Source organism: Aquarana catesbeiana, linkage group LG07 (genome assembly GCF_042186555.1).
Source record: "Aquarana catesbeiana isolate 2022-GZ linkage group LG07, ASM4218655v1, whole genome shotgun sequence".
Classification (NCBI taxonomy): Eukaryota; Metazoa; Chordata; class Amphibia; order Anura; family Ranidae; genus Aquarana; species Aquarana catesbeiana.
In genome coordinates, this window is record NC_133330.1 from 22,823,929 (window position 1) to 22,891,783 (window position 67,855).

Genomic DNA, 67,855 nt, shown 5'->3' on the forward strand with positions numbered 1-67,855 from the left:
ATATATATCTGCCTAAACTGATGAAAAAATGCATTTTTTTAAATATCTTTTATTGGATATGTATTATAGCATAGCAAAAAGTAAAAAACAATATTTTTTTTAATTCAAAATTGTCAGTCTTTTTGTTTGTAGCGCAAAAAATAACACCCGCAGAGGCGATTAAAAACCACCAACAGAAAGCTCTATTTGTGGGTAAAAAAAGGACGTCAATTTTGTTTGGGTACAGCGTCCCGCGACCGCGCAATTGTCAGTTAAAGCGACGCAGTGCTGAATCGCAAAAAAGTGGCCCGATCATTAAGGGGGCAAATCCTTCCGGGGCTGAAGTGGTTAAACTTAATTTCAGCACTGAAGTTAAACAAAAAAAATAAACAAACCCATATATTTATACATACTTTATGAACAAAACTTGTTCAATTATGAAATAAAATTATTATATCTGTAACAAAGTATTAATTTAATTTTAATTGAAAAACTATTAAATTGTCTTTCCTCCTGCCTTTCCGAATCCTGACTTGGAAACACTAAGTTAGAAAGTTTATTACACACTGCTGCCCCCTGCTGTACAGTGTGTTCAATTCACGTAAATCAGTAAGACCTCTTTGTGAGGAGTTTTTCAAGCGTTTTTGTGCTAAAAAAAAATATAGCGCCTGAAAAAAAAATAGCGCACTCATTTCAGTGGGTGCTTTCACACTGGGGCGGTGCGCTGAAAAAAATCCAGCAACGCCTCAGTCCATTGAAATGAATGGGCAACGCTTCAAAAGTGCCGCAAAATGGTTCTTTTTTTTTTTTTTAATTTTTCACGTGACAATGTGACCTTAAAGATTATAAAAAAAATAAATACGGTAAATAAAAAAAAATAGCATGCCGCTGAAGCCGCAAAAGCACCGCAAAAACACCTGACTTTTTATGGATGGTTTTCGCACGCCTCAGTGTGAAAGGGGTCTAAAGGAAACATATTACAGTAAAACCTTGGTTTGAGAGCGTTTTGCAAGACAAGCAACATTTTTAAATACATTTTGACTTGATATACAAGTAGCGTCATGGCACAACTGAATATAAAAAGAGAAGAGAGGCGCCTCTAAGTGTAGCAATATGGTTACATTTAATGAAGGTACAACATTTAGCAACATATTGCTACACTCAGAGGCTCCTCTCTTCTCTTTTATACTCTGGAGCTCCTGCTGGATTTTGCTTCTAATCCCCTTGTGGAGGCTTCCATTTGTAGGTGGACATTTTAAAGTTACACAACCTGATCACATTACTATAATCTTTTTATATTGACTATAAACTGAAGGACTTATGAATAAATGGTTGTGGAACAAATCATCTGAGTTTCCATTATTTCTTATGGGGAAATTCGCTTTGATATACAAGTGCTTTGGATTACAAGCAAGTTTCCGGAACGAATTTTGCGCGCAAGCCAAGGTTTTACTGTTTAGGGATGGTCACTTGTCCAAAGTCCGGACCCCCTGATATTCCCCTTACCTGTGCCCGACACTTTCCTGATATGCAGGATCACGTGACCTGCTCCCCTGTGATTATTTCAGTGCCTAAATGCCAATCGATGCCACTCCCCTGGGCCACCGACACAGCTAATCTCCATGCTGCAGTGTAGCACAGGTAAGGTGAGTATACTGGGTTTCACACCTTTAAAAAAAAAAAAAAATTATATATATATATATATATATATATATTATACATACATACATACATACAGAAAACATGCACTGTTTTAGGGGTTTTATATATTCTTAGGCCTAAAATTAAATATATATATATATATATATATATATATATATATATATATATATATATATATATATATGCATAAATTTTCAACCAAAAATACACTAAAAGTTCATTTTAGAGCATATAAACACAATGGATTACCTAATTTTGGTAAGATATAAAAAATGAGGTTGTGCTGAGTAAATAGATACCCAACATGTGATGCTTTAAAATTGCACATTCCCGTAAACATACTGTTAATAATTCTGTATATAGCCATACAGAACAGACAGTGCACAGTCCACGTGTGTTATTCTGCTGCTTGAAGGGTAACTCCACTTTCGTGGGGAAAAAAATTAGCAAATAAGAAAAAAGAAATAGTCCAGCATATACTATTGCAACACAAATCATATTGTAATTGAATGTTATTAAAAAATACCTTTCCTTTTTAATCGGCAGCTCTGTAATTTTCTGTAAAATGCAATGTGGCCACCTGGAGGCGCTCTGTACACAGATGGTATACAGAACACCCCCCCCCCCCTCCCCCAGAAATGTAATTTCCTGCTTGTGTGATTGGCTCACTGATTTTCCCCAGAATTCTGCACTAAGATACAAGTCAGATTTTGGGCATCCCCTGCAACACCAATGTCATTTTTGGTGAGATACTCTCAAGAGCAAATCACGTCTAAAGGGATGCAGACCCTGCAACTTTCCTCATTAGAACACTGCAGGTGCAGCAGCTGATTGATAATTATAAAATCACTCCCGTTAGATTCACTGTGCACATTGGACACAGACAAACAGCTATTTCTACAGAGTAACAAAAGGTGGGAATCTGCAACAGTTTGTGAAAATCCCTGCAATGTACAGAGATCACCCAAGAGGGGAATTATTTTTTCTTAACAAAAGTGGAGCTACTCTTTAAAATGGTGTTCCGCCCGGGGAAATAATAAATTAAATCAGCAGCTACAAATACTGCAGCTGCTGACTTAATATATGGACACTTACCTGTCCAGGGAACCCACGATGACGGCACCCCAGTCGATTTTCGGATTGGCTGTCGGGTTGCTGCCACCGCTAATTCATCGTATGGGAAACCAGCTGTGAAGCCTTTTGATTTCACAGCCGGTATCCTACTGCACATGCACCAAGCGCGCTGGCCTGGCGGAGGAGGAAGGAGGAGGGGGGGGGGCCGAACTTAGGGTTGCCACCTGTACGGGATTCACCCGGACAGTCCGTTTTTTTATATCCTCCGCCCGGGTTTCTCACTGCCTGACACCCGGACACAAGGGCACCCCCAAAACTCTTCCAACACCCCCATAAAAGCTCAATTAGAATCTTGCTTCCATAACATGTATCAGTTGTTCACCTATCTTCACATATTTGTAATTGTCTGGATGCAAACAGCCCTGGTTACAAGGGACTTGTTTCTGTGGAGGGATACAGAACCTCCTGGCCGCATTTTCCGATGCGTTGCTTCTAGTTCTGGCGACCTGTCAGGACTGCTCACTCTGACAGACCGATGTATTGGAGAGGAACTGTGAGTGTGTGTGGGGGGAAGAGGAAGGAGCTGCATGGAGTGTGAGTGCGGGAACAGCAGGACAGAGAGGGGAGGAGAGAAGCTGGCTTCCCATTACCAGGTTACATATGTATGTATTCATCTCATAGTATGTTGTGGTTGTGTCCAGTGTATTTATACCCGTTTGTGTGTATCCGAGTGCATGCATGTATCTCGGTGTACCAATATATGTGTGAGTGCGTGCATGTATACAACTGAGCATATGCACAGTATATATCTGAGTGTGTGTGTATGTATGCATCTGATTGTATATATCTGAGTGTGTCTGCATGCATCTGATTGTATACAGTGGAACCTTGGTTTACGAGCATAATCTGTTCCAGGAGAATGCTTGTAATCCAAAGCACTCGCAAATCAAAGCGAGTTTCCCCGTAGAAGCCAATGGAAACGAAGATAATTTGTTACATATTGACTTCTATTGTATGCAATACCTCATGTGGCCAGAGGTGGGGGGCGCCGGAGAGACTCGGAAATACTCGGAGACCGCTCGGAAAGCTTCGGAGAGGCTCGGGAACAGAGTTTTTTCGAGTACTTCCGAGTGCATCCGAGCGGCTCCATATGTCACCAGTGCCCCCGCACCTCTGGCCAAATGCGGTACTGCACACTGCAGAGGCTTGAATCCTGCTCGTCTTGTAAGGCAACACTCGCTAACCGAGTCAGGATTTAAAAAAAAAAATCTCGTATTGCGAAACGCTCGTTAACCACGTTACTCGCAATCCGAGGTATTACTGTATATCTGAGTGTTTATGCATGTATCTGATTGTATATATCTGAGTGTTTATGCATGTATCTGATTGTATATATCTGAGTGTGCGCATGTACTGTATGTAATTGAGCATATGTATATATATCTCAGTATCTGTATGCATTTAAGTGTGTGTGTTTATGTATGTGATTAACTAAACATATTTATATATCTGAGTATGTAATTTATTATCCTCCATTGATGTGAACAACTAATAATTCAAACAATTAATAACTAATAATTTCCCTATATACATACACCTAAAAAAAAGTGAACATAATACTACCAGTATATGCGGTATATATATATAACCCTAGAATACGTTTTAAAACCCAATATTTCATAAGTGTACATTCAATTCATTTATATAAACACCAACTGTGCAAAAACTTAGGCCCCTTTCACACTGGAGCGGTTTTCAGGCGGTATTGCGCTAAAAATACCGCCTGAAAACCGCCCCTAAACAGCCTCCGCTGTTTGTTCAGTGTGAAAGCCCGAGGGCTTTCACACTGAAGCGGTGCGCAGGCAGGGCGGTGAAAAAAGTCCTGCAAACCGTTTTTTTGGAGCGGGGAAGGAGCGGTGTATTCACCGCTCCTTCACCGCTCCTGCCCATTGAAATCAATGGGACAGCACGGCTATACCGTGGCAATACCGCGGCTATAGCCGCGCTGTACGAGGGATTTTAACCCTTTTTCGGCCGCCAGCGGGGGTTAAAACCGCACCGCTAGCGGCCGAATACCACAGCAAGAACGACGGTACAGCAGCGCTAAAAATAGCGCTGTTGTACCGCCGACGCCCCCACCGCCCCAGTGTGAAAGGGGCCTTAGGTCCATTCATGTGAATAAATATTTAAGTTGATAAATTCTTCTTCCATGCCTCACACCTAAAGACAGCGGCCCCCCCATAATTTTGACCCCCCCCAGATCAGAAGGTAATACAGCGCTTCAGCATCAATCCATGGGCCAACTGCCACACTAAGCATCACAGACAGTGCAAGCAGATCTCACAGATAAAAATCCATATAAGCACATCAAGGAAAAAACGGAACTCACAATAGTGAAATCCCATCAAAGAATTTTAAAGTGGTGTTCCGGCCGAAATGATACTTTTTAAATAAAAATACCCCTATAATATACAGTATTAATGTATTCTAGTAAAGTTAGTCTGTAAACTAAGGTCTGTTTTGTTAGTTTATAGCAGTAGTTTGTTATTTTATAAACTTACAGCAGGCCGTGGCCATCTTAAGTGTGGGCATCTGAAGCCAGACTGTATTTCTTCCTGCATCTCATCCTTGCAGATCTCGCACATGCTCAGTGCAGAACAAGCAGTGTAATAGGTTTCAGGTCAGGTTTCCATAGCAACGGCAGTGTCAGAGGAAGTTGCCGCCCCTTCCCAGAAGGCATTGCAAACAGGAAATGATGCGATGGGCCGCGGCCAGGGAGGAGGAAGTGAAAAATAAATACAGCAGATATACAGTAAGTTCTGAGAAAAAAAATAAAAAAGTATCCAATTTGTTTACAGTGCACAGTTTAGTGAGGGATGCTGAAGAGTTGTAAAAGTGGGTGGAACTCCACTTTAATTTTTTTTTTTTTTTTAAAAAGGAGGAGGATGTAGCCAACTGATATAAAAGCAAACAGGCCGTCCCATCCTTCAAAGTCTGTTGGTGTACATCTCACTACCCCCCACCCCCGTCCACTCCCGCGCCAAGGTCTTTTACAATCCTATTGTCTATTGTGCATACTAAAAAAAAAAAAAAAAAGAAATGCCGTGCGCCAGTAAAGTGTTCGGGTTTGGCTTGAAGAAAAAGTGGCAACCCTAACCGAACTTCCGAGGGATGGAGTTGCGGCGCTGTCTCCTCGGAGTGGAGAAGGGTACCTGTCAAGAAAATGTACCTGTACCCCCCCCCCTCCCCTGAAACGTGCCAAATGTGGCACCGAAAAGGGGGATGAAGCAGATAAATGGAGGTTCCACTTTTGGGTGGAACTCCGCTTTAACTGCAGACATGAAACAGAAACTTTTATTCAGGGAAAAGACAGAGCATACCATAGATGCAGCTACAAACACTGCCATCTACTGGTTGAAGAATATATCTCTACTAAATACTGATATACAGTAGTACAATTCTGTATTCCAACACACACACACTAATTTTTATATATATACATACACACACACAATAATATATATATACATACACACACACAATAATATATATATACATACACACACACAATAATTATATATATATATATATATATATATATATATATATATATATATACACACACACACATACACACACACACAATAATATATATATATATATATATATACATACATACATACATACACACACACACAATAATATATATATATATTTATTTTTTATTTTTTTAAAGGAGATGCTTTAAACGCCCCTACAGGCCATCAGTTTAGAGTTAACCATGAATGAGCCTAAAATTTGTCCGGTATCTTTTGTAGTTCACACGCCCCACAGCATGTGTGTTTACATTCATATGCGTGGGTATGTAGGGGCAGGGCGGGCTTAAAATGTTTACAGGGGGGGGGGGGGGGGAAGAAGTGCTTGGCTGCAATTTTATTTTTGACACTTTTTTTCATTAAAACTTTATTTATATTACATAGGTCATCACAAAAGTCCTCAATGCATCATGATTTCCTTTTCACAGGTTCTCTTTAATGAGGCATCAGAGGGCTTTTAGACCCCCTGATCTCTCCCCCACCCTCCATGGAAGCTAAAAGGAGCACAGATCGAGTTCTGTTTGTTTCTACCCTGGTCTTAGGATATGTAAATCCCAACAATCCCTCCCTCTTATTTGCTCCCTTTTTGCTTTGCGGCCATGGCAGGAATTATACACCCCCCCCCCCCTTACTTTCAAGTGAATAAGCAGGGCCGGTTTAGGAGAATCATGGGCCTGGTGCTGAGGATTGTGGTGGATCTTTTTATGGATATCAGAGATGCACAATTCCTATCGCCCGACACATGCAGTTCCGAGCGCCAGCAGCAGCGTTTATTTGTCAGATGTAAGCATTCGGGCGGCTGCCACCCAAATACTTCCACACACACCTGTATGCTAGCCCCCGGCTATGTATTGCAGGCTCCATTTGCCCATCTGTGGGCCCAGGACCATCATAGCGGGTGCCGCCAGGTAGAGGGGAGGGAGGAGAGTGAACCAGAAGTAATGTGTTTGACGTCACTTCCGGGTCCCTCGTTGACAGTTTTCCCCGCCATTAAGGCCAGAAAAGAATGTAATGCAGTGCGATCTGCATTGCGTCACATTCAGTGGAGCACAGGGGAGGCATTAGGAGGTCTTTTAGACCCCGGATGTCTTATTAAAGAAAAGATGTCACCAAAACAAAACATGTCACCAAAAAATCATCACATAGGGGACAAGAAGTCTCCTATGTGATGGGGAAAGAAAAAAAAATTTAATTGTAAAAAAAGCTTCAGCTGCCCACAGTTAAAATGGCTGCAGCCAGACTCAGTGGAGGGAGATTTCTGCAGCATATTTGGACACTTTTGGGCACTTCAGAATGGCAAAGATGATTTTATTACAAATGATGTGAGCAGACTGCAGTTCCTCTTTAAATGCAAACCGTACATTAATAATTTTTTTTTTTTTAAAGATCAACTTATTCTTAAACAAGTGGACACCGGAGCTTGATTTTGCTGCTCAGCATGCGCTTGTACTGAGCACCCAAGTGCTTCTGTGTGCGAGGGTAATAAAGTTTTGAGGTTGGCGCCTCATTTACTCACCCAGCAGATGTGCTTCTGCTGAGCGTTAGGAGAGCCTGACACTTCCCTTTCCAGACGAGCACCCAATCGGTGCTCGTCACACTGCAAGGTCCCTCCCCTCCCTGCTAGCCCCCCCGGTGTGCGGTACTGGAGACAAACAGGGAGGCGAGTAGAAGATAAAAAATGTTAAAAAAAATATACGTTTAAGTTGCCATAAGTTGTTGTTGTTAACCACCTTAATACCGGGCACTTTCACCCCCTTCCTGCCCAGGCCAATTTTTCAGGATTCAGAGCCGTCACACTTTGAGTGACAATTGCGCAGTCATGCAACGCTGTACCCAAATTATATTTTTATGATTTTTTTGAGACAGATAGAGCTTTCTTTCGGTGGCATTTAATCACCACTGGGGGGTTTTATTTTTTGCTAAATAAATGAAAAAAAAAGTTTTTCTTCGTTTGTTACAAAATTTTGTAAATAAGTAACTTTTGTCCTTCACTAATGGGCACTGATAAGGCGACACTGATATGCAACACTGACGGGCACTGATGGGCAGCCTTTATGGCGACACTGATATGCAACACTGACGGGCACTGAAGGGCAGCCTTTATGGGCGGCACCGATTGGCACCAATAATGGGCACTGATCGGCCACTTATCGGCTCTCCTCTACTCACGCCCTGTCAGTACGAGTAGAGGAATGTTGATAACCTGCACTTCCCATTTACACTGTGATCAGCTGTGATTGGACACAGCTGATCATGTGGTGAAGAGCATACGTCATAGGCTATTTACCATGATCGGAGATGCCGGACGACGCACCATCAATTACTGCGCTGCCTTGTTCTGAAGGACGTCAGGACAATGGAGCCCCCGCCCGGACGTCATTCTGCTATAGGCCGGACAGGAAGGTGTTAAAGGCCCACAAATATTCCTAAAAAGCACCTCAGGATTTAAATACGGTTTTGGTTAAAAATGATTAGTTTTTTTTTTATCAGGACAAGTAGATTGTCATGAGGGACAAGTAGAGTTGGGACCCCAAATTCGTCCCTTGGACAAGTAGTTTTTTTTTTTTTTTTTTAAACATATCCACACCCCCCTGCTTCATTACCATGGTGACCACTTGTGTCTTCACTATGTATTACCTCTTGTACCGTTCTCTTCATACCGCATTGTGCCTAGAGACCCGCGCTGTAAACAATAGCTTTAGTCTGTTACTTGCATTACACCTCTTTAGTAATGTCGGAAAAGGCAAAGTTTCAAAAGCTTTACTGAAGGATAAGTTAACACAACAGTACAACATAAAGTGCAGTAGACAAGTGCGATTCATTTTCGTTACAAATCGAAAATTCTAACAAAATTTTCGTTATTCGGATCTATTAGAGTTCCTGAATCACACTAGTAACGAATTTCAACTAGTCCGAGATCAATTATAATGAAAACGAATGATCCAAATTTAAAAGCGATTTCGAACTTAAATTCGAAAAAGGAATTCAAACCATATTGCGATAAGACAGTAAGGTATTTAACATTTCCCGATCGGTCATGTCAGCATCATATCTTGCAGCGGCTTGTCATCTTGTGAAAAAAAAAAAAAAACAACACAACTTCCCAACACGTAAATACACAAGAAGTTTTATTTTTATATTACAGTAACTGAAACATGGGTCAAAATGTCCAACACTGTGAACATGCTTACAAAAGAGCAAAGCACAGGGATGACCTGATCAATGCTATGTAACACCATACCTGTGAAAGGTTTTATCTGCCAATGATTTTAACCAATTAGCACTTTAAAGAGGATTATGACATCAGGAGGCCGGGCACAGCCTAAGATCACGTGACCGCCATGATTGGTGGTCCAAAAACCCCCGATCGCTTGTTTCTTTCGGTTAGGGAACGGTAACAGTGCTGGAAGCGCACACCCTCTCAGCACGGGTGTATACACAGCAATTCACGCAATTCTGTTCAGCGGGTCTTAGGATACAGGCACACCTGCCAGATAGTCCTGCCAGGTCAGTAAGAGATCGTAGCATTAGCTCCTGCTCGGGTGATCACTGTGATTAGCTGTCACAGTGATCACATGATCCAGAACCCGTCCTAACAGCTTCCAATCATTGCTAAGTGACCAGATTGCTGTCAGTGACTGTGCAGTCGCAGTGCTATGGGTGCCAATTGAAAACATTCCCAGCACAACAGGTTCACGCCACATTGCGCATCATTATAGGCACAGTCTAAATTTTTTTAAAAAATGTAGTAAATGCACCAAAAACAGCACAATAAAAAAATAAGCATTTACTAAATGTTTGCTTTGGGGCCTGCAGAGCACTGCAACCATAATCAGGTTGTTGCAGCTAAAAGCACAGGCTCTTGCAGTGTTTTCATTCCGGCACGCTCGGCTGCTGTGGCAGAGGGGACTTCAGTATTTTCAATGAGAGATCCCATTGAACGGGTGACGTGGCTGTAGGGCGGAGTCATGCTGAAATAAAAAAAAAAGTACCGTATTTATCGGCGTATAACACACACTTTTTTCCCCTTAAAATCAGGGGAAAATGGTGGGTGCGTGTTATACGCCGATCCCCGCTAATTGTGATCGATCGGAGCCGACATACACATAGCCGGGTGTAGATTTAAATATGGCGCCGAGATTGCAGGGACTCGGCGGAGTGGAACGAGTGCCGCCGAGATACACATAGCCGAGTTTACTCAGCTCTTCTCGGCGCCGCTCACAGTCATGCCCAGTCCCGCCATTGGACCTGTGTTATGTCCATCATAGGGCGGGACTGGGCGTGACTGTGAGTGGCGCAGAGAAGAGCCGAGTATACTCGGCTATGTGTATCTCGGTGACGCTCGTTCCTCTCCACCGAGTCCCTGCAATCTCGGCGCCATATTTAAATCTGTCCAAGGCTGCAATGGACACTGGGGGCAAGGCTGCAATGGACACTGGGGGCAAGGCTGCAATGGACACTGGGGGCAAGGCTGCAATGGACACTGGGGGCAAGGCTGCAATGGACACTGGGGGCAAGGCTGCAATGGACACTGGGGGCAAGGCTGCAATGGACACTGGGGGCAAGGCTGCAATGGACACTGGGGGCAAGGCTGCAATGGACACTGGGGGCAAGGCTGCAATGGACACTGGGGGCAAGGCTGCAATGGACACTGGGGGCAAGGCTGCAATGGACACTGGGGGCAAGGCTGCAATGGACACTGGGGGCAAGGCTGCAATGGACACTGGGGGCAAGGCTGCAATGGACACTGGGGGCAAGGCTGCAATGGACACTGGGGGCAAGGCTGCAATGGACACTGGGGGCAAGGCTGCAATGGACACTGGGGGCAAGGCTGCAATGGACACTGGGGGCAAGGCTGCAATGGACACTGGGGGCAAGGCTGCAATGGACACTGGGGGCAAGGCTGCAATGGACACTGGGGGCAAGGCTGCAATGGACACTGGGGGCAAGGCTGCAATGGACACTGGGGGCAAGGCTGCAATGGACACTGGGGGCAAGGCTGCAATGGACACTGGGGGCAAAGGCTGCAATGGACACTGGGGGCAAAGGCTGCAATGGACACTGGGGGCAAGGCTGCAATGGACACTGGGGGCAAGGCTGCAATGGACACTGGGGGCAAGGCTGCAATGGACACTGGGGGCAAGGCTGCAATGGACACTGAAAAGGCTGCAATGACACTGGGGGCAAGGCTGCACTGACACTGAAAAGGCTGCAATGACACTGACAAGGCTACAGATGGACACTGATAACACTGCATTGATGGGCATTTTAATGTAAGTTTTTTTTTTTCCTTAAACTTCCCTCCTAAAAGTTTTTTTCCTTAAAATTCCCTCCTAAACTTGGGGTGTGTGTTATACGCCGGCGCGTGTTATACGCCGATAAATACTATAGAAACGCCCCATGATTGAGGTAAGGGGGGGGGGGGGGGGGGGAGTGGTTTTGATTTAGTGGGATGATCTATACCAGTGGTTCTCAACCTCAGTCCTCAAGTACCCCCAAAGGCCCATGTTTTGGGAACTTCCCTTAGATAAAATAGCTCTTATCAATACCATGTCATTGATATTGATTTAAAGCAGCTGTGGAAAGTAAAGAAAAACCTGAAAACACGGACCATTCAGGGTACTTGAGGACTGAGGTTGAGAACGACTGATCTATGCAACTATGCTTCATGTTACCTTTTAAATATGGGAGTAAAAAAAAAAAAAAAGTAGACTATGCCTTTTTTTAAAGCCTAGTACACACCACTAGTTTTTTTTTCTGTTCAACCCGAAAAAAACAAAAACTGACAGTTCAGGTCAGAGCCGCTGTACTAACAAATCCAATGTTAGTACAGCAATTGTCCCTGTTGTTCCATTATGTTCTGGCGGGGGGGGGGGCACTCTGGTCAGCGCCAGGGTTGCCAACCGCCAGTAAATTTACTGACAGTTTGTAAAAATCAGTGTTTTTTTTTTTTTTTACAACTGCCAGTAAATATCAGGGGCTGATAATTTCATGCTTGGTTGACTTTTTAAGTCTAAATCAAGCAAATGACTTTGTTCTAGGTATTGTCGGTGTTTCCATATCATGTTTATACTGTTCAAATATTCACTGTTAGTTTTCAATAGGAGTTCTGTAATTTCTCAGGTTTCCAGTAAAAAAATGCCAGAAAATTTCCCATGTTTTGTCAGTAAAAAATGCTGCGGGAGGTTGGAAACCCTGGTCAGCGCTCTCAGCCCCTCCACCCTCATCCCTGCACAGTGTTGTAGGATCAGGTCACCTTCCTGTAATAAGACAGCATTTCATCCAGACTCCGCTCATCCAGCTTGGCGGGCTTGTAGGGTCCCGGTGCTTCCTGTGCATACTGGTTGTTCTCTACACCCGATCCTGAAGTGTCATTAGAAGGTCCCGCATTAGAAGGTCCCGCCTGGTTCTGTCTGTTCTTCTGATTCCTTTTAGTTCTTTTTTTATTTGAAGCGTAGAAGGACGGCGGTGCAAACTCGGGTTCGCGTTCGTTTCTCAGGTCGTCACAGACTTTGGACCATCGGCCGAATGTGAATTCTGAAACAAAAAAGAGCAGGTGGTGGTGAAGTCATTCTAACAGACCAGACTGCTGAAGCTTATATATTACTTGTCCCCCCCCCACCCCCACCCCAACAACGCTTAAATGGTTGTTCATATTACATTAAAGCGTTTGTAAACCCTTACATACACCCAGTGAAGTGACTAGCCTCAGGTGATACACAGAGATAAAACAAATCCTCCTACATATGTTGTAGTACTTGTTTATCTGCCGTCTTTTCCTCTCTACAGAATTTATAAAGCTTGTCTGAGAAGTCAGAAAAAAAAGGGAGCGGAGAGGTGAAATTACACTCTGCAGAGCTCAGTGAGGAGATCTGAGAGCTGATTGAAGGGAAGGGACACACAACCCTTCACACAGCAACAGAGCTCAGAGCTTCCTCCCCTGTCACCTTTCCTCTCTTGGTGTCAGGAAAACTTGCCAGAAGTGATTCATGCGGATAGCAGAGGAAGGCAACAGCAGACAGAAATGACACTTAGTGCTCTGGATTGAGACAAGTACACACTATAGAGGGATATGCTTTGTTCATATTTCATGTTATTTCTTATTCATGGTACTAGAATTACTGCTCTTGCTCTGATGTTGGCAACTATACCTCACGTTTGGTGCGATCACCATTTACATCTGCGCATGGGACTTGCGCATACTTTTGCATTTACACATAAGCATGGAGGAGCAGGCGCTTTTTTTAAACATTTTTATTCATTTATCCGTTAGTGGGCAGGTAAACAGAGGCAGAAACGTTAGTGATGAAATCCTTGTCACTTCCGGTTCCCGGGGTCACAGAGAGGGAGTCAGTTCCTCTCTCTCTCTGTGCAGCCATCGCCGCCGGTCACAGCACTCCCAGGCTCCATATTACCAGGGGACCCCACCCCACTTCTACTCCAACCGATAGGTGTTCGGATCGGAAATTCTACTCAGCCCTAGGCAATGTGGGGGGCACCCCCTCACAAATGCACACTCCATGCAAACTATGGGCAGCAGGCAGAGAATGGGTGCAGGATAGTACAGCTATTCAATGGCACTCACTAGCAGCAGGAGAGGGGGGCACAATTCTCAATCCTTGCCCAGGGCAATGGACGAACCTGTCCTGGTACAGGGTCCACTAATTAACCACTTAAGCCCCGGACCATTTGGCTGGCAAAAGACCAGAGCGTTTTTTGCGATTCGGCACTGCGTCGCTTTAACTGACAACTGCACGGTGCGACATTGCTCCCAAACAAAATTGACATCCTTTTTTCCCCACAAATAGAGCTTTCTTTTGGTGGTATTTGATCACCTCTGCGGTTTTTATTTTTTGCGCTATAAACAAAAAAAATAGCGACAGTTTTGAAAAAAATGAATTTTTTTTTTACTTTTTGCTATAATAAATATCCCCAAAAAATATATAAAAAACATTTTTTTTTCCTCAGTTTAGGCCGATACGTATTCTTCTACATATTTTTGGTAAAAAAAAAAAAAAAAATAAAAGATCGCAATAAGCGTTTATGGATTGGTTTGCGCAAAAGTTATAGCGTCTACAAAATAGGGGATAGTTTTATGGCATTTTTATTAATATTTTTTTTTTACTAGTAATGGCGGCGATCTGCGGTTTTTATCTTGACTGACATTATGGCGGACAGATCGGACACTTTTGGCGCTATTTTGGGACCACATTTATACAGCGATCAGTGCAATTAAAAATGCACTGATTACTGTGTAAATGTGACTGGCAGTGAAGGGGTTAACCACTAGGTGGCGCTGTGGGGGTTAAGTGTGTCCTAGGGAGTGATTCTAACAGTGGGGGGCGTGGCTATGTGTGACAGGACCCTAATCACCGCTCCCGATTACAGGGAGCTGTGATCAGTGTCCTGTCATTAGGCAGAACGGGAAATGCTTGTTTACATCAGCATTTCCCCGTTCTTCCTCTCCGTGAGACGATCGCAGGTATACCCGCTGATATAGAGTCCGCAGGACCCGCGATCACACTCTTGGAGGTCGCAGCGAGCGCAAGCCGCTTCTTAAAGGGCAACGTACAGGTACGTTAACCTGCCTGTATGTGCCCTTCTGCTGACTTATATCGGCATGAGCCGGTCGGCAAGCGGTTAATGAGAAGCTATGGGAGGCCCCATAATTTAACATCCCACATAGACAAGCCTTACCTTTGCCTCTGTCCCACTCCCTGACATGGGGGACTCCGGGTTTGGTATCTCTTCGCTCTTGAATGACAACTTCCACCTTCTTCTCCAGCTCAGGAGGCTCTTCTGGCTCCGGCCCGATCACTTCATCCTGAGCTTCTGTGTCACATACAAAAGGATATAAATATGTACACTGACAAACATAAGACAAATATACACACATCTTAAAGTGTCACTAAACCCACATAAAAAACTCTCAATAAATGGCTTATTACATGCTGTTCATACTCACTCAGTCACTATGAGATTCGTTTTCTACAAAAAACCCGGTTGATCTTGCTGCTCTCTACCTCCCCCTTCTGTTTATGTCCCCAATTCAGCTAGCAATTTTGCATTTCAAATATATATTTGTATGACAATTTAAAACCGTTTATCGATTTTTTTTTTTGTTTTAACAAGTGACCAGCAGAGGACTAGAAGCTCCTCCTGCTTATGTTTCCCTGCAGATAGGCTGGGAAAGATCTGGATCATGTGACAGCTGTATATCGATTAGGAAAAGGGTCCTTAGAAGTTTTTTCTTTTTTTGAAAATAATTACAGTGCCATCATCCACATACAGAAAGGGAAGGGACAATGTAAATTGAACAGTGTGTGTTTATGACTAATCTCTTGGCGCCGAGCGCAAGGAAATATGTGGGCTCTCAGCGCCGAGCTCCAGGCACAGTTACCGGCGGTTAACAGAAAGCTCACTAAGGCCACTTGTGATCAGCAGCTTTCCGATCATGTGACAGCCAATCAAGGCGGTTACATGACCATAAGTGCCGGTTCACACAGGGGCGACTTGTCAGGCGACCTAGCCGCCTGACAAGTGGCCTCCCGTTCTATACAATGGAACTGTTCTAATAGGAGCGACGCAAGTTGCTCCGACTTAGAAAAAGGTTCCTGTACTACTTTGGGGGCGACTTGGGGCGACTTGCATAGACTTCTATACAGAAGTATAGAGGCGACCTGCAAGTCGTGCCGCCCCTGTGTGAACCGGGGTTAAGCCCTGCCCCACCTCCCGCCATTCTAAACCCGGCCCCAAAGGGGTTAAAGACATGTACAAAGCAAACAGGTCCCAATGCCATTGTCATCAGACTGATTAAAAAGAAAAAAAAAAAAAGTCTCCTGCTTTTAGCAACAATCAAATAATCATTTCAACAAACCCAATGCATTATGGGGGAAAAAACACAATAGAATCTGATTGGCAAAGATTAGTTCTGTATATCCACAATATAATTTCCTTTCCCTCACCCTGAGCTGCCTCCGGCTCCTCTCCTTCTGTCACATTTTTCATTTTACGCTGCCGCAGTTTGGCAAGCCGTGCGTCCAGCATTGCTTTACGCTTTGCTTTTAGGCGTTCACGCTTTACCCTTTGATCTTCAGTCTGCAAGAGAAAGAGGAAAATGTGTTTTTTCACACTACTTGAGAACGTTGTAAATGTTCATTTTGAATTTGTGACATGGCATTTAGGGAGGGGGGGGTGTTGGTATTGTAATAATGTTCATCTCCATCAAAACCTTCCTGCCCCTTTAAAGCTGAACTCTGGCCTTCCCTTCAGTCTTGCACAGTTGTACCAGCTCCTCTGTTGGACTGCAATTGATTACTCTGATTTTACTGCACACTGTGAGCTTCTCACAATGTGCATTAGAAGCTGCAGGAAATCAGATATAGCCAGCCCCATTTAGGGGCTGGAGGATAGCCAGCATCATTTCGCCTTTTTCCTCCCCAGCCTGACTGTTCCTGGGCTGCCCCTTTTATTCATAAGGTATGTAATAAAAATAAAATTGTTTTATTTAAAAATTTAATTCACATGTTGACGAGGAGGGTTGCTTTACCACAATCAGTGTGTGCCCTTCTTGTGCAACTGCCGGGAGGCTCCGGCAAGGGTATTCTGGTGGTGTCAGCAGGAGTGAGGTTCCACTTAGGGCCAAGGGAAAGAGCAGAGTACTTAATAGTACAAGCAGCTCTGCAGAGGTAGCGATATATGTGGGGGCTCGTCCGGGACATCTCTGCTCGCCAGGTCTGCGAGTTAGAAGGTGGCAAAATCGAAACAGATTCAATTTCAGATTTAACCACCTGCTTACTGGGCACTTTTAGCGCTGTCACTCTTTGAATGACGGTTCCACGGTCATGCTACATTGTACCCATATGAAATTATTTTTTTCACACAAATAGAGTCTTCTTTTGGTGGTATTTAATCACTACTGGGGTTATTTTTTGCTAAAAAAAAAAAAAATGAAATAAAAAAAAAAAAGTTTTCACAGTTTGATATAAAATTTTGCAAACCAGTAATTTTTTTCCTTCATTGATGTACGCTGCTGAGGCTGCACTGATGATGAAGCACCGATAGGTGGCATTAGTGGGCACTGATAGGTGGCACTGGTGGGTACTGCTTAGCAGTACTTACGGGCGCTGGAAGGTGGCACACATGAGGTGGCAGTGGCTCACGGTGTGCAGGACCGATGTCCCGTTTACACAAGCAAGTAATCAGTTTTTTTTTCTCCTCATGGTGTCAGTGTGAGGAAAAAAAAAAAAGCCGATCACTGGCTTCTGGTTACATCACGTGATCAGCAGTCATTGGCTGACAGGTGATCACATGGTAAGGGGCCCGGAATCTCATGGTCTCGCTGATAAAAGGCGCCGCCCGCGCCCTGCGAGCATGGGAGGACGTACATGGCCCGCATTTTGGCCATCTTTCGGCTATAGTGCGGGCGCGAACAGTTTTAATAAAGTTTTAAAAAACGCTAAGAAAAGTTGCTGCTATAATCACCTTCCCTGCAAAAGTTGTGATCTGACCTCTCTATAGCTGATCACATTATTTATGCCCATGGGGATTAGTTTCAGGGCAAGGACATCAGAAATCAGCTCAAGGAGCTTTGGAGAGAATTAAGAATTCATTCATAGGGTGGCTTTGACCTGCAGTTAAAGCCCAACAACGGGCACAGTGGGGCTGTGCCCGCACTGCACGGGTCAACTGCTCGTTTTTGTTTAGGGGGTTGGAGAAAGCTTTTACTCACCCAATCCTTCGCTCCACCTGCAAACGGCACTCCCCCACAATCCAGCAGTGGACTATTCCTGATGTCCTCATGTTCAGAACAGGTCTATGGGCATAATGACATCAGGGACAGTCCACAGCACAAGACCGCGGGGGGGGGGCAGGAGCCACAGGGACTAGTCTTGTGTTGAGAAGGATCGGAGAATTAGACAAGTATATCTCCATTTTACAAACCCCTAGACAAAAACGAGAAGCTGACTCATATAGTCTGGGAACAGCCCCACTGCATGGGAAATTTTTGTTTTGCCCGGAATTCAGCTTTAACCTACAAAGCTGCATCCACCTGCATCAAGCTTAAATCAGGAAGGCTGGCAACTCGGATGTTCTTGAATAAAAGTACTTTATTAGTTACATGGGTACAGGCTATACGCTAACCTGCGTCAAGTTGCTTTTGCTTTCCCAACAACTGGTGCAAACAAAAATCTATCAACTTAGGTCCTAATATAGATAATTGCAGTTATTTTTATCTGTGCCTCTTACCTGATCTCGCAGCATATTCAGCGTTTCTCTTTGCTTCTGGCGGCTCTGTTCATCCTTGGAAAAGGCAAAGTAGCCAACACCCAGCTGCCTGGCCTCTGCAATAGCAAAACATACAACAAAAAGTTTATATTATCAATAAAAAATCATTTTTGCACTCACTGTAAAATCCTTCTCTTGTAATCTATCAAGGCACACAGGAAGTCATGCACATTCGGATTATACTGCTGTCGTTTACAGGGGAACAGGACATTGGCAAACAAAAAAAACTGCAGGCCAGCCCAGAATAACAGCACCTAGTACCAGCATGCCTCAGATAAGTAAAAAAGTAGTACTGAGACTATGTAGTACCCGTCTCCCTCAATGGACTCGAAGAATAGGATTTTACAAATAATCCTCGTACATTGAGGAACACAGGCAAGTCATTCACTTTTGGGATGTCCAAAATCAGTCCAACTGAACAGTGGACAACACATGCTGGTAGTGGGATGGGTTATCCCGGGCTGACCTACAGTTTTTTGTTGGCCAATATTCAAGCCCCATGGAGAAGAAAGAAATGTAAATAAACAAATTGCAAAATAGACATTTATAGCAGTGTTGTCCGAGCCATAGTTTAGAGCAGGGGTGCTCAACCTTTTGAAGAGCGAGGGCCAATTAAAGCGGAGCTCCACCCAAAAAAGGTACCCGCTCCCGGAGCCAGGTAAGATCGCCGATCGGTGATCTATGACATTTCTGGCAACTCCTCCTCCCTTACCTTCTGGGACACACACAGGTCCCAGAAGACGGCGGGTCCATTCAGAAAGCGCAGCGCAATTAGCGCATGCGCAGTAGAAAACCGGCTGTGAAGCTTGAAGGCTTCATTGCCGGTCTCCTTTACTCACAATGCCACAGCCTGCACCCGAAACTGATTGAGGAATTGGCTCGGGGGGGCCGACATTGCGGGATTCCTGGACAGGCAAGTGTCCTTCTATTAAAAGTCAGCAGCTACAGTATTTGTAGTTACTGACTTAATTTTTTTTTTTTTTTGTTACAGACTGGAGCTTCTCTAGGTGATTTGGTAATCAGTCACTGGCCACAATGAACTATGGGGTTCTACCCCCAAACCGCAAATGTAAACGAGTCCTTACTGTCCTGAGCCCCCTATAAGGCTGCTTTCACACTGATGCATTCCAGTTTACCCGTTAAGACTTTGATTACATCTTACGGGTGTGGTGCACCACACCCGCAGGATATAATAAAGGTCTATGGCTCAGTGCAACTAACCAGCAGGAAAGCCTCAGGTGCACTGCGCTGCACCTGTGGCTCAGTGTGAAAGCAGCCTAATAATCCTTTTCTCTAAGTGCCAATATGCCTATTGCAAATGTGCAGTGTCTGTGATGTTTAATACACTGACCTTTTCCTCTTCCAGATTCTGCTGGCATCGCTCTCCAGGCTGCTAGGCAAAGTGCACTTGGTATCACTCCACCGGGACAGGAGCTAGTGCTACAGAGGAAGCGTCGGCTAATGCGGCTCTTGCTTGCTCTGCCCGCTTCCTCCTCTGCCAGCACCATTCACTCTGATGCTCTAGGATAGCGTGCCGGTTGATCTTGATCTGGGCTTGCCCACCTGCCATCCCAGAGCATGAGCTTCCCTGGTTTGAGGTTGAGAGCCACATCAGAGGGCTCCGCGGGGCACAGGTTGAGCACCCCCGGTCTAGAGCATTGCCCATCATTACCCAAATTAAACTTTCAGCAGGGGCTCACACTCCTTTATTGTACACTGGCTATGACTGTCACAATACTACATTAAACAGGGGATTAACTCCAGAGATAAAACGATAATTCTCCCGCTCTACAAGACTCTGGTCCGGCCGCACCTGGAGTATGCTGTCCAGTTCTGGGCACCAGTCCTCAGGAAGGATGTACTGGAAATGGAGCAAGTACAAAAAAGGGCAACAAAACTAATAAAAGGGTCTGGAGGTTGTTTGTTACGAGCACTGAACTTATGCTCTCTGGAGAAGAGACGCTTGAGAGCGGATATGAGTTCAATGTACAAATACCGTACTGGTGACCCCACAATAAAAGATAAAACTTTTTGCGAAAAGGAATTTATAAAGATACGCGGCCATTCACTAAAATTAGAAGAGAAGCGGTTTAGCCTTAAACTACGTAGAGGGTTCTTTACTGTAAGAGCGGTAAGGTGGTAGTGGTTTCACCAGGGAGCATCAATAATTTCAAAAAACTATTAGATAAGCACCTGAAAGACCACAACATACAGGGATATACAATGTAATACTGACATATAATCACACACATAGGTTGGACTTGAAGGACTTTTTTCAACCTCACCTACTATGTAACTATCCCATGTCTAAATTTATAACTGCACAAACCATTTAGAAGTTTAAGGTTATTAAAAAAAACAACCTTTTCATTTCAATATGCAGCCAGTTATGATTTCTAAGGGCTTGTTCACATCATGTCCATTGTGCTGCATTTTTCTGCACCCCACCACATATATATGGTGTGAACAGGGCACACAGAAAACAATCGTACCCTCAACAGCTCCTTTCCTTTTTTTAAAAAAAAATTAATCAGGAAATGTAGTCTGCTATTGTAGTGAGGGCATTTCCTGTTGAGGAGATGGGTCACCAAAGGCGTCTAGATGTGCATTTAGTGATCGGTCTTAGATAGGGCTTGAGATTACCTAATACACATATGCAAAGAGAAGAAGGGAAGTGTACCGGTGCAAGCATTTGGAATAGATAAAGACGCCACTACGTACGACACATACCACCCCCCCAACCGCTGCCACATAGGGACGCCATCTATGAGGAAAGATGCGCCGAGGAGTCGATCACTGCTGAGTGGACCAAGCGTACCCGGAAGCTGCCGCACAGCCGATCACCTTGCACTCCAGCTCCATATCCAGCTGCTTACTGGCGTCACTCTGCCCGTGCCCTGCTGCTTTCCTGACAATCTTTGTACATTCCAAGAGAGCCTCTGTGCTGACATACACACCACCCACTTACTAATACTGAGCTCTGCTAATACACTTGCTCACCTGCCGACCTCTGGCACCACCAGCCTCTGTATATCTCAGATGGCTACAGTTACATGCCGATCCCAACCCATGTCAGTGTAGTTATCCTTATCTGTTCCAAATGCTTACACAGGTACACTTAGATGGTGCGTCCCCTTTCCTTCTTCACACTGAGGCAGTTTTCAGGCGTTTTAGCGCTAGAAATAGCACCTGAAAACTGCCTCCTGTGCTGCCCGAATGTAAAAGCCCGAGTGCTTTCTCACTGGGGCGGTGCACTTGCAGGACGTTAGAAAAAGTACTGCAAACACCATCTTTGGGGCAGGTTGGGAGCGCTGTATTTAGCACTCCCAAAACACCCCTGCCCATTGCAATGAATGGGCAGCAATTTTCGAAGCACCTGGAAAACACTTCTGAAGAGCCGCAACACAGGAGTCTTTAGCCCCTTCTTTGGGGTTAAAAGCGCCCTGCTAGCGTTGCTTAAACAGCAGTAAAGCGCTGCTAAAAATGAGCGGCGCTTTACCGCTAACGCACGAGCGGCGCTTTACTGCTAACGCACGGGCAGCGCCAGTGTGAATGGGCTCTAACGATGGCAGCACAGAAAGTATGCAATTCGCACTGCTGCCCTGCAGCACTTAGGTCCTGGGGTCAATCCCACTAGGGGGGCCATCTGCAATTTGCATGTCTGTTTGGTACTTTACTGAAAAACATGATTGATCATGGGAAAACAGAGTTCAGCCAGGTACGGCAGATACTGGATATGAGCAATCATACAGTTTTACAAAAAGAGAAAGTTTCTATACCATTGTCCCTTATGTCTTCATAATGTAAGGGACCCATCGGTCTCTTCAAGGCTTCTTCCTCTTCCTGTTCCCACTGCTGTCTTTGCATCTCCTTTCTCATATCCTCAGACAGTAAAGTCTTTTCCTGAGCAGCCGGTCTGTAAAGACACACAGAGGGTTGAGCTGTTTCACACTTGACATTTTACAAAGTTTATGGACGTCATCTATTTCCCCTACACAGCTACTAAAACTGGAGTGTGCACAATCTGGTGCAGTTCTGCATAGAAAGCAATCAGATTTTATGCTTTTTTGTCAAAGCTTAACTGCTTGCCAAGCAGCCGCCGCCGCCGCCGTTATATGGCGGCAGGTTGGCTCCCCTGCGCGAAATCGGCATAGCTGTATGGCGGCCACTTTTTTTTTTAGAGGGCGCGACGCCGGAGCCGATGCGCATGGCCAGCGGTCGCAATGTCCGCCGGCAACCTGTGGTTACTCCCCAGAGAGCCAGAACCCGTTCTGTCAGGGAAGTAGAGAGATTAGGAACAGCGATCTCTCTCTACTACCAGGCTGACCCAACCCCCCCCCCCAGTTAGAAACACCTCCCTAGCACACACCTAAGGATTGCCCCCTAGTGTTAACCCTTTCCCTGCCAGCGACATTTATACAGTAATCAGTGGATATTTTTAGCTCTGTTTGCTGTATAAATGTCACTGGTCCCAAAAAAAGTGTCAAAAGTGTCAGTTAGGTGTCCGATCTGTCTGCCGCAATGTCGCAGTCCCGCTAAACATTTGCTGATCACCGTCATTACTAGTAAAAAGAAATTTTTTTAAATTGATAAAATAATAAAATAATAAAAATGCCATGAATATATTTTGTAGATGCTATAACTTTTGCGCAAACCAATCAATATACGCTTATTGCGATAGAACAACACATATTAGCCTAAACTGATGAAGACTTTTTTTCTTTGGATATTTATTATGGCAAAAAGTAAAAAATATTGTTTTTTTTTTTCAAAACTGTCGCTTTTTTTGTTTGTAGGGCAAAAAATAAACATTGCAGAGGTGATCAAATACCACCAAAAGAAAGCTATAGTTGTGGGGAAAACAAAAAAAAAGGACATCAATTTATTTATTTTTTTTGGTACAACGTCGCAGGACAGCGCAATTGTCAGTTAAAGCGGCGCAGTGCCGTATCGCAAAAAATGGCCTGATCATTAAGGGGGCAAATCATTCGGTCCTTAAGTGGTTAACTGAACAAGTTGAGGTTAGAAGCTGATTAGCTACCGTGCACAGCTGCAGCAGATTTTGCACTCTCCAGTTTCAATCAACCCCACTGTATTCTATACTAGTCATATGCTGTGATCTCTTACTTTTTTCCTTGTAGATTTTTGTCCATTTTCAAAAGGTCTGGTAGATCCTTCTTCATACAGCGCCTCGATCGGCCTAGTGAATCAACATAATCCACCCTGTGGATAGGAGAGCAGACAAATGATCAGACATCAATACACTTGTGGATCACACATGCAGAGGAGCTCTAAATAACATTGTCAGGGGATAACATCACAGGTCTTAAAGCTCACTGTAAACCATAGAAAAGTTAAGTGACTGTCATTTTTTTTTTCTTCTAAAAATAACAAAACATGTCTGTACTGACCTGCTCTGTGCAATGGAATTGCAAGGTGAAGTTAGAAGCGGATCGGCTACCATACACAGCTAGACCAGATTTTGAACTCTCCACGTTTTGGTAAATCAAACCCTTGTAGTCTCTATTTGAGGGGTGACAACACAGGGAAAGAGCGTTGTCACCCTATAGAATGCCCGAGCAAAAACTGACATGACAGGACCACCAGATATAATTTTTAACAAAAGCTGAAAATGTTAAAAATATTGAAAATCATTTTTTTCAATTACCGTATTTATCGGCGTATATCACGCACTTTTTTCCCCTTAGAATCAGGGGAAAATCGCGGGTGCGTGTTATACGCCGATCCCCTGCGATCCCCCGCTGACTGAGCGGAGCGATCGCCGACTGCGATTTGAAAATGGCGCCGCCGGCGCCGAAATACACAGAGCCGGTCCTCGGCTCTTCTTGGCCATTTTCGGCTTCACTCGAGCGCCGCCTGAACCTAGCCGAGTACACTTCGGCTGGCTCCGCTCACAGTCACGCCCATCCCGGGCGGGACTACGAGTGGAGCCGAAAGTGGCCGAAAGTGAACGAGAGCCGCCGAGAAGAGCCGAGGACCGGCTCTGTGTATTTCGGCGCCGGCAGCGCCATTTTCAAACTGCAGTGACACTGACATGTCACTGCAGTTTAACTGCAGCCTGGGCAAGGCTGCAAAAGGACACAGACAAAGCTGCAGATCGACACTGGAAAAGCTGCAAATGGACACTGATAAGGCTGCAAATGACACCAAGGCTGCAAATGACACTGGACAAGCATGCAGATGGACGCTGTGCAAGGCTGCATTGATGGGCATTTAAATGTAAGTTTTTTTCCTTAAAATTTTCTCCCAAACTTGGGGTGCGTGTTATACACCGATAAATACGGTACTTTAACATCTCCCACTGCGACAGCAGGTGAGGATTTTTTTCCATGCACCCTCTCAAAATTTGAATGAATGAATTAACTACAACTAACATCGGCCATTGCTGCAGATGGCCTTTAGCTTTCAATGAACTGTGAGGGGCGCTGGTGAGCACTCATTAACCGCTTCCCACCCGCCCAAACGTCATATGACGTGGTGGACTTTGAGCGGTGATATCTGAATGATGCCTGCAGCTACAGGCATCATTGCAGGGTATAAGCAACCTCTGTTTTTATGCTGTGATCTTTTTCATTCAATAAACATTCATTCTTGAGGAGATAGCCTTTGGGTGTTTAATCCAGGGGGCGCTAGTTGTGAAATAATGTGTGCCAGCTGATCAATCTAGATCACAGGTGTCAAACACAAGGCCCGCGGGCAGAATCCGGCCCACCGGGCCATTTCATGTGGCCCTCGCACCTCTCCTGCAACTGCAGGAGAGCTCCTGCCCTCCTCCAGACCCCTACTTTCTGCTTTCAAGCAATGCATCCAGCTTCTTCCCAGCAGCAGCATAAGGAAAGGGGGGTGCACTGTGATGTTAGGGAGAGTAGGGGACTCAGCTTCTGAAGGTGGGGGGGCTCTTGACATCTAATGTGAGGGGATGCGCTGGACATCTAATCTTACAGATACAACCGGCCCTTTTGAGGACAATCATAATGCTGATGCGGCCCACGATGAAATTGAGTTTGACACCCCTGATCTGGATATACCAGCCCGCTAGAGTACATGTGTCTATATAAATAATCCCAAAAAATATGAAAAACACCATTAATGGAATGAGACTTACAAAGAAAAATCCACAGCAAAACATACGTGTAAAATAACTATAGTCTTATGCATAAAACAATGTGTTAGACCAGTTGTGAAGTAAATATCTATAAATCAGATATAATAAATGTGAATGGTATTTTCTATTATTTTTTATTTTTCTTTATTGGAAAACACTGTTCTAATTGGAGGGCTGATTTTTGTTTTGTTTTTTACATCTATATGGTGTTGTGGTCCCAATTCACACTACCAACTGCGTTCACATAATTTGGAAAATACCAATCACATTTATTATATCCGATTTATAGATATTTACTTCACAATTGGTCTAACACATTTCACCACTAGCGCCCCCTGGATTTAACACTTTATTTACCAACAGGAGCACATCACTCTTCTGAGGGGAGCAACAATAAATTTTACATTTTTTACAAAAAAATCACTACTAGTGGCGTGGGGTTTACTATCTAAACTGTAGCCTTTGGGTGTTTGCATTCATTTTTTTTGTTTTTTGCAATTTTTATGGTCTATTTTTTTTTTTTTATATACACCCAGCCTTTATAGTGGGCGGCACCTCAACTTATTCTTTTATTGATCAGGCTCCCAGTATTCTAGGGTTCTTTTTTACAATATGAAGGTTAATCTGCCTTTCCTGGTTTTTCCCTTTTCCACTTCATCAACTGGCTCTGTTTTTCCAGTACCGCTATTCACGAACTGTGATCCAATCAGCGTTCAGGTGCTGTTGTTATAGGGGATCCATCTTTTAGGGGGGGGACTTTGGTCGCACTGTCTTAGCTCTCCAGGAGGGCTGCTCCGGGCTTTTGTAGGGGAGTCAGTGTTGGGGATCCAAATTCATAGTGGTGGGGGGGTATAGGCATGTGGGTGGAGGTGTATGGGTTTCAGGGAGAAGGGGGGGTGTTTTTGCAAGGTATAAGCAACCTCTGTTTTATGCTGTGATCTTATTCATTCAATAAACATACATTCTTAAGGAGTAAGCCTTTGGGCGTTTGCATTCATTTTTTCGTTTTTTGTAATTTTTAAGATTAACCTTTAGCAATTTGATTAACATGTACTTGCCATGAAGTAGTCCCTCTGAAATACACTCACCATTCCTCCTCGGGGTCTTTAGGACCCGGGACTGGCAGATCTGGAGCTCTCGTGTCCTCCTCCCCATCGTCCGCCTTCTGCTCCTTGTGACTCAATGTCTGCACCTCTCTCTGCTTGTCTATAATCTTCTGTGCAAAATCCACCAGGTACAGCTCCTCCGTCTCCTCATCTGCCAGGCAAAGACGGCGTGTCATTAGCACAGGAGAAAGGAATGGTTAAAGCAGCGTGTTCCAGCATCAGCTGGCATGGAAAATAAAAAACTAATGGGAGCCGAAAATTGGGGGCTTTGATGCCGGCGCTTCAATACAGCATAAGAGAGACTTGAAAGGAGCGCATGAAGTGCGCCGGATGAGAGGCTCTCGTCTCGCACATAAAAGCACCAGCTGTGTCGGCATTGAGCACCTCAATTTACCAATAATGAGATGAAGCAACAGCGAGGCCAGGAGATAGCGAATCGCCCGACTCTGAACCTGGGATGAGTCAGAATGGTACGTGCCGAAACATACACAATGCGGAGCTGATTCTGTACCGGCTATGAAGAGGAAAATCACAGACCATTATATATGTCAAATCATTTAACCTTTCAGAGGTGGGAAGAGAAAGTAGATAAACAACTGAACATTTTTACAGAATTGCAATCATTTCGGTAATTTAGGGCTGGCTGAATCCCAGGAAAGTTAAAGTGTACGTAATACCTTTCTACAGCATTAGAGGCACAGAGTTTAGGAAGACTAATCTGGAACAATCCAGAGATAAAACACTGCAATAAAAGTAGCAGAAATACAATTTTTTAGGTTATCAGAGCAATAAAAGTAGCAAAAGTTAAGTTAAGTTTTCTCCAGACTTTCTAAGCAATGGGCCGGTTTATGGTTCTTGAGACTTTAGGGGGGCCAGACTGCGGCCAGTAGGTGTAAACCAGGGCTTTGGGGACGCCACTTCCAGCGCTGAATCTAAGCGTTAGCAAGGGGTGCTGGAGGATCTATTGATGCTGGCTAATTGGGATCTATTGTTGGTGGGTTTAGCTTTGCTGGAGGGCAATCTACTGTTGTGGGGAGGGGTCTTACGCTGCTTGGGGGGGGGGGGGGGGATTACTGTTGGGCAGGGGTCTATTGATGCTGACTACTGGGGGGTCTATTGTTGCTGGGGCGTGTAGCATTGCTGGTAGGGGAACTACCGTTGAGGAGGGGGTCTATTGTTGCTGGTTACTGGGGGATCTATTGTTGCTGGGGGGAGGGGATGTAGCATTGCTGGTAGGGGATTTACTGTTGTGGAGAGGAGTCTTATGCTGCTGGTAGGGAATCTACTGTTGAGGATCTATTGTTGCTGGGGGGAAAGGATGTAGCATTACTGGTAGGGGATCTACTGTTGTGGAGAGGAGTCTTATGCTGCTGGTAGGGGATCTACTGTTGAGGAGGGGTCTATTGATGCTGGTTACTGGGGGATATATTGTTGCTGGGGGGGGGGGGGATCTACTGTTGTGAGAAGGAGTCTAACGTTTCTGGTAGGGGATCTACAGTGCTGGATTTCTTTGTATACAAAATACATGTCAAACAAAATTACTTAGCACCACAAAACACTTGGTTCTGTATTCTCTAAAGGGGGTGGTACTATGAGATGAGAAGGGGGAGGAGACAAGAGACGGTGCTCAGAGGTAGATAGGCAGTGAAGACAAGGGGTGGGTCAGGGGAAGATTACCTGCACCTGTTATCTGACAAAAAAAGCCCTGGAGTAACCCATGTTAGAGCTGCACAAGTAATCGTCAAGAATCGTTATCGTGATTAATCGTCAAGAATCGTTATCACGATCTTGACTAAAGTGTTTCACAATTCTTTCTATGCAAAGAATTCTCTCTGCTCTTCTGAAGCCACAGCCCTCAAAATAAGGAAGAGAAAAACCGGGCAGTCTGCCAAGAAACAAAACATTCTTTATCAGTTGAACTTAAAGCGGGGTTCCACCCAAATTTTGAACAATATCTGTATGTATTCTCTTCCTGGCCTAGATGCTGACATGCCGTTTAAAAAAATTTAAATCGCCGTAATTACCTTTTATTTTTCTATTCTTCTTTGCACTTCCTGGTTCTCCTCCCGTGGGAGTAGGCGTGTTTCTAGCCTCTCCCAGACTTCTGGGAGCTAGTCTCAGGCTTCCCAGGATGCCACTGAGCATGTGCGGGAACGAGCGGTGAATGCTGGGAGCACAGCATTCACCACATCCAGGAAATAAATGCTTGTGGGCTTCAAATGCCCACAATGAAGATGGAAACCGCCTGCAGTGAATAAAATAAGTTATTCTTTCCGACGAAATCTGACACAGGCGGACATATTACACACAATATGTGAGTATGTAATGCTGAGAAGAAAAGTTTGTGAATGAACTCAAAAAAAAAAAAAAAAAACGATAGATAGGTGGACCCCCGCTTTAAGTATAAACATTGTAACAATTTGTCAACAGAATAGACTTTGTGTGTAAGTGAAAAAAGTTTAACCACTTAAACCTTTTTCTGACATTTGTTGGTTTCAAGTTAAAATCATTTTTTTTTTGCTAGAAAATTACTTGGAACCCCCAAACATATATATTTTTTTTTTATTAGACACCAAAGAGAATAAAATGGTGGTTGTCACAATATTTTATGTCACACTGTATTTGCGCAGCGGTCTTCCAAATGCAATTTTTTTGGAAAAAATTACTTTAATCAATTAAAATTTTTTTTTTTTTGTATAATGTGAAAAATTTTATGTTACGAGAATCGTGATCTTTTTATTCTAAGCAAAAAAATCGTGATTCTCATTTTGGCCAGAATCGTGCAGCTCTAACCCATGTCCAATTACTGATTTTAATTGGAGGAACGATGCCCCCATCGATGGCACCAGCGGGAGGAACGGTGCATGCAAAGACAGAGATGTTTTAGGACTTCCATATTATCCGTCTCCCTGCATGTGCCTAGATTTATGGGAGGGAAGCTTTGCAGAATCCAAATAGGGAAGGCAGATGTCATTCCCACTTAGGCAATAAATTCAGAAATGCTGCTTTCCAGCATAGATGTTTGAAAAACAAAAATATCCAATTTCAAAGAGAAGGAGGGAGAGGAGGCAGGGCATTAAGACATTAAGCTTAAAAACTTTACTCCCATCTCTTTTTTTTTTTTTTTGATCACCCTCTTAGTTATAAAGGGTTTCCTTCATAAGACATACATGTCCAGCAAATTCAGCATTGTTCTGCTGCTCCACTGCCACAGCTCAGGTCCCAAGCCGCCATTTCTTCTCTTATGTCATTGGCAGCTGGCTGTCTTTTCTGTGTTCTTACAGCCAGCCCTCAATGACATGCCCCAGGTCCACCCTCCAGCCGCCGTGTGTCCCTGCTCCTGCAGCTTCCTGAGGTTTTGTGACACCGACGGCAACACTGCAGAGTCTAGAGGGACCTGTGAGCATTACCCAGCACAGTAACGAACATTTACCGGAAAGCTACCGATGCATACTTGCGATTGGGAGTTTTCCAATCATGTGACATTCAATCACAGAGGTGACATGATCGGAAGGTATCTTGCTGCCTCGCGGCATTTAGATCCTCTTAAAAGGCCAGGAGGTGGCAGCGGTAAGGAAGTAAAACCAACTGGCAGGAACACCAGCCATTTTCCATGTACTTAAAACGAAGAGGTCGGCAACTCAGTGTAATGTGCTCTCAAAATCGAATTATTGATCCATCAGGGAGTAAAAAAAAATCCTAATATATAGGGTGGACTTTAGTCATTTACTACAAAGATTTTACAGCTACCAAACAGCACACACAAACAGACAATTTTGTTTGGCAGTCTCTAATAAAGACGAGTTTTGGGTTTACAAAGACTTTAAAGCTCAACTCCAGGCAATTTTTTTTTTTTGGTTTAAAAAGTTTCCTCCGGCACTTTGGCTGACATACTTATTACCTCCTCTCTGAAGCTGTCTACCTCATCTAATAGCTTTCTGCCACTAGATGTCCTAGAACAAACCATGGAGGACACCATGGGCCCACAACACCTTGCATTCAAATCACCACATTACCACCTTTTTCTGCATCAAAGGACTACCCCCGGGAGAAGATTCCAAGAGGAAGACGTCACCATCACCAGACCAAAGACTTTTGGCAAAACAAAAATAAAAATTAACTGGAAGCCCGGGATGAAGAACTCGGGCTTTCAAGAAACTGGCAACCTTTCTTGAATGTTCTTCGATCACCTCCTGCTCCAACTGATAGAGAGGTTTACTGTGGTCCCGGGCTCCCCACAGGCAGCGGAAGGGGGAATCCTGCCCTTCTTACTACTGTAAAAGTGATCAGGTGGCTGTAGAACCGCCCAGATCAACTTTAACAAACAGACGATTATTGGACAGAGGGGAGGATCAATGAGGATAACAAACATACCAGGTAACGACACAAAATAACTACCGAAAAATGGATTCCAGTAGTGGATCCTATGGGAAGACACAAGTCAAAGGAGGAAGCCCCCAATATGCTCAGGTATTGCAATGTGAACCCCAAAGGATCTCAACAAGCAGGTGTGTGTCCAGAGTCCACCAAGGAGGCCATTCATTTTGTCAGCCTCCTTGGTGGACTCTGGACATGTACATCCACTTGCTGATGAGATCTTTGGGGCTTCATATTGCAATGCCTAAATGTATCTAAGCATATTAGGGGCTTCCTCCTTTGCCCAGTGCCTTCCCATAGAATCCATTACTGGAATCCATTTTCTGGCAGGATTTTCGGGCATCGCTTGTGCCAATACCTGTCAGTTTGTGATCCTCATTTATGCTCCCCTCAGTCTGGTGGAGGTATTGGTTCACAAAGATGATATTAAAGAGATGATGGCCTATACAGACTATTTTTAAAGGAATCCCAATTACTATATTCTGTTCCCAGGTGCTCCCAAAGAAGACAGTGAGTGTTTGAAACGCATTGAGATTTCATGTGGATTGTTACATTTAAACAGGAACCAAATATTCTAGATATATGAATCCTTTATGCAATACATAAATATGTTTTTTTTTATCTTTTGTATAATAAAATGTAAATTTGTAACCATATGTAACTGACGTTAGCACAAATGTTTGTACCATATGCCCTTAAAAGTCCTTTAAAGCCAAAAAAAAAAAAATTGTAGCAAATCTATGAATTATAGGATGTGGGCGTAGTGGCATGGAATGGTCCTCCTTCCTCCGTTTATCTAATTATTGGCTGGAAAAAAAAAAAAAGGAAGAGAAGGTACTAAGCTCATGGCTGCAGCTAGAAGCTCGTTTTAACCCATTAAAGTTCATGACATTTTAAAAGTGGTTAAAAAGGGATAAAACAGAGAATTGTGCACTGAAGTCCCTACGGATCACAAAGCAATGAGCTGAATCCGTTCCTTGTAATCTTACCAGGAAAGTCTCCTTTGGTCATCTTCTCATACAGGAGTGCTTTCTCCTCCAACTTCTTCCTAAAAAGATAAAAGATTGCAGCTCACGTTATACATTTTTTTTTTTTTATTCATTTTTTTTTTTTTACAGGAATTTATATAGCGCCGACAATTTATTCAGCACTTTACATACTGTAAAAACAAAAGTCTACACACCCCTGTTAAAGGTTTGTCAGGTTTCTGTGATGTAAAAAAAATGAGACAAAGATAAATAATTTCAGAAATTTTTTGTGACCTATAAATTGTACAACTTAGTTGAACAAATGGAAATCTTTTAGGTGGAGGGAAGCAAAAATAAAATAATATGGTTGCATAAGTGTGCACACCCTTACACTAATACTTTGTTGAAGCACCTTTTGATTTTATTACAGCACTCAGCCTTTTTGGGAATGAGTCTATCAGCATGGCACATCTTGACTTGGCAATATCTGCCCACTCTTCTTTGCAAAAACACTCCAAATCTGTCAGATTGCGGGGGGCATCTCCTGTGCACAGCCTTTTTTTGATCACCCCACAGATTTTCAATGGGATTCAGGTCTGGGCCAATTCAAAACTTTAGTCTTCTTCTGGTGAAGCCATTCCTTTGTTGATTTGGATGTATGTTTTGGGTCATGGTCATGCTGAAAGATGAAGTTCCTCTTCATGTTCAGCTTTCTAGCAGAAGCCTGAAGGTTTTGTGCCAATATTGACTGGTACTGGAACAGTTCATAATTCCCTCTACGTTGACTAGGGCCCCTGTTCCAGCTGAAGAAAAAACATCCCCAAAGCATGATGCGACCACCACCATGCTTCACGGTGGGTATGGTGTTCTTTTGGTGATAAGCAGTGTTGTTTTTTGCACCAAACATATCTTTTGGAATCATGGCCAAAAAAGTTCAACCTTTGTTTCATCAGACACATTTTCCAATATGCTTTTGGGAGACTTCAGTGTTTTTACAAAATTTAGCCGGGCTTGGATGTTTTCTTTGTACGAAAAAGACTTCTGTCTTGCCACTCTACCCCATAGCCCAGACATATGAAGAATACGGGAGATTGTTGTCACATGTACCACACAGCCAGTACTTGCCAGATATTCCTGCAGCTCCTTTAATATTGCTGTAGGCCTCTTGGCAGCCTCCATGACCAGTTTTCTGCTCGTCTTTTCATCAATTTTGGAGGTTTGTCCAGTTCTTGTCACAGTTGTGCCATATTTTCTCCACTTGATGATGATGTTCCATGGTATATCTAATGCCTTGGAAAATAGTTTGTACCCTTCTCCTGACTGATACCTTTTAACAATGAGATCCCTCTGATGCTTCGGAAGCTCTCTGCAGACCATGGCTTTTGCTGTAGGATGCGACTAAGAAAATGTCAGGAAAGACCTACTAGAACAGCTGAACTTTATTTGGGGTTAATCAGAGGCACTTTAAAATGATGGCCGCTGTGTACTGACTCCTATTCAGGCCTGGTTCACACCTATGCATTTTTTTTTGTGCGTTTTCAGTTTTGTAGAAACACACTACAGTCCATGTAACATGGCTTCCTACGGATGTAGTTCATATCTGTGAATTTTATGGAAATGGCCAGGGACTTTTTTTTTTCTGGTATTTGGTTCTATAGAATTCAATGGATCAAAAACGTGTATTGAAAAACGCAAAATGCACCTGCAATATGCAAACTGCAACCTGCATAGGTGTGAATCAGGTCTTAACATGAGTTTGAATTGGTTGCTTAATTCTGAACACATCTACATCCCCAGTTTTAAAAGAGGGTGTGCAAACTTATGCAACCACGTTATTTTTTTATTTTTACTTCGCCCCTCTAAAAGAATTAAGTTTGTTTCTCAATTGAGTTGTACAGTTTATAGGTCACATTAAAAAAAGGTGGAAAAAGTTCTGAAATGATTTATCTTTGTCTCATTTTCTTACATCACAGAAACCGGACATTTTAACAGGGGTGTGTAGACTTTTATATCCACTGTGAGTACTTATCTTCCAGGAACTTATAATCTAAGGTCCCCATCACACATACAGTGGGGAAAATAATTATTTGATCCCCTGCGGGTTTTGTAAGTTTGCCCACTTACAAAGAAATGAAGCGTCTATAAATTTTTGTCATAGGTACATTTTACCTGTCTCTGATAGAGACAGAATATCAACCAAAATCCAGAAAGAACACGTGACACAAATGTTAAAATAGTTGAGTTGCAGTTCAGTGAGTAAAATAAGTATTTGATCCCCAAGCAAAACATGACTTAGTATTTGGTGGAGAAACCCTTGTTGGCGAGCACAGAGGTCAGACGTTTCTTGTAGTTGGTGACCAGGTTTGCACACATCTCCTCGGGAGGGATTTTGGTCCACTCTTCTTTACAGATCTTCGCTAAATCCTTAAAGAGGAACTGAAGTCTGCTCACATAATTTGTAATAAAAACAATTTTGCCATTCTGAGGATTCCCTCCAACCACTTTGCATATTATTTTATATATACTGTGATTCTGTACTTGCCAAATATGCTGCAGAAATCTCCCTCCACTGAGTCTGGCTGCAGCCATTTTAACTGTGGGCAGCTGAAGCTGCTGCCTGTTCACTTCCTGGATTTACACAGAGGCACACCTCCAGCTCTGCAGCTCTCATTGGCCCTCTTATGACCCATCGAGAGAGAGAGAGAGAGAGAGAGAGAGAGAGAGAGAGAGAGAGAGAGAGAGAGAGAGAGAGAGAGAGAGAGAGAGAGAGAGAGAGAGAGAGAGAGAGAGAGAGACAGACACGATGTCATAAGCCTAGACTAATGACCAGACAAGAAACAGGAAGTGTGCTGTATAAGGTATTTACTGCCAGAAAAAAAAAATGTTTTACTATCCAAAGTTAAAACAACAAGGGCAGAAGATTTAATAGATGGAAAGATAAAAAAAAATAATGACTGAAGGTCCACTTTAAAGTTTTTTTGGCTGTTGCTTAGCAACTTAGAGTTTCCGCTCCCTCCATACATTTTCTATAGGATTAAGGTCTGGAGACTGACTAGGCCACTAGATGACCTTAATGTGCTTCTTCTTGAGCCACTCCTTTGTTGCCTTGGCTGTATGTTTTCGGTTATTGTCATACTGGAAGACCCATCTTCAGTGTTCTGTCTGAAGGAAGAAGGTTCTCATCTAAAATTTTACAATACATGGCCCCCTCCATGCAGCAAAGTCGGCCTGTATCTTTAGCAGAAAAACAGCCCGAAAGCATCATGTTTCCACCTCCATGTGTGACTGTGGGGATGGTGATCTTAGGGTCATAGTCAGCATTTTTCTTCCTCCAAACAGGGCAAGTTAATGCCAAAGAACTCAATTTTGGTTTCATCTGACCACAGCACTTTCTCCCAATCCTTCTCTGAATCATTTAGATGATCATTGGTAAACTTCAGACTGGCCTTTACATGTACCTTCTTGAGGAGGGGGACCTTGCAGGATTTCAATCCATGGTGGTGTATTGTGTTACCAATGGTTTGTTTGGTGACTGTCGTCCCAACTGCCTTGAGATCATTCACAAGCTCCTCCTGTGTAGTTCTGGGCTGATCCTTCACTTTTCTCATGATCATCCCTCACCGCATGAGGCCAAATCTTACATTGAGCTCCAGACCGAGGGCGATTGATGATTATTTTGTATTTCTTCCATTCGCGAATAATTGCTCCAACAGTTGTCTCCTTCTCACCAAGCTTCTTGCTGATGGTCTTGTAGCCCATTCCAGCTTTGTGCAGGTCTACAATCTTGTCCCTGACGTCCTTTTGACACCTCTTTGGTGTTGCCCATGATGGTGGTGAGGTTTGAATGGAAGAAAGTTTCTGTGGACAGGTGTCTTTTATACACATAAGGAGTTGTCGTTAGGAGCATCTTCTTACATTGACAGGACTAATCTGTGTACCACATGAGCACCTACTGTAGCCAGTCTGTGGGAGCCAGAATTATTGTTGGTTGCTTGGGGAATCAATACTTATTTTACCCCATTTATAACATTTGTATCATGTGTTTTTTTCTGGATTTTAGGTTGATATTCTGTCTCTATCATATCAAAGTCTATGGTGCCAGCCTTGTAAGTCTCCCTTACAGACCCTAATGGGACTTCCATGTAGGCAGACACCCAATTAAGTGTAAGGCTGACCGCAGGTCAGCCTGTTATTGTAGGAGGAGTCAGGCTGCATAAAGCCTGCCCTCCTTCTTCTCCTTGCTTGCGGTCGTAGGATCTCGTGTGCGTCTGACGTCACTTCCGGGTTTGTCTCAGCGGGAGGATGTGCGGCTGCGAGGAGCGAGTCTCCCTGTGGCAGCGGCAGGGTTGCAGGTTTGAACGAGGAGGGGGAGCACCGCTCGTGGTGACCGCTCTCCCTCACACAGCACTGCGGGCGGCCCTCTGGGTTCCCGTCCTCTGTCATGGAGCCGTGCCGGTGTCCGCACGCACACACTCGCTCTGTCCTCCTCGCCCGGCCTCGGCGCCCTGTTGTGCTGGAGGGGATGGTCAAGGTCCAGCTCGGGCTCGTCCCCGGGGGGTGCTCATGTCTCCCGGCTGGTGGGGGGGCAGTGTGTGCGCGCTGCGGGGGGGCTCTCGGTCGCTCTCTGGGCGCTCTCTCTCTCCCCTCCTCTTTCGCCGGGGACCTGTTGCTTGGGCTGTCTCTGGCCTCGCCCCCTCCTCTGCTCTGTGTCGTTGATGGCTGGGGCTTCCTCACTTCGCAGCTCCTCGTGTGTGCTGTGTCCTGCTCATCGCTGTCATCCGGACACGTGGGTTAGTGGTCTTGGTACTTGGGTCCGTTGTCAACACTGGCTGTTCAGGTCAGAGAATGTGAGGGGGGGGGGGGGGAATCCCCTGCAGCTGCGGCAGTGCCTGTCAGCTCCGCTGTCATTCAGCCATATGTTAGAGGTTCGAGGATGCATTGGTTTTTGCAGCATAGGTATGGATGGGCAGGATATGGGATCTCGTGCAGCATCATTCCTGGGCGGCTCTGACGTCATTTCCGGGTTCGGAGCAGCTCGTGCGGTGCCTCGCCTCTCAGCTCTGCATCCACTTCGCTGTAAGTGCCTCTGGGTCGGCAGAGGGACAGGTACATAGGCAACATAGGTTGGGTACAGTTAGGGTGTTACTGTGTGAGCCTTGGTAAGTGTTTATGTCCCTTCAATCACCAATTATATCACTGTTTTAGGATGTATGCTTGTACATTCTGCTGGGAATTTTCCATGGTAAGTGTCAAATTTTGGGAAGTCTTGCAGTGATGAAAAAAAAAAAAAAAATCAGAGGGGAACTAGTGGAATTTGTGGAATTCTGGATGACAGAGGTCTTAATGTGAAATTAATGTGAAATTTATAACCATCCTCTGGTATGTTGCGGACCCCTGAGGCTGCGGCAGTAGTGCGATTTCCACTACCATCATACAATTTTGGTTTCTTATGCATTTCATAATTTTCTTGCGATTTCATTCAATTTACGGTCTCTTATGCATGTTACAGTTTCGTAGGTATTTTTCGGTTTCTCATACATTTTACGGGTTTGCTCATGCATTTTGCGGTTTTCTCATGCATTTTACGTTTTTTCTCATGCTTTTTCGGTTTTTTCATGCTTTTTTCGGTTTTCTCACGCATTTTACGGTTTTCTCATGCATTTTACGGTTCTCATACAATTTACGGTGTCTCATGCTTTTTACAGTTTCATGCAGGTTACGGTTCCATTAAAAGTTACGGTTTTCATGCATTTTACGATTTCTCATGCAATTACGTTTCTCATGCTGTTTACGTTTCTCATGTAATTTACGTTTCTCATGCGATTTACGGTGTTCTCATGGAAATGTGCGATTTCTTATGCGAATTGTCATTTCTATGCCTATGTTTCTTTCATTTTCTCGCGTTTTTCATGGTTCTCACGTTTCTCTTGGTTCCCATGCGAGTTATGGTTTCTCATATAATTTATGGGTTCTCATGCATATTACAGTTTATGTTTTTTTTTACGGTTTCTTGTGTTTTTTACAGTTTCTCAGGTTTTTTTACGGTTCTCATGCATTTTACGGTTTCTCATGCATTTTACACGTTTTAGGCATTTCACGTTTTTCATAAATTGTGGTTCTTATGCATATTTTTCCATTTTTTTATGCTTTGTTATGGTCAATTTACATTTTCTTATGCAATTTATGTTTCTCATGTTATTTACGATTCTCATCATGCAATTTATGTTTCTCATGTAATTTACGGTGTTCTCATGCAATGTTCGTGTTCTTATGAAATTTGTCATTTCTCTTGCCTATTCATTACATTTCTCGTGTTTCCCATGTTACTCACGCCTTACGTGGTTCTCACGTGTTCTCTTGTTTCGCACGTTTTCCATGTTTCTTACGCTTCCCACGTTTTCCATGTCTCGCACGTTTGTTCATGCTTACGTCTTCCCATGTTTCTCACGTCTTCCCATGTTTCTCACGTCTTCCCATGTTTCTCACGTCTTCCCATGTTTCTCACGTCTTCCCATGTTTCTCACGTCTTCTCATGTTTCTCTTGTTTTCCATGTTGCTTTCGGGTGTTTTCATGCAGTTACAGTGTTTTCATGCAAATTTTACAGTGTTTTCATGCATTTAAGGTTTCTCGTGCTATGTGTCCCTTCTTATGTCTTTTTTTTTTTTTTTTTTCATGTTTCTTACATTTATCATGTTTTACTTTTCGTATGTTTTTTTTTTTTTCACGTTTTTTCCCTTGGTGCTCACGTTTGTTCTCTCGTGTTTCCTTGATTCTCACGTTTTCCTTTGATTCTCGTTTGACATTGCTGCTCTCGTTTGCTTTTCTCGTTTTCCATTGTTTCTCTCGTTTTCCCATGTTTTTCTCGTTTTCCATTACTTCTCTCGTTTTCCATTGCTTCTCTCAGTTTCTATTGCTTTTCTCGTTTTCCATTGTTTCTCTTGTTTTCCCATGTTTTTCTCGTTTTCCATTGCTTCTCTCGTTTTCCATTGCTTCTCTCGTTTTCCATTGCTTCTCTCGTTTTCCATTGCTTCTCTCATTTTCCATTGCTTCTCTCGTTTTCCATTGTTTTTCTCGCTTTCCCAGGCTTCTCTCGCTTTCCCAGGCTTCTCTCGCTTTCCTTGCTTCCCTCGGGTTCCCATGTATTTTACGGTTATGATATATGTTTATGTCATATGTTTGTCACAGTTTTTCATTCACTGCATTTCTGTTAGCTAGTGCTCTTATTCAGGGTCTGTCACGTCTACAGATCTGTACAGGCTGAGGTTTCGTTTTTTAATTGATTGTTGTCCCACAATCTTCTCGCCTGTTTCCATATGTCATACGTGCACGTTCACCATTACACTTTTACTTTTACCCACCTCTGTCTGTGGGTATCTTAGCCCTGAGTGTTCGTTTTTAATTTCCTGTTCAGGCGCTGCAGGTTGCTCGGGCTCACTCATTGCATACAGTAGGGGGGTGTCATCATTAGGTTCACATTCTTGCGCTATTGGTCTTGCCATTCCTGCACCCACATCATCATTGTCAGGTACCAGGGGTATTATGTCTTGGGGCTGCTTGTTATGTATGTTATTTGGTTGTTGTTAAACAGCTGGGTTGTTCATGTTCTACCACTGTTGAATACCCATCACGTCTATGGGTTGACAGATTGAGGTGATCGTTTTTAATTGGCTTGTTCGGTGGCAAGTCTCCTCATCTGTTCTTACGCTGTTTATGTATTTCATACAAACTCACGTTTCTCGTGCAATTTACGTTTCTCGTGCAATTTACGTTTCTCATGCAATTTACGTTTCTCATGCAATTTACGTTTCTCATGCAATTTACGTTTCTCATGCAATTTTACGTTTCTCATGCAATTTACGTTTCTCATGCAATTTTACGTTTCTCATGCAATTTTACGTTTCTCATGCAATTTTACGTTTCTCATGCAATTTTACGTTTCTAATGCAATTTACGTTTCTCATGCAATAGTCTCACTTATGTTTCTCTCGTTCTTCTAGGTTTTCTCAGGTTTTCCCAAGGTTACTCGCGTTCTCATGTTTCTCATGCTGTTTATCATTCACGTTCTCGTGCTACCAGGGTTTCATGTAGTTTGCGGTTTCTTGCAGCTTCGGTGCTTAGGCTGCTTACGGTTTGTAGCTCGCATAATACATGTGTTTCGTCCTTTCAGGCAGCTACGTTCCTGTCGCAGGGTCTCAGCATGCTCATGTTCTTTCGTAGTTCATGTTGCTGTCCCAGTGGCATGCCACTTACGCGGAGTAGGTTACCCAGGGGACTGGTTTTTCTCTCTGGTATGCACACGACCTTTTATTTCCTAGTTACTTTTGGCTAGGATTGGCGGAAGCATGGAACTATGGTAAGTCGGCATGGCAGCTCCAGCAACTTTTACAGGCTCAGGGGGTTAGTGGTTTCCGAATATTCTCAAGTCTCTAGGTCAGGATCAGTTGGCTTCCTACTTGGTTCGGTTTTTGGCCCTTTTATCACGTATCGGCATGGCATTGTCAGGGCGTTTCTGGTTGGGCTCAGCTTTTCATGTTGTTGGAGACCCCGACAGACTTTCTTTATTTGCTGCGCATTCTATTAGTATCCTCAGGGTTCTTGAAGAGTAGCCCTCCGGCTGTGATCAGCGGACTTCTCACCATGGGTCAAATTTTCCCGTGTGGTATCTATCACATTCTCATGGTCTCCTTCATGTTGGGTACCAGCTAGGTGCTCAGGGCAGGCTTATACCCGGTTTGGGTCATTAGTGATAGGAGCAGGTTCGGTGTATTTGTGCCAGGGACTCCAGCCCGTTGGGTAGGTGGAGGTCGTCTGGTTTCTCTGGGTTGGCCAGAGCCATTTTTGAGATACCATAAGCATTTGTTATTTGTTAGTGTATTCGTAATTTCAGTGGGCTATAATTTGGTATCATATTCATCCTAATGGTCATTTTTGCCCCCTTTTAGGCATACTGACCATTTGACCAGGGCACAACGCAGGTCTATTGTCTTGTTGCTTTTTGTTCCTTGTCACACTATCACAGATTGACTCCGAGTACAAGTGTAAGGCTGACCGCAGGTCAGCCTGTTATTGTAGGAGGAGTCAGGCTGCATAAAGCCTGCCCTCCTTCTTCTCCTTGCTTGCGGTCGTAGGATCTCGTGTCCCACCCACCCATTCCCTTTTTCTTTTCTATTTTTATTTCAATTCATACTTGGGTATGCCCCCTTTTAGGCATACTGACCATTTGACCAGGGCACAACGCAGGTCTATTGTCTTGTTGCTTTTTGTTCCTTGTCACACTATCACAGATTGACTCCGAGTACAAAGTGGAACTACACTGCATCCGAGCACTACAAACCAAAAACACTATTTAATTCATTTTTAATATTCAAAGAAAACTTTGAATCCACCCCATCCACCTATGTCTCCATGCTTTATTATGCTGAGAACTCACTTTGAACCCCCCCCCCCCCAAGCATTTCCAGCCGCAACCATCTTGAGTAAGGGCTGATGATTTCTGTAGGATTTACTTTCTGTAATCCATCTGCCCTAATCTCAGTCATGCAGGCAGGAAGGTGTGCTTAGCTGACAAAGCCCCTCTCCCTCTCCTGACAACTCCTGGGATGTATGACATAATTTGCCTAGGCAAGAAAAGAGGAAGTAACGGAAGAAATGTAAAAAAAAAAAAATGTCAAAACAAGTAAATATAATATACCTTCCTATCCATGTATTAATGGTAGCAGCATAAGGATTAAAAATAGTCACTGATGATTGAGGGAGTGAAGTTCCGCTTTCAGGAGCAGGGGGCAATGCCTACCACTGGTGCCCAACACCTTAACCATATATCAATATCTCCATAAATGACAGGTGCACTTTTGTACAAACAAGAATCATCCCGGTGACTGACCTGGATTTGTCAAGTGTGTTGCTCTCTTCAGCTTTCTGCTCGGCATCTTTCTCTGCTCGGGCCGTGACCCCGACATTCTGCTTATTCCAGATATTAGGCTTCTGGAAAGAGAAAAAAAAAAAGAGAAAAAAGGATGTGAAAAGTATTCCGCTAAAAACTGCAATTGGTGGAATCAATGCAAACAGTTTTTCAGCTTTGTTGCTTTTATTCCACCTGCTGCAAAATGACGGTTAGGGTCCATTCACATGAGCGATTTCCTCCAGTGAGAATCTATGGATTCCTGCAGATGGAATGAACAAGAGTGTGAAAACGGCTGCAGTCACTGAGCCCCTTACAATGCAATGACAGGGTGTCAGCAGCAGCAGCAGACCCTAAAATGACAGGGTCTGTTCACACTGGTGATTTCGGACGCTGCAATTTCCTGCAGCTGGAATGGGCAGGCATGGGCAAATCGCTGCTCAGCTGCTGAGCCCATACAGGCTGTCAGTGGCTGCAGCTATTAATGACTGTTCGCACAGCCAGAGATTACCTGCGATGATTGCTGGCTATGTGAATATTTTATGTGCATCCAACCATGATCACCGCAGACAGTCGCTGGCAGTGTCAACATTCACGGATAGCGGCAGCTGCCAACAGCCTGTCATTGCACTGTATTGGCTCAAAGGCTGAGCAGCTATTTGAACAAACCTGTCCATTCCAGCCGCAACAATCCGCAGATTCTAGCCGCTGGAGATCGCAGTGTGTTTAATCGCCCGTGTAATTCGACCCTTAGTAACTAGGCTACAAATAGACATGTGCACAGCAGTGATGATGATGCTCATTGGAGATGGGCTCAGGCGTGTTCAGGATCCTGGTACCAACCCACCTGCCCCATCCCGCCAGGAACCCAACACTACACACCGCTAATCACAGAGAGACAGATATTTCCTGATCTGTGCAGCTGCGGACTGGGAAATGTCTCACTGTTTGTGATTAGCGGTGTGCCGTGTCGACTTCCTGACGGGATCGGGCAGGTGGGTTGGTACCAGGATCCCGAAAACTTCTGATCTCTAATGCTCTTTATGTTCACACATGGGAAGAAAACATTTTTTTAAAAATTCTATTGTGCTACCTACCTTAGGGATCGCTTTTGGCTTTGAGGGCCCATCACCAGCCTTGGAAAATTTATCGCGCTTGAATTCTTCTTGTTTGCGGAAAAGTTCGGCTTTGAGATCGACCAGCTGCAAAGAAATGCAGACTATGTGAGAAAAGAGGGGCATGATATCAACTGTACTCCAATGCAAGTTAGAAAATGAAAAAGATCTGATTTGCTGCTGGTAATAAAAAAAAAAAAAAAAAAAAAAAAAAAAAAGGATTTGGTTATCTGGTAAATTCTAAGAATCTTCAAGGACAGCACCAGAGAGAGTGGCTCTGCCCACCGAAAGCAGATGGGGCACACGGGGGCATGAGGCTATAAATTGTAAGTTGCAGGCTCATTTCTGCACCCGGGAGACACAGGTGCAGCACACAGCTGTCCATAGCAATCAATGGATACATGCTGGTTATATGGGGGGGGGGGGGGTATTCCGGTGCCCATGTGCATGAGGCCCAAGTGACGGACTACAGCTTGCAGTACTTTTCTGCCAAACGCCTGGTCTTGATTGGAGATCAGATCTACTCTATATTACGTGAAAAAGGTATGAATACTCGGCCAAGTGATCCATTCCAGAGATGCTCCTGTTTTTGTTGGCCCAAGAGGCTGCCGGAGCCCTTATCAAACGTGACTGTAATTGATGTTGTTTGGCCTCGTGTGCCCATGTGTATGAGGCCTAAGTGAGGGACTATGGGTTGCAGCTTTGACAAAAGGTATGAAAATTCGGCCAAGTGGATGCTCTGCAGATCCTTTCTGGAGATGCTCCTGCTTTTTTGGCCCACAAGGCTGTTGGAGCCCCTTACTAAGTGTGACCTGATGTTGTTTGGCCTCCTGTGGCCATGTGCATGAGGCCTAAGTGATGGACTACAGCTAGCAGTACTTTTCTGCCAAACACGTGGTGGTCTTGATCGGAGATCAGATCTACTCTATAATGCATGACAAAGGTATGACTACTCGGGCCAAGTGGCTGCTCTTCAGATCTGCTCTGTAGATGTTCCTGTTTTCTTTGGCCCGAGAGGTTTCTCTCTTACTAAATGTGGCTGGATTGGTGAATTTAGGTTTTGTGATCGGTACGCTTCTGCTATGTTATATGAGGTCTGACAATTTAATTCTCCGAATGGACCGTTTTCTTACCTATACCCACTTCCAGACCAGCGACGTACCCATACGTCGCTGAAACTTCGGTGATTATAGTACCATTTTTTTTAGAGTCTGCAGTTGGCTGTAAAAGCAATCCTAGTGGCTAACTAGCCACTGGACTGCTTTTAGAAGCAGCAGGAGGGGATGTAGCCCCACCCCCCCGCGCCACCACCTTCCATGACATGCTCGGGCTCTCCCGTCCCACTGGGATTGGCTTTGATCAGCGCTTGGCTATGGTAACCCAGAAGCGATGACCTCAAATCACGTCCTGGTTTACCCGGACATCAATGGCGCCATTTAAAAAAAAAAAAAAAAAAAAAAATCAAAAGAATTCATAAACACCGATCTTGGTGTTTTGAATGCTTTTAAGGACAGAGGAGAGATTTGGGGTGTTCTAGACCCCAGATCTCTTTCCATAAAGAGTACCTGTCACAACACCCCCGACGATGTCTTTCTTATGACGAAACACGTAGGGCGGAGCCTGGCGTATGACGTCATCGCGGCACCAGAACGAAGCGAGGGGGCCCATCTTCTGGGAAACTTTCCTAAGGGATATTCAATGCTAATTTTAACTGGAGTGGCTTTTTATACTTTAAATAAATTGATACACAAACATATTATGCTATAAGTTACATAGATAATCAGGTTTAGAAAAGACAAGTCCACCCAGTTCAACCATAAGAATGAAATATAAAATATCATACAATCCCATATACACAATCCTATACCCACAGTTGATCCAGAGGAAGGCGAAAGCCCCCCCCCCCCCCCCCCAGAAAAGCATGATCCAATTTGCTTCAGAGATGCTTCTCTGCATGGGCGGTTTTTTAATGCTTTTTGGTGCGTTTTTGATGCGGTTAAGTGCATTCCCTCCCCCCTTTTTTTTTCTTAACCTTAAATAAGGACATGTGCGTTCTGGTGCGTTTTACAGCTTTCCTTCATAAATGGGTTGTTATAACGCCTTTATAAATAAAGCTTCTGCAAAAGTGCTAAATGTAGGCTCCCATAGCAACCACTCAATAACCCACACCAGGAGAGGCTGGGTTCTGATTGGTTGTTATGGGTTACCACACCAGGAGAGGCTGGATTCTGATTGGTTGCTATGGGATACCACACCGGGAGAATCTTGGTTCCAATTGGTTGCTATGGGTTACCACACCAGGAGAAGCTGGGTTTCCCATTGGTTATGTGTTACCACACTAAGAGATTCTGGGCTCTGATTGGTTGCTATGGGATACCACACCAGGAGAGGCTGGGTTCCGATTGGTTGTTATGGGTTACCACACCAGGAGAGGCTGGGTTCTGATTGGTTGCTATGGGATACCACACCGGGAGAATCTTGGTTCCAATTGGTTGCTATGGGTTACCACACCAGGAGAAGCTGGGTTTCCCATTGGTTATGTGTTACCACACTAAGAGATTCTGGGCTCTGATTGGTTGCTTTGGGTCACAGCATGAGAGGGGGGCTTCTCATTGGTTGCTATGGGATACCTCACATTCCTGCTGGGTGAGGAGTACAGATATGTCTCTGGACATTATTATCAGAGAGCCTGGCTGAGCAGCCTTGGAGGAACTACAAGTCCCAGCATGTGCAGAGAGAGCCCGTGTGTGACCGAGCTGTGTGTTGTCACTTACCGAGGCCGCCGTCACCTCCAACACCTTCTTCTTATCCATAATACCCGGTCACAACATCCCCCTCACTCCGCCATCTTCATTATCTCCGGGCAGCACTTCCGTCCCTCAATTCCAGCGACACATGGGGCGCCATCTTGGGAAGGTCAGGAAACAGGAGGCCGCGGCGGCCATCTTGTGGAGGGCAGTGCCCAAGCGCGAAAGGCACAGCTGCCGTTTCGTCAGGTTAGGCGACCCGTCAGAATTGGTAACGGAAGTGACGTTCCATCGCCGCCGTTTTGCTACACCCCCACACTCTTCCATAGTAAGGATACACCGAGAAGGGGGCAAGCGGACATCTTGTTACACCCACCAGAGTTTTGCATTTCATAGTTACTTTTAACAGGAAACGGAGCATATATGGTGAAAAACAGTATTTAGAAATTCGACGGTCTGTTTAGATGTTGCATTTTAAAAGCAGCTGCATACCTGCTGATTTCACAGGTTTGCTAATTTGACAGAACAGCGCTGCTTTTATAATTCAAAATGTAAACAGTCCGATGGATTTCTAAATACTAATTTTCACAATACATACTCCGACGGGTCGCCTAATCTGACGGAACACCGCCATCTTGCTACACCCCACACTCCTTGTCAGGGCAGCCATGTTGGGAAGGGCAGTGTATAACTAGGGCAGCCATGTTAGGAAGGGCAGTGTGTAACTAGGGCAGCCATGTTGGGAAGGGCAGTGTGTAACTAGGGTAGCCATGTTGGGAGGAGCAGTGTGTAACTAGGGGAGCCATGTTGGGAGGCTGTTCCAGTGTGTAACTAGGGCAGCCATGTTGGGAAGGGCAGTGTGTAACTAGGGCAGCCATGTTAGGAAGGGCAGTGTGTAACTAGGGCAGCCATGTTGGGAAGGGCAGTGTGTAACTAGGGTAGCCATGTTGGGAGGAGCAGTGTGTAACTAGGGGAGCCATGTTGGGAGGGGCAGTGTGTAACTAGGGCAGCCATGTTGGGAGGGTGTTCCAGTGTGTAACTAGGGCAGCCATGTTGGGAAGGGCAGTGTGTAACTAGGGCAGCCATGCTGGGAAGAGCAGTGTGTAACTAGGGCAGCCATGTTGGGAAGGGCAGTGTGTAACTAGGGCAGCCATGTTGGGAAGGGCAGTGTGTAACTAGGGCAGCCATGTTGGGAGGAGCAGTGTGTAACTAGGGTAGCCATGTTGGGAGGGGCAGTGTGTAACTAGGGCAGCCATGTTGGGAGGAGCAGTGTGTAACTAGGGTAGCCATGTTGGGAGGGGCAGTGTGTAACTAGGGCAGCCATGTTGGGAGGCTGTTCCAGTGTGTAACTAGGGCAGCCATGTTGGGAGGGGCAGTATGTAACTAGGGCAGCCATGTTGGGAGGAGCAGTGTGTAACTAGGGTAGCCATGTTGGGAGGGGCAGTGTGTAACTAGGGCAGCCATGTTGGGAGGAGCAGTGTGTAACTAGGGTAGCCATGTTGGGAGGGGCAGTGTGTAACTAGGGCAGCCATGTTGGGAGGCTGTTCCAGTGTGTAACTAGGGCAGCCATGTTGGGAGGGGCAGTATGTAACTAGGGCAGCCATGTTGGGAAGGGCAGTATCTAACTAGGGTAGCCATGTTGGGAGGGGCAGTGTGTAACTAGGGTAGCCATGTTGGGAGGGGCAGTCTGTAACTAGAGCAGCCATGTTGGGAGGGTGTTCCAGTGTGTAAGTAGGGCAGCCATGCTGGGAGGGTCAGTGTGTAACTAGGGCAGCCATGTTGAGAAGGGTAGTGTGTAACTAGGGCAGACATGTTGGGAAGGGTGTCACGTTACATTCGCCTACCTATCACATTTTGCTACCCGCTGGAGTGCGCATGCTCGACGCCGCCATATGTGTTCCAACACTGTTGTAAGACCACTTTGCCACAGGGCCCCTCGCGGGCTCGCTTCGCTTGCAACACTTTGGGCACGGCCTCGCTTCGCTCGGCATAATTATAATCTAACTGTATGTCCACTTGGATGGTGGGGCTTGAACCTGGACTCAGGGGTGTGGCCACAAAATTCTGCGCAAGCGCAGATCACCACAGTGTTGGAAGGCATATGGCCGCGTCGTGCATGGGCAGTCCAGCGGGTAGCCAAATGTGACGGGTCGCCATATGTGACTCTACAAGGGCAGTGTGTAACTAGGGGAGCCATGTTGGGAGGGCCAGTGTGTGTAACAAGGGCAGCCATATTGGGAATGGAAGGTTCATGAGTGCTTTCCAGTGCATGGAGTGCAGTGGTTAACAGTATGTCATATAAACCAGCATACAGAGCACAGTAGACAAGTGTATGAAATGCACAGCATAGAGTCTTTCATGTAGGGGTCAGGCGTGCGTAACACACAGGGTGCAGAGGTCAGGGGTACATAATGTACAAAGTGCAGGGGTCAGAAGTAGGCATCACAAGGGGTGCAGCAGTGCATATCACACAGAATACAGGGGTCAGGAGTGGGTATTGCAAAGAGAGCAAGGGCCGGTAGTATGTGACACAGAGGGTGCAAGGGTCAGGAGTGTGTAAAACACAGAGAGTGCAAGGGTCAGGAGTGTGTAAAACACAGAGTGTAGGGATAAGTATTATGTAGAACATAAAGTGCAGGGGGTGGTTGCAAATCCCACCATCAACTTATTTATATGCAAATCTTCCAGTGGCTCATTCATATAGAAATCCTGCAGCAATATGCATATGAATGATCTGTGGGCACAGTGTGGCGGGGTTGTCCTCCTTTGAGGGACAAAGCTTCAACACCCTGGAGACTCTGGAACTATGGTAAAAATATGGGACAGTTGGGACAATCACACCCAATCCAGGACTGTTAGGATGTATACTCATGTGCACTTACCTGTCTATGTCTACCACCATCACATGTAATCATTCTGTTTATGGCCACCATTGGGTGAGGGGTTTGGGTGCACTACAGAACTTCTCATACAACACTTAAATCTATGAGCACCATTCAATGCTAGAGTATTCTGAGCCCAGATGACACATTCCGGGGGGGGATTTGCTTTGCTTTCCTAACTGGTGAGCCACTGACCTGGGAGATGGCCGGGGGGTTCATGCTTGATTTGGGTCAGTGATAACCCTGGATTTTGAACCTTGCTCGGGACAGTAATATGGGAGCTGCCGTTGCTGATTTTTTTTTTAGAGGGTGCAGGCTCTTTTATTATAATTTCATCCCACCTTGGTGAGTGACTTTTAGGACACCTAATATACATATATGCCTAATTCAGGCCAGGGACTTACTTAGTAGTGCAGAAATGGTAACGATAATTGTTTTAGAACAGGGGGGTCTCAAACTGGTGGCCATCCAGCTCTTGTGAAACTACAAGTCCCATCATGCCTCTGCCTGTGGGAGTCATGCTTGTAACAGTCAGCCTTGCAATGCCTCATGGGACTTGTAGTTTTGCAACAGCTGGAGGGCCGCCAGTTTGAGACCCCTGCGGTTTAGAACCTTAAAGCTGAAGAGTCGTGTATGATTATAATACCTTCCCTTGCACTCCCCTCCTTTGGATATCCAGTGACGTCACCACTGTCTGCCAGTCTAGTGGGAGAGGCTGGTAGGCTCTTGTAAATGTCACAGCACCCTGTCCTGAGTGGTATATAAGAACACATCCCTGGCATCTTTTTTTTAGATGGGCATGCTCCTTCCTGCCGGCCACTGGGTGCTGCAAACTTTAGCTGTGCATGCAACTGATCAGTAGATTGCAAAGCTAAAGTCTGCAGGACCCGGTGGGCAGCAGGGAGAAGCATGCGTGTTTAATGCCCTATACACACGGTCGGATTTTCCGACGGAAAAAGTGCGATCAGATTGTGTTGTCGGAATTTCCGATCGTGTGTGGGCTCCATCGGACTTTTTCCGTCGGAATTTCCGACACACAAAGTGTGAGAGCAGGCTATAAAATTTTCCAATAACAAAATCCGAGCGGTTAAATTCCGTTCGTGTGTACGCAAATCCGACGCACAAAGTGCCACGCATGCCCAGAATAAATTGAGAGACGAAAGCTATTGGCTACTGCCCCGTTTATAGTCCCGACGTACGTGTTTTACGTCATCGCGTTCAGAACGATCAGATTTTCCGACTACTTTGTGCGACCGTGTGTATGCAAGACAAGTTCGAGCCAACATCCTTCGGAAAAAATCAGATGGATTTTGTTGTCGGAATGTCTGAACAATGTCCGACCGTGTGTACAGGGCATAAGGGGATGCCAGAGATGTGTTCTTTTATATAATGCTTGAGAACAGCACTACAGTGACTGAAACCAGCCCTAAAGATCCAATCAACACATGACAAAGAGCAAAAAAAGGATTATTAGAGAAAGTTGATAGCTTTTGTGCGACCGTGTGTATGCAAGACAAGTTTGAGCCAACATCCATCGGAAAAAATCCATGGATTTTGTTGTCGGAATGTCCGAACAATGTCCGATCGTGTGTACAGGGCATAAGGGGATGCCAGAGATGTGTTCTTTTATATAATGCTTGAGAACAGCACTACAGTGACTGAAGCCAGCCCCTAAAGATCCAATCAACACATGACGAAGAGCAAAAAAAGGATTATTAGAGAAAGTTAATAGCTTGCGAGAGGCAGCCAGTGACAGTTTGGATCTGGAGAAGAGAAGATCGATGATAACCGAAGCCATTCAGATGGGAAATTAGGGCGGACTGAAGACACCAGCAGCCATTTCAAAGGGCTATAATGTGGAGATGCAGATTTGCAGACAATTGGGAATGATCAGTTTCAACACAGGAGAGGATTTGCTGCAATTGTGGGGAAAAAAAAAAAGGTACGGCTGGAATTCCGCTTTGAAAATAAATGAACAATGGCAGCCTGTATAGTACTATCTAGACAGGTTCCTTTGAAAAGTCAGCAAAGCAGCTCCCAAAACGGTTTACACGGAGCTGTCCACATATGTGGTTCTGAAATAAGCTAACAGATATTCACATAACATTTAAAGCGGTTGTAAACCGCTGGACTTTTTTTATTTATTTTTTGTACTTGCAAGGTAATGTCATATTGTGCTAGTATGCATTGCATACTAGCACATTTATGTTAAACTTACTGTAGCACTAACTCTTGGTGGAGCTGCTGGTTTAAAGCGGGCTTGTTACCTTCTCTCTTGATACCTCTGTTTCACCGGTACCGGGTCTAGGGTCCCGTTGAGTTTACCTCTGGACGATGTAGACACCAAACACTTGAGTAGATTTTTCCAATGCTTTATTGAACAAACCATAAAGGAAGTAGCAGGACAGAGGCAGAAGGAAAATTGCAGGGAAGCTCAAATACCTTTCCTTAGTATTCTTTAGGACATTCTCTGGAAGTTGAACACTTGCGGTTGAATGGTTGAATGCGCTCCCCTTGTGGGACTCAATCTTTGCCCGCCTGGATAGGCCTCTCTCACTTGCCTAGCAGCCAGTACGCAGCATGAACAAAAGTCTCTGCCACAGACTTGTTTGGTATAAAACCCGTATGATCCTCTGCCACAGGATGCATTGGTTTGCAATGAATGTCAGACACAGTACTTGAGCCTTCAAGCCAACCCGGCAGTACAATGCAGTAAGACTTCTTCAGGATACGTCCTCCAACCGAGTCACCAGGCCCCTCTCCAGACCAGCACTCTGCATGATCCTTCTATGACGGGTCCTCCCCTGGGATCTCCTCAGTTGTCCAGCTTCTTCACTCAGGATAGACAGCTCAGGACCATTCCTCGGCTGCTGTGGTAGGCCCCAGACAGGCTTCTGGGCCCACCCACACGCCGCAGCGACGTGGGCCTCCGGAACGGAGGACCACGAGGTGGTACTCTTAGCACATACCTGTCGGCCAGGAGGGCCAGCAGGTGGCTGAAAACGAACCCCTGAACTTGGCGTCTGTCCCATAAATACCCTCTCCCAGAATGCAACTCGGAGGACCACCTCCACCGAGTTGTCTCCGGGAAAGAGGAGCACTCATACGCTTCAACACGTTGCTTTTCCAACACCACCCGATGGTGACAACGACACCCACCGGCACAGTGTGGAACAACATGCAACTCAGCCAAGCTGGAACAGAGGCAAATCTGACTTCCTCTAAAAAGTAACCCACAAGATTTACCTATCAGCGGTAGATTGAAAAATCTACCAGCGCTACATTACCTTAAAACAAAGCTCTTCCAGCGCCGAGATGTCAGATCTGCAGGTGCTCTCATCTTCACCCATCTGGCTTTCTGGGTTCGCAGACTCCGGCTCTGTGACTGGCCGGAGCCGCGATGACGTCACTCCTGTGCATGCGCGCGGGAGCCACCGTTAACGGCACAGGGCTCTGAAGAAACGGCACGGGTGGCCTCCGTTCAGGTCCGCCTGAAAAACTGACAGGCAGGCCTGAACGGTCCGCATGTGTGAAAGAGCCCTAAGTAACATGTCCACAGAGATACAATCAGTATACATGATTTAAGATGATCAGTCAGTTACTTATTAAAAACGTAGCAAAATTCAGCTAACAAAAGTGAGCTCCAAATCATTGGTGTCAGTGAAAAAATGACCACCAAATCATTAATGTCCTTTGGAAAAAATGAGCCCCAGCTCCTTGGTATGGGGAAAAAACAACGAGCCCTAAATCTCCGGTGTCTGTAGGAAACAAAGTGAGCTCCAAATCATTGGTGTCAGTGAGAAAAATGACCACCAAATCAATAATGTCCTTAGGAACAAAAAAAGTCCCATATGATTAGAACAACAGCTAACAATGAGCTCCAAATCACCGGTGTCTGTGGGAAACAATGAGCTACAAACAATTGGAGTTAACAGGAAAAAAAACTGCCACCAAATCATTGATAATAAAAAAAAAAAAACAACGCGCCCCAATTATTGGTGTCAGGGTAAGCCTTTCGCACCTAAGGGTAAAACAAATGTTAATGCCTAAGCACAATTTTGCAACTTTGATATGTGCTAGTAAAACCGTACATATCATCACAACTACTTTTGTGCTTCCAGGTGGATTATACCTTTTTTGTTGATGGCCCATGATCACAATTATGGGGACTACAAGACAAGCCTTTAATCTGCTGCATATACCACCGATTTTTACAACATGGACACTGTTCCCCCCCCCAATGTGAAGTCTATGTGCCTTGGCTGCCCATAGGCTACGTCCCCACAGCTCCCAAGAGGGATGCGTTTTCGGCCTTCCTCAACTCTCAGCACCACACGTTCGAGTTCTGAGCTGATTTATACGGATCCTGCACCTGTTCCTGAGGAAGTGGAGATCAGTCCATGAAACGCGTCAACATTTTTGGATGCAGCCTTTATACAATCATGCATTTTTTACCTAGATCCTATATATGAGTTTTATGGAATTTAGTGCAATTATGGATTTTAAAATTGATGTCCATGTATACTGTACATATCAGCTCATGTCAATATCCTTTATTTCTGTAATGTGCCATGTCTTTTTATGTGTACCCTCATGAATCAATAAATGTGGCATTGCCCATCATTTTACCAGTTCTGTCACATGCCTCATTTAATGTCCCAACTTTTTCTGTTTTCAATTACAGAACAGGGATGGAGGCAGACGGTCCAGTTGATCGCGTGCTTCATATAAAGTCGCAAAAAAAACCCCTTTCTATTTATACCACATCCCGAACATTAGTACGGGACCTGGGGCTCCCGGTGAGAGCCCGGTCTCTGTGGAGGGAGTGTGTAAAAAAGAGCATATCATTGGTGTCAGTGGGTAAGAATGAGCCCCATATCATTGGTGTCAGTGGGTATGAATGAGCCCCATATCATTGGTGTCAGTGGGTATGAATGAGCCCCATATCATTGGTGTCAGTGGGTATGAATGAGCCCCATATCATTGGTGTCAGTGGGTAAGAATGAGCCCCATATCATTGGTGTCAGTGGGTATGAATGAACCCCATATCATTGGTGTCAGTGGGTATGAATGAGCCCCATATCATTGGTGTCAGTGGGTAAGAATGAGCCCCATATCATTGGTGTCAGTGGGCAAGAATGAGCCCCATATCATTGGTGTCAGTGGGTAAGAATGAGCCCCATATCATTGGTGTCAGTGGGCAAGAATGAGCCCCATATCATTGGTGTCAGTGGGTAAGAATGAGCCCCATATCATTGGTGTCAGTGGGCAAGAATGAAACCCATATCATTGGTATCAGTGTGTAAGAATGAGCCCCATATTATTGGTGTCAGTGGGTAAGAATGAGCCCCATATTATTGGTGTCAGTGGGTAAGAATGAGTCCCATATCATTAGTGTCAGTGGGTAAGAATGAGCCCTATATCATTGGTATCAGTGGGTAAGAATGAGTCCCAATCATTGGTGTCAGTGGGTAAGAATGAGTCCCATATCATTAGTGTCAGTGGTTAAGAATGAGCCCCATATCATTGGTGTCAGTGGGTAAGAATGAGACCCATATAATTGGTGTCAGTGGGTAAGAATGAGACCCGTATCATTGACATCAATGGCTAAAAAAGAGCCCCAAATTATTGACATCAGTGAGTAAGAAAGAGCCCAAAATCACTGGTGTCAGTGGGTACAAAAAAGCTCCAAATCATTGTTATCAGTGGGTAAGAATGAGCCCCATATCATTGGTGTCAGTGGGTAAGAAAGAGCCCCATATCATTGGCATCAGTGGGTAAAAAAGAGCCCCAAATTATTGGTGTCAGTGGCTAAAAAGAGCTTCAAATTGTTGGTGTCAGTGGGTGGGAAAAGCCCCAAATCACTGGTGTCAATTGGGTAAAAAATGAGCCTCGACTGGTTTCAGTAATAGTGAAATAAAACCTGAGCCCAGCATTGGTGTTCAGTAGCTAACTTACCGATCCCATGCTATTATGCTGCCCTGTTTTTCTCCACCTGCTGTGCCAGGTGTATTCCAGAAATCGGTTTCCAAAACTAAGGACATTCGGTCAAGCTCTCAGAAGATCACCCCACAATAACAGGTGACTTGACAGCACCATACAAGTCTTGCATATCCAAACAGCCATAATTCCGACTCTGCTCCTGTCCACCCATATGTTTTGGGTGTTCCGGCTCGCCTGAGTGTGTTCCAGTTTATTCTGTTACATCCTCCATAATACACAATAAATTTAGCAGGGAAGTTGGGAGCCTTTTTTTTTATTTTTAATAGACACAGCAGGTGTGCAGACCCAGGAACTGACTTCAAAGATCTCACCAATAAAGTCACCATGCGACAGAAGAGGACTATCCCTTTAACCAGTTCCAGTCCGGGCCAATTCTGACATTCCTCTCCAACATGTGAAAATCAGCATTTTTTTTTTTTGCTAGAAAACTACTTAGAGCCCCCAAACATTATATATATATATATTTTTGTAAGCAGAGACCCTAGAGAATAAAATGGTAGGTTTTTGAATATTTTTATGTCACACGATGTTTGCACATCGGTTTTTCAAACGCAAATTTTTTTGGAAAAAAAATGTTATTAATATTAATGTACAAACACACAATATAATACCCAATTTTTAGGTAAAATATAAAAGAAGATGCCCCCATTCGTCCACAGTTTGATCCCATTTGGGGAATGTGCAGATACCTGAGGGAATTTTATTTATTTATTTTTTTTCTTCATTTTTATTTTTATACTTCTTAGGGTCTTCTACTCTCTAATATTAGGATCGCATTTGTTCTTGATTCTTTTACATATATTTAAGCTCTTTCTTCTATTATCTAAATGAGATCGTATAATCAATTGTATGACAATGTTTCTTAATTTCCGAATCTTATGTACATGTCAATGTAATGTTATATTCTTCTTTTTAATGTAAATTAAATAAACATATTGAACAAGAAAAATATAAAAGATGATGTTACATCAATTAAATAGATACCAAACATGTCACGCTTTAAAACTGAATACGCCTGTGTATTTTGGCATATTTTTAGCCGTATTTAGCCGTACCTTATTTTGGCGCCCAAAATACGGTACGGCTAAATACGGCTAAAAATATGCCAAAATACGTTACGGCAAATGCAGCTAAAACTCTCAATAGGCGATGCATTTTAGACACTAACATGTATGATCTGATCACCGTTTACATATGCGTGCGGGACCGATGCGCGTGTTTGCATTTGCGCGCGAGCGTGGAGAGTTAGGGTACTTACATTTTTTTTAATTGATTTATTTTATTTACATTTTTTTTTTTTACACTTTTATATTTTCTATCACTTTTATTGCTATTACAAGGGATGGACAAGCCGTGACAGGTCCTCTTTATGGAGAGATCTGGGGTCAATTAGACCCCAGATGTCTCCTCTGGCCTCCAAAGCATCTGATGATACCAAAATTGGTTTGATCAGATGCTTGTACATCCCGGTAACCATGGGCGGACTGACAACTCATCGGGCCCCCGGGCAATAGGAGATTATGGGGCCCCCGAGCAATAGGAGATTATGGGGCCCCCGAGCAATAGGAGAAGATTATGGGGCCCCCGAGCAATAGGAGAAGATTATGGGGCCCCTGGGCAATAGGAGATTATGGGGCCCCCAGGCAATAGATTATGGGGCCACACAGTATACACACACAGACACACAATATACACACACAGAATACACATACACACACTGAAAAGGTGCTGGAGAGGCAGGGCAGCTATAATCTTGGGATTTTTAAAAAAGCACAGATTTTTACATACTGTCCCTGGTTTCATTGAGGCTGGCAAACCTGATGGGACCCCTTAGTGGCATGGGGCCCTCAGGCAGTGCCCGAATGGTCAGTCCGCCCCTGCTGGTAACTGTTTGTAAACAGCTTCCGGATTCTGACGTCACACAGTGGGAGGAACATCGGTTTCTCTCACTGTGTCCTAGGAACCGGATGCCATTGGTCGCATCCTTACCGGGCCCCCCGATCGTTTGGTAAAGGTGGTGGTGGTGGTGGGGGGGGTTGAGGCCCCTTTCCGCCTCCCGTAAAAAAAATACAGCAGCCGCCAGGATTACTGTTACAGTGAAGGGAATCGCCGGGTGAAAAAAAAAAGTTATGAGAGAAAGATATCACCTTTCCCATCCAGTGACATCCTGATATGTCGCTGAACAAGGTTAAATTGAGTTGGGCAGGCATAATATGATAATGCCAACATTTTATTTCCTAAGAGCAAACGTTTTATTTCTAAATGAAAACTATATACACTTGCGCCAAACTGAAAACATTTCCTAATAATGCTGTGATTATGGAGCTGCTGTTTCAAACCTACTGATTAAACAGCGATTTATAATCCACAAGAAAGGTACTCTCTGTGAAAAACAGCGCTTGCTTGTATAAATAATAACAATGTAACATGCTCAAATAAACCAAATGTGCATAATTGTACACACAATTAATAAACTATCGTGAAGTGCAAATAATAATAAAGTGCTGAATTTCCCCATTTTCTCGTGTAATATCCAGTATACAAAGTTCTCTCAAGCTCACAAAATTTTTGCCGTGTACATCCCACAGTTACTGACACGCTGCTCTGTGTGCTCCCAAAAACGCCACGTGAAAGGTGAAGTGAAGATCCTGTCAGAAACCATGAAATCAGGCTGAGACAGAAGTACAGTTAAATCACACTTGTTTAATAATAAAAGTAAAAAGAACAAGCGTAGTCAAAACATAGCCAAAGTTCAGTAACCGGTCAGCCAAGCCAGAAGTCAGGGATCAATGTAGTGGAACAGCAAGCAGGATCTGGAGCCAGAAGGGATGTCAGCAAAGCCAGTCTTTAAACAGGAACACAGGTTTCTTGTGATGTGACCAAGGCGAAGACGGAGCTCCTCTGGACTGGACAGCTTAAGTAGGCAAAACTGACGAGCAGGATATCAACAGCTGAGTAGCCGTGGAGAAATAGGAGCTGGCAATTAGCCGACAGCTGAGCGGCCAGCTCAGAGAAGGAAGGGCTGAGCCCAACCCTGACAGATCCCCACTCACCAGATGTTGTTGAGCCTCTTTGTCATATAACAAGAAAGGTCAAATAAGGCTTAAAAAGTCTCTGTGACCAAGATTTATCCCGAAGTCCCCTCCACACAACGGTCCGTGGTTCCAGGGTTTAGATCTCTCAGCAGGCAGGGTAGAAGGGAAAAAACAAAGAGCAAGCTCCTCATAGCATAAAAACTGTCTTGGTAGTTTATTAAAACCCTCAGCGAGATTTAACATGCAAAAAACATTAAAAGTACATCCGTTTGATGACGAAACGCGACAAGATGGGGCGTATGATGTGTCATGCCACGCTGCGCTCTAGGTGGAATATATATATACTGTCAGGCTGACCCCTCCACCCCTTCAACCTCTGCAGCAATGCTAGAAACACTCATACGTCTATTTCCCAAAGACAACCTCTGGATATGACGCTGAGCACGTGACCTCAACTTCTTTGGTCAGCCATGGTGAGCCCTGTTCTGAGTGGAACCCGTCCTGTTATACCGCTGTATTGTCTTGGCCACCGTGCTGCAGCTCAGTTTCAGGGTCTCGGCAATCTTCTTATAGCCTAGGCCATCTTTATGTAGAGCAACAATTCTTTTTTTCAGATCCTCAGAGAGTTCTTTGCCATGAGGTGCCATGTAGAACTTCCAGTAACCATTATGAGAGAGTGAGAGCGATAACACCAAATTTAACACACCTGCTCCCCATTCACACCTGAGACCTTGTAACACTAACGAGTCACATGACACCGGTGAAGGAAAATGGCTAATTGGGCCTAATAAAGGTAAAGGTGATGGACTGGCCAAGCATGTCTCCAGACCTAAACCCTATTGATCATCTGTGGGGCATCCTCAAACGGAAGGTGGAGGAGCGCAAGGTCTCCAACATCCACCAACTCTGTGATGTCGTCATGGAGGAGGGGAAGAGGACAACCTGTGAAGCTCTGGTGAACTCCATGCCCAAGAGGGTTAAGACAGTGCTGAGAAATAATGGTGGCCACACAAAATATTGACACTTTGGGCCTAATTTGGACATTTTCACTTAGGGGTGTACTCACTTTTGTTGCCAGCGGTTTAGACATTAATGGCTGTGTGTTGAGTTATTTTGAGGGGACAGCAAATTTACACTGTTATACAAGCTGTACACTCACTACTTTACATTGTAGCAAAGTGTCATTTCTTCAGTGTTGTCACATGAAAAGATAGAAGAAAATATTTACAAAAATGTGAGGGGTGTACTGACTTTTGTGAGATACTGTATATATATATATATATATATATATATATATATATATATATAGTATATTTATAATATGAAGTATTTTATACAGTATAGTATATTTTTTTTTATTGCAAAAAGGAAATGACTTATCAAGAGATGCGATTCTTGCTTTAGCATTTGAACCTGTCATTTCCCAATATAACAGCATCTGTGAATGGTATCGAAGGGCCGTTACATAAGCGTGGAAAAAAAAAAAAAAAAGCGAGCATGGGTTAATGGCCATTTCCAGTTTGCTGTTTGAACCGCACAGCGATATAATTGTATCTGAGAGGCTGAACACCCCTCTCTTCCTCTGCAGATTCCCAACACGCAGCCTCACAGCTCAGAATTCTTGTCCGATACACAATGTCATTAAGTGAATCATGTTATCAGATGTCCGCGGGCAGCAAGGATCCCTGGGTATTGTTATACAGCCGGCAGTGGTACTGTGTGGCGTCATGCAGCTAAGCACAGTCAGGAGACAGATTTTTCCCTGAGATCTAAAAGAATAAAAAGAAAAAAAGATGGTAATAGGACAGACAATCAGCAGCCCTCATAAAGACAGCCTATACTGTTCAATTTAATTGCTTTTTAATTAACCCGGAGCTTTCAGTAATGTTACATGTCCACATGAATAAATTCCTAGCATGTTACATGAAAAAGCCACCCCTGATCTCTGATCCAGTGATTCTTGTTTTTGCCTAAGTTGGGATAATGTCATCAGTCTGCTGCAGGCAAGAGGAAGCATTTCTTCATTCTCCTCTCCCACAATGGTTACTGTAACTGTGTAGCAAGGTGAGAGGCTGTGGAGAGGTGTTAATTAATTAATTAATTTTGTTAATTAATAGTCCTGTGAGCCTCCAGGTGGTTGACCAAATCGGGTCTCCAAAGTAGTGCATCTTACAAATGATCAGCTGCTAACGTTACGCATGTCTCATGTACCACGCAAGATAATCAAATCAAGTTATAAACTTGATTTGAGGGGCTGATTTGTGTCGGATATTTGAGAACACAGCCAAAACGTTGCACAGGCCCCCCAGGATTTTGCATGATTGTGTTATCTCTGGGGGGGGGGGGGCATCTCAGTCCAGGAAGTAGATGGTGACCCTGGATGAGGCCTGAACAAATATGGCGCTGTCATAGCTCCCAACTGTCCCTGATTTCGAGGGGCTGTCCCTGATTTGGAGCAATGTCCCTCTGTCCCTCATTCCTCCTCATTTGTCCCTCATTTTGGTCTGATCTATATAGTTGTATATAAAATGCACTTTTTATCTTTCAAAAAGTGTTTCCCAGCGCTAAACCTTTCATCCAAGTTCTAAATTGCTGCATTTGTAAATGTTAAAAGCCAATATAAAGGAATAGTAGTGGTATAGCTCCCAACTGTCCCTGATTTCGAGGGGCTGTCCCTGATTTGGAGCAATGTCCCCTCTGTCCCTCTTTCCTCCTCATTTGTCCCTCATTTTGGTCAGATCCATATAGTTGTATATAAAATGCACTTTTTATCTTTCAAAAAGTGTTTCCCAGTGCTAAACCTTTTTTTTTTTTTTACAAATTCTAAATTGCTGCATTTGTACATTTTAAAAGCCAATATAAAGGAATAGTAGTGGTAAAAAAGTAAAGCCCTTGTGAATTTAATGAACCTTTTTCTTGGGTTAATTCTCCTTTAAGGGGGTGTGGCAGGGGGCGTGTCCTATGCCTACATATGTTTGCTGGTAGGTGGCCTCATTCCCATCTCAAAATGTTGGGAGGTGTGGCACTGTCCTTCTGCAGAGAAAGTCAATGAAAGGCATTGTCAGGGGGTACTGTGATCTCTGTTAGAGGTAATGAATACCTGGAAGTATTATTTTAACATCCTGCCTAGCAAGCTGCACTTGAGTATGGGGCAGACTGCTCCCAAGCCACGAACCGGGTCACCCTCGTGGAAGATCGGGTGCTAAATCACAGTGGTGGCTTGCCCTAAGCCCCGCAGACTGCATGAATCTAAAGGAAATGACTGCAGGCTGGAAAAATTCAAATGCTGGTAACTTTACTCATCCAGACAACATGAACAGAGTCCCGGTTTCCCCCCACCCATATTTTTTTTTTTTTTTAACAACCCCTGCTTACCTAGTATTGTGTTTAGCCTATTTCACAAACTCAACCAACCAGCTGATTTAGCACTGTCCATCTGAGATCCTCCACACCTCCCAACTTTTTGAGATGGGAATGAGGGACACCTATCAGCAAAAGTATGCAGGCATGGGACACACCCCTTGCCACACCCCTTAAAGGAGAATTGTACAAAAAAACAAATATGTTTAAACCCACAAGTGCTTTTTTTTACCACTACTATTCCTTTATATTGGCTTTTGGAATTTACAAATGCAGCAATTTAGATATCAGATGAATGGTTTAGCGCTGGGAAACACTTTTTGATAGATAAAAAGTGCATTTTATATACATCTATATAGATCAGACCAAAATGAGGGACAAATGAGGAGGAATGAGGGACAGAGGGACATTGCTCCAAATCAGGGACAGTCCCTCGAAAGCAGGGACAGTTGGGAGGTATGGATCCTCTTCTCTCCTGGCAGTACTCAGTCCCATGGCCACCATGTTTTGCTGTGACATCATCGAGAGGCTGCCAGCTGTTCTGGGTTCAGCCAGTGCGCCTCATGATGATGCCCTGCTAGGCCCGCCCCCTCCATCTTTACTGAATGAGAATCTTTTGCCTCACAGCCGCTGGAGGTGCTCACAGGGCTGGAGGAGAAGTTCCGCGACCCCTGTGGGTAAAGGGCGGAAGTGATGTCAGCTTGGGGGTGGACCACCTCTCCATCTCCTCCAACCCTGTGAGCATAGCTCCCAACTGTCCCTGATTTCAAGGGACTGTCCCTGATTTGGAGCAATGTCCCTCTGTCCCTCTTTCCTCCTCATTCCTCCTCATTTTGGTCTGATCTATACAGTTGTATATAAAATGCACTTTTTATCTTTTAAAAAGTGTTTCCCAGTGCTAAACCTTTCATCCAAGTTCTAAATTGCTGCATGTGTAAATTCCAAAAGCCAATATAAAGGAATAGTAGTGGTAAAAAGAGCACTTGTGGGTTTAATCAATCTTGTACAATTCTCCTTTAAGGGGGCGTGGCAAGGGGTGTGTCCTATGCCTACATACATTTGCTAGTAGTTGACCCTCATTCCCATCTCAAAATGTTAGGAGGTATGCCTGTGAGCACCTCCGGTGGCCGTGGTTTTTTATCACTGGCGAGATCGGCACAACTTTACAGATTTTGCATTCGACCTGATATGTACTTAAAGGAGAGCTCCACCCAAAAGGGGAAGCTCCGCTTGCTTGCTTCCCCCCCCTTCTCCTCCGCTGCCACATTTGGCACCTTTCGGGGGGGGGGGGGAGCGGATACCTGTCAAAACCAGGTACCCGCTCCCACTTCCGAGTAAGTTCGCCACAATCGTTGTGCGATCTATGAAACTTCAGGCCCCTCCTCCTTCCCCCCTCCCTCTGCCTTCTGGGAGGCACACAGGTCCCAGAAGACAGCAGGGACCATTCAGAAAGCACAGCGCAACTCACACATGCGCAGTGGGAAACAGGCTGCCAAGCTGCAAGGCTTCACTTTCTGTTTCCCTTAGTGAAAATGCCGGGGGCCTGCACCCCGAGCCGGATCGGTTTTGGGTGCCGAAATCGCGGGATCCCCGGACAGGTAAGTGTCCTTATATTAAAAATCAGCAGCTATAAGATTTTTTTTTTTTCCCCCAGGCAACTCCTCTTTAAAGGGGTTGTAAACCTACATGTTTTTTTCACCTTAATGCATCTTATGCATTAAGGTGAAAAAACACCTGGCAGTGACCGCCCCCCCCCCCCCCCAGCCCCCGTTTTACTTACCTGAGCCCTGGAACTTGACCCGGTGGGGACGCACTGTCTCTCTGCCCGGGGTTCTTGGCTCTTGATTAGATAGATTGAAAGCAGTGCAGCCATTGGCTCCCGCTGCTGTCAATCAAATCCAATAACCCGGGGGGGAGGGGCCGAGTCCTGCATGCGGCCTCTATGGACGCCAAATGCTGGACTCAGGAGCGCGCCCGCAAGGTAACCCCCCCCCAGGAGAGCGCTTTTCCCAGGGGGTTATCTGATGTGGGGAGGAGCCGCGAGAGCCGCCGGGGGTACCCCAGAAGACCAGGTTCGGGGCCACTCTGTGCAAAATGAGCTGCACAGTGGAGGTAAGTATGACATGTTTGTTATTTTTTTTTTAAAACGAACCCTTACAATCACTTTAATGTGAGTTCTAGCATTTTTAATAAACTGCCCACTAGATGGCGCTTTTCCCATTCTATACAAACACGCACACGAGCGATGTTTGAAATCGCATGCGATTTGGACAGGACTCGTACCACGTTTCTGTTCAGATCGCATGCGATTCTTTGCAGTGTGATTTGCTCCCATTCATTTTGAATTGCCGCAAATCTCACCGCAAAGTATAGGTTTTCGGTACTGGGAGCATTTTCACGAGTACTCGTGAAAATCCTCGGTATCAGCACCGATATCGGTGAATCCCTAATAAGAAGCCAATGCAAAACTCAGATCACCATATTCCTTTTTAACATTAAATATTACTTCTGAGCAGCCTAACGCTTTGATTTTTTTTTCCACCAGAGTGCTGAAGCTGTTATTACCTCGAAGTGTTTGATCTGTAGATAAAACACACCTGCCTCTGAGACAACAAATGCATCTGCTGAAATATTGTATACATTGTATGGGTCCGGCTCAGCTGGTAATGGAACCAGTAGACCATACAAGAGACAAGGACACCCATACACGAAGACAAGGACACCCATACACGAAGACAAGGACACCCATACACGAGACAAGTCCATGCAGGTTTGCCCTGTGTTCTGTCGGATAGTGCCCGCTCTCGAGAAGTGCCCGGGATGTGCGCCGTACGGAACAGCACAACAGCTGATTTTACGATCAGCTGTTGTGATGGCGAGACAGCGCCTGCGCACAATAGCCGACGGAATAAATTTTTCTGGCAGATTGTGCCTGGCACTGCCGAGGCGTGTTCATGTCGGCGAGGGGCGGATTTGTACTCGCTCGTCCCCCCCCCCTTTTTCCTGGCCTGGCGGGCTGCATGCTCAGATAAAGGTCTGGTATGGATTTTGGGGGGGGCGGACCCCACGCCATGTTTTTCTTTGATTTTGGCATCGGGTTTCTAGAGCTGCACGATTCTGGCAAAAATGAGAACCACGATCTCTTTGCTTAGAAGATAGATCGCGATTCTCTCACGAGTCTCGCGGTGTAACATCATCTTTCACATTAAAACAAAAAAAATTGAGCTAACTTTACTGTCTCGTTTTTTTTTTTTTATTCATTGAAGTGTATTTTTTCCCAAAAAATTGCATTTGAAAGACCGCTGGGCAAATACAGTGTGACATAAAATATTGCAGCAATTGACATCTTATTCCCTAGGGTCTCTGCTAAAATATATATAATGTTTGGGGGTTCCAAATCATTTTCTAGCAAAAAATATTGATTTTAACATAACCACTTCAATACCGGGCACTTAGACACCTTCCTGCCCAGGCCAATTTTCAGCTTTCAGCACTGTCACAATTTGAATGACAATTGCGCGGTCATACAACACTGTACCCAAACAATTTTTTTATCATTTTGTTCCCACAAATAGAGCTTTCTTTTGGTGTTATTTGATCACCTCTGCGATTTTTATTTTTTGCGCGACCAATAAAAAAAGACCGAAAATTTTGAAAACAAAACAAGTTTTTCTTTGTTTCTGTTAAATTTTTTTGTAAATAAGTACGTTTTCTTCTTCAATGATGGGCACTGATATGGCTGCTCTGACGGGCACTGATGGGCACCGATGAGGTGGCACCAATGAGGTGGTTCTGATGAGGTGGCACTGATGATGGGCACTGATAGGCGGCACTCATGGGTACTTTTGGGTGGCACTGATAGGTGGCACGGATGGGCACTGATGGGCACTGATAGGTGGGCACTGGTGGGCACTGATAGGTGGCACTGCTGGACACTGATGGGTGGCACTGATGACACTGATGGGTGGCATTGCTGGGCATCACTGATTTTATTTTGGCACATGATGGTGCCAGTCAGTGCCCATTTGTGGGCACTGACTGGCACAGATTGGGCATCATTTGCACATGTGGATGGCCATGGGGTACATACCTGGCCATCCACATGTTGCACACTTCCCTGGTGGTCCTGGCGGCTTCCCTGGTGGTCTAGTGTGGGCATCTGAGGGGGGGCTGCGCTGATAAACAATCAGCGCAGACCCCCCTGTCAGGAGAGCCGTCTGTCAGACGCGAGTGAGGAAAAGCCAATCAACTGCTTTTCCTATTCACATCGTGATCGCCCATGATTGGACACGGCTGATCACGTGGTAAAGAGCCTCCGCCGGAGGCTCTTTACCGAGATCAGTGTAGAGGTGTGTCAGACTGGCGGGCGGCGGCATGTTATCCTGAAGGACGTCATATGACGCCCAGTCAGGATAACAGAACCACTTCCCGGACGTCAATCTGCTATTGACCGGGCGGGAAGTGGTTGTTAAGAAACAAGTGTCAGAAAAAGATTTAGACTTTAATGCCCTGTACACACGACCGGTTTTGCCGTCGGAATAAACTCTGAAGGTTTCTCCATCAGAACTCCGATGGAATTCCATTCAAGCGGTCTTGCCTACACACGGTCAAACCAAAGTCTGACCAAAGTCCAACCGTGAAGAACGCGGTGACGTACAACACGTACGATGGGACTAGAAAAAGGAAGTTCAATAGCCAGTAGCCAATAGCTTCCGTCTCGTACTTGCTTTAGAGCATGCGTCATTTTTGGTCCATCGGAACAGCATACAGACGATCAGTTTTCCCGACAGGAATTGGTTCCGTCGGAAATATTTAGAACATATTTCATTTCTAGGTCCGTCAGAATTTTTGAAAAAAAAGTCCAATGAGACCTACACACGATCGGAATAGACGATGAAAAGCTTCCATCGGACTTTTTCTGTCGGACATTCCGCTCGTGTGTACGTGGCTTAAGTGGTTAAACTTCCTGCATTTACACGTTGTTAAAAACTTGGCAGACTGCCCAGATTTTTTCTTTACACACAGAAGTTTATCCCTTTGATCTAAGAAGGAAGAGTTAGTTACAGTGTTTCATGTTAAAAACTTGGCAGACTGCCCGATGTTTTCTTTTGACAGCTGAGTGAACAGCTAAGTCTCTCCACTTGTTATATAAAAGAATAGGCAAACTCTGCAATAGAGATTGTCAGGGGGGTTGAATCGAGATCATAATTTTTTTAACGATTAATTGTGCAGCTCTACGGGGTTTCCCTTAAAATCCATTCCAGAACCGAATGGATTGGGAGGGAACCCTGCGCTGTTTTTTTTTTCTGCGTTTTTCATTGCCGACATTTTTTTGTTTACATTCATCTGTCAATGGGGAAGCCCGCTGACAGCTGATGAGTATTCAGTTGTTTAAGAACGTGGCGGCCGGCTTTCCGGCCCACTCCTTAACAATCAGCTATTCTTCACACAGAATTCTAATTGGTCGATCATTTTTTTCGACTGATTCAAATCATTCCGGAAATTTGGTATTCGTTAGAAAATGAATATTCGAAACAAATTTCAATTAAATTCATTACTATTTGATCTGAAGGTTCGGTTACATCCGCATCTCTAAATAACCAAAAATTCATATAATTTAATACACTGTATAGACCAGTGATGGCAAACCTTGGCACCCCAGATGTTTTGGAACTACATTTTCCATGATACTCAACTATACTGTAGAGTGCATGAGCATCATGGGAAATGTAGTTCCAAAACATCTGGGGTGCCGAGGTTCGCCATCACTGGTTTAGACTATGTTATATTTGAGTTTGGTACTATATACATTGTCCACAATGCTGCCAGCAAGTGCCTTACAACATGTAAAGTGCAGCAGAAGAGACGTCCAATAATTAAATCCAGGTAATCTCAAAAAACATGTCCATCCAGAAAGTCGTGTGATGATTTTCTCTGCTGTGGTTCAGATGGCGTCCACGGGACCCATATCCTTCTCTCGCTTTCAGTGGTTACTGCAAGTCCCTCACAAGGCTGCCACACATATCGTCACACTGGAGTGTCATACATTACCAACAAAATTAGCAGATGCTCAAATAAACAAGACCATTGTAGTGGCCGGGTATTGCTAGAAGTGAACTGACTGGGAATAATTGATGTAGTGGCGGGAGGCTCATTAGTATGCAGTTCATTATGCCAAAAAAAAGATCAAATCGCATTTCATTTCACTGAGCCGGAGAAACGCAAGATTTTTTTTTTTTTTCATTTCGTTTTGTATTTTTTTTTTTTTAATAATCTCTGTGATAGTAGAAGCTGAAAAAAAAAAAACACACACACAAAAAAGGCGACCGATCAGAGAAAGACACCGCGTAATACAAACAGACTGGCATTCATAGTAATAAAGGAAGGAGGCTATTTTAAGCTAATTCAAGCAGATAATGTGTGGATGGGCTGTAGATGGAAGTGTTTAATTACAGTTCCACACCTCTGACTCATTGTGCGTCGATAAAAGTGGTTTTCCTGAGCTTCGTATGGCTGGACTGAGATATGCTGCAAGGGACTGGACCTGCGTTGTTTCAGATAAGGAGAACATTCCTGATAGTAATTCGGCAGTTTAATGGGACCCAATGTCTGTGTGCAGTGGAATTCGATAAAAA

The 67,855-nt window shown here is 44.5% G+C and overlaps 1 protein-coding gene across 1 annotated transcript; it reads right to left on the minus strand.

Annotated features, from left to right (window-relative positions):
* Nucleotides 1-12,280: 12,280 nt before the first annotated feature.
* Nucleotides 12,281-46,129, minus strand: CCDC174 (coiled-coil domain containing 174). Its single transcript, XM_073591769.1, has 11 exons — nt 45,968-46,129; nt 43,176-43,280; nt 42,061-42,161; nt 32,198-32,256; nt 26,814-26,982; nt 23,727-23,822; nt 22,379-22,515; nt 18,561-18,655; nt 16,277-16,409; nt 15,009-15,143; nt 12,281-12,848 (listed from the first exon to the last, which is right to left on the minus strand). Exons 1-11 carry the CDS (start codon nt 46,004-46,006, stop codon nt 12,559-12,561), a joined length of 1,359 nt encoding a protein of 452 aa, XP_073447870.1. The 5' UTR covers nt 46,007-46,129; the 3' UTR covers nt 12,281-12,558.
* Between the last annotated feature and the right edge of the window lie 21,726 nt (nt 46,130-67,855).

Excerpts from the sequence above, each read along its gene's own strand:
- CCDC174 (XM_073591769.1), bottom strand. The coding sequence starts at position 46,006 with ATGGATAAGAAGAAGGTGTTGGAGGTGACGGCGGCCTCG. Across the intron at positions 26,983-32,197 it reads GACCAAAGGAGACTTTCCTG|ATGAGGAGACGGAGGAGCTG; the intron begins GTAAGATTACAA and ends TTTGCCTGGCAG. Across the intron at positions 12,849-15,008 it reads GGAGTGGGACAGAGGCAAAG|AATTCACATTCGGCCGATGG; the intron begins GTAAGGCTTGTC and ends TTTTTGTTTCAG.